Source organism: Pelobates fuscus, chromosome 11 (genome assembly GCF_036172605.1).
Source record: "Pelobates fuscus isolate aPelFus1 chromosome 11, aPelFus1.pri, whole genome shotgun sequence".
In the NCBI taxonomy this organism is placed as follows: Eukaryota; Metazoa; Chordata; class Amphibia; order Anura; family Pelobatidae; genus Pelobates; species Pelobates fuscus.
Genome location: NC_086327.1, coordinates 13,884,829 through 13,945,400, shown reverse-complemented (window position 1 = coordinate 13,945,400; position 60,572 = coordinate 13,884,829). Strand labels below are relative to the sequence as shown.

General features: G+C 39.0%; 2 protein-coding genes across 2 annotated transcripts; both read left to right on the top strand.

The window, feature by feature from the left end:
- The first annotated feature begins 1,199 nt into the window (after window positions 1-1,199).
- On the top strand, window positions 1,200-30,071 carry LOC134576733 (phospholipase A2 inhibitor and Ly6/PLAUR domain-containing protein-like). The gene is made up of 7 exons (XM_063435448.1): window positions 1,200-1,383; window positions 2,940-3,062; window positions 12,078-12,221; window positions 16,708-16,848; window positions 18,154-18,270; window positions 22,996-23,118; window positions 29,923-30,071. Exons 1-7 carry the CDS (start codon window positions 1,335-1,337, stop codon window positions 30,069-30,071), a joined length of 846 nt encoding a protein of 281 aa, XP_063291518.1. The 5' UTR covers window positions 1,200-1,334.
- A 19,646-nt stretch (window positions 30,072-49,717) lies between these two features.
- On the top strand, window positions 49,718-58,732 carry LOC134577246 (phospholipase A2 inhibitor NAI-like). The gene is made up of 4 exons (XM_063435943.1): window positions 49,718-49,916; window positions 53,761-53,907; window positions 56,150-56,290; window positions 58,412-58,732. The coding sequence occupies exons 1-4, from the start codon at window positions 49,898-49,900 to the stop codon at window positions 58,612-58,614; spliced, it is 510 nt and encodes a 169-aa protein (XP_063292013.1). The 5' UTR covers window positions 49,718-49,897; the 3' UTR covers window positions 58,615-58,732.
- Window positions 58,733-60,572: the final 1,840 nt, after the last annotated feature.

Here is a 60,572-nt window from a genome sequence, read left to right as displayed (position 1 = left end):
TTCACCGTATTAAAATATTAATATTTCCCGCCATTATTAAAATGTTAATATTTAAATAAAAAATAAATTATTGTTGGGCAACAAAAATTTTAGCCAATCACAGAGAAGAAAATAATATATAAGCATTAAATAATGCTTTCCTATGGGGAAATCCTAATGCGAGCACGGCCATTGCCGCGCATGTGCATTAGTCTCCCCCACTGGCTGACATCGGCAGGGGAGTAGCGTGGGTGGAGCCTTACCCAAAGTCGAGGGACATCAGTGCTGGATTCAGGTAAGTGACTTAACCCCTTAAGGACCAAACTTCTGGAATAAAAGGGAATCATGACATGTCACACACGTCATGTGTCCTTAAGGGTTTACTTCAGGGAGATCATGCCAAACTAATCTTATTGATTTTTTTGATTGGGTAACTAAAATTATAGATCAGGGTGGTGCAGTAGACGTTGCTTACCTAGATTTCAGTAAGGCTTTTGACACTGTTGCACATAGAAGGCTTATCAATAAACTACAATCTTTGAGTTTGGATTCCAATATTGTTGAATGGGTAAGGCAGTGGCTGAGTGACAGGCAACAGAGGGTTGTAGTCAATGGAGTATATTCGAAGCTTGGGCTTGTCACCAGTGGGGTACCTCAGGGATCTGTACTTGGACCCATTCTCTTTAATATTTGATATTGCAGAAGGTCTTGATGGTAAGGTGTGTCTTTTTGCGGATGATACTAAGATATGTAACAGGGTTGATGTTCCAGGAGGGATAAGCCAAATGGAAAATGATTTAGGTAAACTAGAAAAATGGTCAGAGTTGTGGCAACTGACATTTAATGTGGATAAGTGCAAGATAATGCATCTTGGACGTAAAAACCCAAAAAATTTCTATTAAAAATGTCCCTTTTCACAAAATGTCATGAAAATGACAGAATCCAGACACATAAAGCATGTCAGCAAGCTTTTAGGTCTGTAAAACATTCCATTAATGGGTATTGGCCAAAATAACAGCTTTTTACCTATTTTTTTTTAAAAGAATGAGGAAGTTTCAGTAAAATATATTAGAATGCAAATTCATTCTTACAGGATTTCTTAAAACAAAAATTAACACAAACACCTTCAGGCCATTTAGCTCTTGTGTTTTGTTAGTCTTTGTCTTTGTTGTGATAGTAAAATGACCTAGTATATAAGGCAAATGTAAGTGCTGGTAGAAAACTATATCTACTAAGCACCGGAGTCAGGGCAAAGACTCTTTCCTATTAGAGAGCAAAATTCTATCTACAGTTAACGATCTACATCGTACGTCTACTACTCTAGACATTTGTATAAACTTAGTCGCCTTCTGATCATGGGCTTTTTCTTCAAATTTCTGATTATCTTTTCTGCTTTGGCAAAAGGTAAATATTGATATTACTATTTTAACAAAGTTAAGGCATTTCATTTTTTACTTAATCGTTAGAAAAGTAAATCATAGTGTTGTCATTGTATTGTCTTTTCCTGTAATAGGTAAGTTTAGGCTACAATCTGCATTTATGACGCTTTGATGTGCACTTGAATGTTGTTGTTAAAACAAGGAAATTGTTAGATTAGATTTCCTAGACAAGGAGATAAACATTTTTTTGACTCTTACTGGTATATTTATTCCTGAATAAATCGAACCCAACATATTCATGAATATATGTTTCTCATATGAGTGTATATGAAATATCCATCCTTACAATTTTATAATATCAAATAACTTTATTATTTTTGTAATTAACTTTTTGTCTGTAAAGTACTTATATACTGCTTTTTTTATTTATGTGCAAATCTATTATATGTTAAATTAATTGCGTTTTAATTTCGTTTAGTTTATGTATTTGCTTCTGTTATCATTTAACCCCTTAAGGACACATGACATGTGTGAGATGTCATGATTCCATTTTATTCCAGAAGTCTGGTCCTTAAGGGGTTAAACTGCTCTCTAATTCTTTTTATCATTTATATTTTTCTTGGAGTGCATATTTGGCTACCCTAAAAAAAAGGATTTATTTGCCCCATAACAGATATGAATATCACTATTTCAAAAATCTCATGCTCTCAAGCTGCATTTACATTTTGTTGAATGATTCAGCTTATCTTAGATGCATATTTTCCATGCTATGCAAAGTGTTTTGCATTTCTTGTTATGTTTGTCCTTATATAAACTGCAACATACCAAGGGGTCAAAGGGCCACGTTTTTGAGTGGGGAAAAAAAGAATATTTTATATACTTCACAACATGAAAGAGACATACATCACACATTTACAAAACCAATAACAATTTAAAACATAAACAATTTGCATATCAGACTAATCCCACCCTAAAGAGCAGTCCAGATATGGAATTCGGACTGGCTCCCTCTACCCAAGAAATATAAACCTCCAAACAATTGTTTCAGCGATCAGAGTCTTCATCGTGAATGAGGCATAGCTTATACCCTCTTTGACACAGTGAGCAAGGTTTTCACATATGGATTACCCTTTTAGTGTCTTATACCCCACCTCCTATAGACTGTAAGCTTGTTTGAGCGGATTCCTCTTCAATCTATTGTTCCTGTACATTTTTTTGTAATTGTCCTATTAATAGTTAAATCCCCCCCTCTAATAATATTGTAAAGCAGTACAGAATCTGTTGGCACTATATAATTGCCAATAATAATGTCCTGAGATTACGGGTGCTAAGACTGCAGAGGGCATTAGTTCCAAGCACCTTGAAAATGTAAATGTAAATTTTCCCCAAAAAGTGACCAAATCTCTCACCCAAAAGGTTCCCAAACTCAGCTATGCACATATAAGCTGGTACTTTCTTGGTCAAGGCAACATAAGAGATGGAAGATTTTAATAAAAATATATTGTAACAAGTTATAATGTTGTTTATAGTGTATGTTTTATGCATGCATCTTATGATATGACACATGTATATCTGTTCTAGTGGCTTCCAGTCTTCGATGTGTATCATGTACAGGAACTGGTGTCACAACTTGCACAGGGACCAGTGTGACTTGCCCATTTAATTACGTCTGTGCATCTGCTTATATGATGACCAACATTTCAGGTAAGTGTATTTGCCAGTTAACTCTGAAGTTCAATGCAATGTATTAGTTTCATGTACATTCACTATGCTATGTAGGAATTTGTAACCATTTTTTGCTATCTACAACTGAGAACAGACACAAAATGTCACTGAAAACCGTTTTAAAGGACCACTATAGTGCCAGGAAAACATACTAGTTTTCCTGGCACTATAGTGCCTAAAGGGTGCCCCCACCCTCAGGGACCCCCTCCCACCGGGCTGGATGGTGAGGAAGGGGTTAAAACTTACCTTTATTCCAGCGCCGGCTGGGGAGCTCTCCTCCTCCTCTCCGCCTCCGATCCTCCCTTTTGGCTGAATGCGCATGCGCGCCAAGAGTTGCGCGCGCATTCAGCCGGTCACATAGGAAAGCATTTACAATGCTTTCCTATGGACGCTTGCGTGCCCTCACTGTGATTTTCACACTAAGAATCACGCAAGCGCCTCTAGCGGCTGTCAGTGAGACAGCCACTAGAGGATTTGAGGGCTGGATTAACCCATTTATAAACATATCAGTTAATCCTAGAGGGACTTGGCACCCAGACCACTTCATTAAGCTGAAGTGGTCTGGGTGCCTAGAGTGGTCCTTTAAGTGTCAGGCATACACATGCTGTGTCCTTGCTTCACACTTTCTTAATCCTTATAGCAGATAAGGTCTGCAAGGTATGAAAACAAAAAGTACTACACTCCCCTTGAGTCTAGATTTCTCAATAGGGGAAATACTGTCACATTGAAGGATGAGAGAAACAAAACAGATGATCCACACCTTGGGTGTAGATCGCTGTAAGGAAAATACATTGCTTTACTTATTTCAAGAATGCGAAACATCAGAGAACATAACACTAGTAGTGTCTAAACATGAATGCTGTATAGGTTACTACTAACTGTTCTGTGGGTTGAGGGGATGCAGATACATTGTAGAAGTTCTGTAGAACACTAAGATCTTGAAAGAGCACCACCTCCCTTCCAGATCTAAGTTTAGTTCTATTTCTTGGTATATTCTTGGTTAAAAAAAAAAAAAAGTGTAATATGTTACTATAATGGTGGCAGTGGGATTGTAGATCTAACTGAGAATACAGTCCGACTTAGCAGTTAAACCATGGGTCGTCAACCTGGTCCCTACCGCCCACTAGTGGGCGTTTCAGGATTCCAGGTGGGCGGTAGGGATTTCCAGGTTGATCGGGCGGGCGGGTGCGAGCCGGCGGTACCCGTGCGACTGGGTACCGCCGTGACCATTTGCGGCTCCGTCCCGCGCGGTAAACCGCCGGGGCCGCCTTCCAAAGTGTCCATCGGGTGGCCCATGCTGTCAGGGCCACCCGATGGATGCGGATTGTAAGGGGGCCCGGTCAGCGCTGGGTGCTTTAACAGCGCGACCGGGCCCCCTGTGATGACATCAGAGCTGGGAGGAAGTGATTCCCCGGTCACTCCTCCCAGCTAAAACTGAGAGCCGCGCGGGAGGAAGACCAGGGAGTCAGAGTGGGAACTCTGACTCCCATCCACCTGAGCCACCACTGGACCCCAGGGAAAGTCACCCTCCTGCACCTTAAAGGTAGGAAACAGGAGGGTGACTTAAATATGTGTGTGTGTGTGTCTTTGTAGGTATGTCTTGTGTGTATGTGTGTATGTCTTGTGTGTATGTGTGTGTGTGTCTGTCTGTATGTGTCTTTGTATGTATGTCGTGTGTGTCTGTCTGTATGTGTCTTTGTATGTATGTCTTGTGTGTGTGTATGTGTCTGTCTGTATATATATATGTGTGTGTGTCTGTATGTATGTATGTGTGTCTTGTCTTTGTATGTGTGTCTGCATGTGTGTGTCTATGTATGTCTTATGTGTGTGTGTGCATGTCTGTTTGTATGTATGTGTCTTGTGTGTGTGTGTGTGTGTGTGTGTGCCTGCCTGTGTCTTTGTGTGTGTATGTATGTGTGCCTGTCTGTGTCTGTCTGTGTGTCTTGTGTGTGTCTTGTGTGTGTGTCTTGTATGTCTGTGTGTGTGTGTGTGTGTCTGTCTGTATGTGTGTCTTGTCTTTGTATGTATGTGTCATTGTATGTGTGTCTTGTGTGTCTGTATGTGTGTCTGTATGCGTGTCTTGTGTGTGTGTGTGTGTGTGTGTGTGTCTGTATGTGTGTCTTGTGTGTGTTTGTGTCTGTATGTGTCTTTGTGTGTGTGTCTTGTATGTGTGTCTGTATGTGTGCCTGTCTGTTATAGTGGACTATAGTAAGTGGGCTACCTAGCTCAGCCTTCCTAATGGGCATTGCTATAAGGACGGTTAAAAAATAGAAAAGAGGGGAGAAAAAGGTGGGGAGGGGAATTGAGGAGGGAGAGGAGATGAGCTGACGCACAAATGAGAAATCATATTATGCGCAAACAGAGAAGTCGTCTGAATATCACTGAAAGAGACCTTCGTTTGTTCCTTACGAAAATCGAACCAGATATCAAATATTTAGTCTCGCAGCATCAACCTCAAGGATCTCATTAATCACTAGTAAAGGTAATTTCAATTTACTTTATTGTTTTCTCATTAAACTTTATGAAGTTAAAAACCTTATAAACCTGCATTAAGTAGAAATAAAAAGATAAATGTACGTACATTTATTTTTTTAAAAACACCCCCCTTTCTTAAAAATATTCCGCATTTGCGCGAAAACTGGTGGGCGGTAAGGACATTTTTTCAACCAAAAAGATGCATTAGTGGGCGGTAGGTAGAAAAAGGTTGACTACCACTGAGTTAAACAATGAACACCATGTGTTGATGGCTAGGTGCTGAGTATTTTAATTTAAGCATAAATGCTGAGTTTTTAGTAGAGGTTTATCAGGGAACATGTGAATATTAACCTAGATTTGTTTGCTAGGTAGCTTTTAAACTATAAGCCGTATATTGTCGATTTGCAACAATCTGTCTAATAGTAACTGCTGTAAAGAAGAAACACATGTATAGAGAATGTATCTGCATCTTTCTGCAAACCACTTGAGAATTATTGGGAATCAGTAAAGCATTTATGCTTAAAGGAGCACTACTGTTATATTGTTTTATGACATGTTGTGTTCTTGAAATAAATAAGCAATTTCAATGGCCGTTTACACAGCCTTCCTAACACTTCCTGAAAAAGAGATCTAATTTTTAAACTCCCCTTACTGCTTATTGTGTTTAATTTAGAATATTTTATCTCATGTTTTGAGTCTGCTATAATCTCCCGTGTGTGATTAAAGTTAATTTAACAGAGTGGTAGATAAGAAAACAAACTATGATGTAAAAATGAAAACTTTTTTTTTAATATTTATAATTCTTTATTTCAAAAAAAATATTTAACAAGTTACAATTACGAAACATTAAATATATTATATTTATGATTATACAGTTTGAACAATAAATTATGAACACCATTTCATTCATTTTGATAATCTTTAGTTATTAAATCTATTTAGTAATTTTATCTGGATGCAAGGATAATCCTTTCATACTTCATTCATTCATACTAAATTAACAGACAAAAAAAAGGGGGGGGGTTTGGGGAGCCCCTTGGGATCATCAGGACCATGAGGTGAGATAGTCTGAGGGGACATAATTCCAAGTTAGTTCAGTTTATATTTTGAGAATCCTTATACTGTGTCCAGGGATGCCAAATTTGTTTATACTTATCTATTTCCCCTTTTGATGCATAAAATCCATATTCCATTCTACATTGGAATTCTAATTGATTCTGTACTTCCACCCAGTTTGGTGGTTCTATTTGTTTCCATTGTCTTGCTACGCAGATCTTAGTAGTCATTAAAATATGTACAATTACGTTTTTCTGTATTTTATTACCAGTGGGAATTTCAATATTGAACAAAACATTTGTGGGGAAATAGTATGGATATTTGGAAACACATTTTTAAGAAGATGACATAAACTTGTTTCTGATACGTTCAGCAGTATACAATCCCACCAGATATGATAAATAGTGCCTATGTTTGATAGGCATCTCCAACAGAGATTTGAGTTTGACTTAGAAATTCTATACATTCGTTCATTTTTTAATGGAGGCTGTGCCAGTCACATGCAGGAGGTGTGAATAGGGCAGCATTATCAAAGTGATTTAGTTCCTAAACATCAGTGAGACTGCAGGGGCATGATCTATACACCAAAACTGCTACATTAAAAGAGCACCCCACTGCCCAAGTTGCAAAAAATAAATAAAATACAAATAAATTACTGTTTACTAGATATAACCCAAAGCATACATGCATTTGTCATACATGTATTCATTGGGTGTATATCTTTAAAGAGCTTGGTATGGCTGCAGATCTTATGAACTGAAGCTCTAGCAAGCCCTCCCTTTTTTACCCAGAAGGAAATCAAATAACCAATCAAAGGCTTTTTAAAGAGAGACTCCCAATTGGTACCCATGTGCACCATTGCATGTGCACGCATCGGCTCATGCGCACTCGTACACCATTGTGTGTGCGCGCGTTGGCTTGTCTGGTTTGAGGTCTGTGGATCTAGACTGAGGTCTATGAGGGGGAGGCAGGCACACTCAAGTAGAGCATGCCTGCCACGTCCGTTGGCTCAGGGGAGCTAATGGAAGGAGTCTGCATAACTCCTTGGCTGTGTTCCTTATTTAATTTATAAAAGTGCTGATTTCTAACAGAATTCAACACTTTTATAAACTGAAGTTAAACTAGGATACACTTCACCAAGCTGAAGTGCTTTTGGGGTGTCGAGTAGTCCTTCAAGCTAAAGTTGTCTTGGAGCTTAGAGTGTTTATGTTTTTAATAACAGTTGCCTTTTAGTGATTTACACCATCATAATGTAGATCACATTTTGTTTTTCTTACCACTTTCACTAGGGAAGTAGGTCCATTGTCTGAGTTCAGTTAACCTCAAAAGCGTGTGATCATGTGTGATCAGCAAAGTGTGATCTTGGATCTTTAAACTGACTTCCGATTATAACTGATTTTAGAGGCAGTGTAGTTTAGGCAAGGCCACAAAATCAGTGGCAAAATTAACACAATGTAATTTGCAATATTACATTTGTAAACGTGTTTGCCTAATAATATTCCTTTTGCTACTTGTATTTTCATGCAGTTTATTATTATTCAAGTTAAAGATAACCAAAGGTGTGTGTGTGTATTTTGGGCATTCTATGGCCTGACAGGAGGCTTCTTTACTGTAAACCTCCCAGCAGCAAATAAACAGTTAAAATGTGTAAAACAGAAGCAACCTACTACTTCCTCTTTCCTTGCTGCTTGCCTTCAGGTGAGTCTTTTCTAAGTATAATACATTTCAGCCATTTTTTTATTGCATTCATCACTCAAATTTTTGCGGCCGTGACTTTTTGATCTCGCGTTTCTACTCACAATCAGTCATACACGCTTTTGCTCAGTACTTTTCCATATTGTGGGTGACGTCCACTTATTTATCTTACCTAATATTGGGTAACCCCCATTTATATTCAGTTTGGGTGACACCCAACTGTTACTGGGGAACCCCTCCTTATAATTGGGTGACCCCCAATTTTTATATGTATATTTATTTATTATTTGTCAGATCCTTATTTGTATTATTTCATCAATTACATTTCTTGTTTAATATATTGCATCTAATCCTGCTTTTTAGTTTCAATCAAATACAGAACTTGGGTGTTTTTGTCCTCAAGAAAGTTCAGATCTTGAACTGAAATGTCGACCTGTGTTGACACTCTTTCAATAAAATAGGTTTTTTAACTTGTGGAAATCCCTAGAGTATTGATAACTCCCTCTTTTGACTATATACTACAGAACTTAGATATTCCTTCGTCCTGCATCCAAGCTTTCTAAGCAACCAGCTCCTGCTGTCACTGCTAACCTTAAGACCTGACTTTACTCTGCTATTGCAGAATTACTTCCAACAGCACTGGCTGTTTTCCAAGATCAGTCCAATACTATTACCAAGACTGCACTCCTACACCTTTTTAAATAAAACTAGTCTCAAAATCTCTCTGATCATGATGGGGCTCCTTAAAAATGCCCTTGGAAGGGTAACAGCTCTTCTGCCAGTAAAAGCAAGATGCCTGCTAAAACTCCAAAATAAAGACATTCCTCTTCATCACAACAACAGGATTTAGATCCCTTGGAGTTCTTTGGATGGACAGTGTTTTTGGCTGTCTGTTACATGAATCATTTAGAGGGTTCCTGTTCCAAACTCATCTCGGACTTGACAAAGCAACTTTACCAATTTTGTTTAGCCAGGAACTTCTCTATTCGAGCAGAGCATCTTCTGGGTCCTGACCACCTTGTGCAGACTGGCTGTCTGATTCTCTCAAGCAATGGGCATTTGGACCCATGCATTTTCCATCATCTTCATCTGTCTTGTGATCCTCTCTAAATAGACCTCTTTGCTTCACAATTGAATTGCCAGAATGATGCATTCTTCAGCTGGCTACTAGACCCAAAATGTTGAGCCGTTAACACTTAGCGTTTCTTCAAACATTAGCGTTTCTTCAACAAACATGGCTGATGTTGAGAGATTACGCCTTCTCATCATTCTCCAAGATTCCCTGAACCCTTCACAAACTTAGAACTCTTGTTCTTGTAACCTTGGCACCCCATCCTCTTGGAAATGTTGGTGGATTACCGTCTTCTTCTACCTCGAATCTGTGATCTTCTCCAAGGTCCAACAGGAAAATTTCACCCTTTCTCCCTTCAGGATCATCTTTAGCTCATGGCCTGGACCTTTTCAGGGCATCCTGGAATGTCTCAGGACTTTCGAACACTGCTCGGGGATTACTATGGGATTCATGGACTTCTAGAACAAGACGTTCCAACCTATCCACATGGAAAATATGGAATAGCTGTTGTGTGAAAATGGATATTTATCCCTTTTCAACATCTTTAGTTAATATCATTCATTTTTTTGTCTTCCCTTTTCGACCAAGGTACCGATCCATTAATCTCTTTTATTCTTCGATTTCCATAGCGCATGTCCCTATCAATAACTTGTCTGTGGGCAGACTTTTATGGAGTATTAAATATAGAAAACAATCCGGGCACTCTAACTAATTCGAAAAAATAGGCAGTTTTATTGGACCCAAGAACCAGAAAACAACATTTCGACCCCTTAAGGCCTTTGTCAAGCTTGACAAAGGCCCTAAGGGGTCGAAATTTTGTTTTCTGGTTCTTGGGTCCAATAAAACTGCCTATGTTTTGGGATTCGTTGGAGTGCCTGGTTTATTTTCTATATTCAAAACTCTATATTTAGTCCTTTTTGCTACTGGGACTTATCCAGTATAGCACCCAGGATTCCAGGATGAATGGTTGAGTGCGCTTCCACTACCTACATATGGTTTTATGGAGTATTAGACTCGCCAGGCCTCCTGCACCTCGCTACACCCATTTCTGGGATGTGGCATAAGTTTTTATCATGTTTGGAAGTATGGCTTTCTAACTTAGATCTCTTTTTACAACAACTTTTGGCTAAATTTCGGCGAGTCTCTCATATGAGAGTATGAGATTAACACACTGTCGTCTTTACAAAGGTAAGTGTAAATTTTTCCATCCCACATTGCACAAAAACTCTTTTCTCTTCAGTGTGCTATCCGTATTTTCTGGACAGATCTTTTCTCTGTGTGGCTCATTGTTTACAATGGTACATCACTCTTACTAGTCCCTTTCACTACTTCCGGACCCCTCGTTGTCTCTTATGTATGTCCTCAATGTCGATTTTTGTGTCCCACTTTTGCTTGCTGAATTAAATGGCTTATCGGTCTTGCGGGAATTGATGATTCCTTCGGAGTACATTCTATTCGTACTGCAGCAGCTTCTTCTGCCCTCCTCACAAGGAGCTTCCTTTCTGACATTTTTTCCTCTGCTGATTGGTGTAAGTAATCTACTTTCTGTACCTTTTCTTTCCGAACTTCTTCTCACTCATCTTTTCCTTTAATTTCCAGGCGTTAAAAAGGCAAATATGAAAACTCCTGCAATGAATTTAGGCATTATTCTAGATTTAGTGACCGAATAATCAAAATTTTATTAAAGACAGGAGGCGGATATTTTCCCACCCTTTGTATTTTTTTTCCACCCTGTGATTTTTGGTTTTCATTATTTTCTTGCTTATATCATTTTAGTATTTTTACTATTGGTTATTCTGGTTATCATAAAGCATTTTAGCATTATAGCATCATCCATAATTAGGTGTTCCATTATAACAGTGTGCTTTTGTGTGCAACCGAATTAGGGTCCAAATTTGGAATTCGCCAGACCGAATTCGGCGCACAAAAATGACATCAAGAGTTCAAATAAAAAGGTCAGGTATATCCCACAAATCATACACCTCTCCCATTCCTTGTTGCCCTGTTGTGGTGCTTGGTAGCCATTTAGTGTGTTTCTCTACATTGATTCTGGCTAATAGTAATATTCTAGTTTACTGCTTTTCCTGTCTTCTGTAACCCTTTGACTTTGGCTTTCCTTATCTATTGTCCTGTATTCTGTATCCCTTTGACCTCTCACATACTCTGTCATTCTGTTAGTTCAGCCACTATAATGACCGGTATACAGAAAGTTTGTTTGTGGTGATATGTACTGTGTGTTTTGGTTCCACCGGACCCTGACAGAACTATACTTTCACAATATTTTTCTCTTCCTTTTTAGTGTGAAGGATCTTCTCCACCGTCGCTGCCTTTCTCTTGTTTCACCTAGTGTGTTCATTTAAATAATTTCCTGTTTACATAGTTGACTATATATCATCCTATTTAGATTGTCCTGGTTTACATGGTTGTCTACATATGGTGTAGCTGCATCAAGAAAGAGGAAGTGGAAGAATCTCAAAGCCCTATATAACTCATATATGAATTCTGATTGGTTGATTCTGTTTTACACATTTTAAGTTTTTCTTTGCTGCTGGTAGGTTTTTAGTAAAGATGGTTAACTAAATATTCACCTCCTGTCTGTAATAAAATTTAGATTATTCGGTCATTAAAGCTAGAACAATCCCTAATGTTTGACTACTGTTTCTAATAACAATGCTATTGTCTTCTAATTTGCACAGGAACATCAGTTGTAGATATGATCCGTTCGTGTCAACCAGCTAATAAGTGTAATATAATGGGAATTGTTGCTAATACTGCTTTGAACATTGGTTTCCTTGTGACTTGCTGTTCTACCGATGACTGTACTCCAACTATACCCACCAGTAAGTATCTTGATAATTAAACTAAAATTAGCCTGATTAACGAACAGGTCCTTTGCGAACCACCTATAATAATTAAAAAACATTGGGCATTATATCACTTTGATACTACTAACTTTTTTAACATAAACACTAGAGAAATCTTAACTATACTGAGGGGCTGCATGCCCTCATTCTGCTTACCCAAGTTCTAAAATAATCTTCTGAACTCTATATATGTTCTGCAGAAGGAAATTCTCTTCTGGGTCAACTTCAATTTTTTGATTAAAACAATAAAAATGCTTTACAAAAAGAAAGGAAAAGAAAGTATTGGCAATCCAAAGAGGAGAAGGAGAAACACCAGAGAAAGTGTCCCATACTCAGCTCCCTACCTAGAGCCAATACAGTTTAAGCAACCCCTAATTACTTATATATCATAAAGGTTAAAATATAACTTTTAATAGACACTTAAAAAAGTCCAAAAAAATAAATGTCAAAAAAGTAAATGTCACAAGGAAATAAATAAAATTGAATTAAGTTAAGGCTGTAGCTTACAGCCCTTCAAATCTAATAGCAAAAAGCTATACAGCCTTGGTCTAGTAATAACAAAGAGGTGGGTATGGTAGAGGGGTAGGAGACGCAAAATAGTAAGTGCATAAATAAGTAAAAGAAAAGAAAATAAATTCTAAAAGTGGTGTCTATATTGCCCAGATTGCCCCAAACACCCAAATCTTTAACCACCCCAAAATAGTCCTCCTCCCTTATGCACTTACTATTTTGCCTCTCCTACCCCTCTACCATACCCACCTCTTTGTTATTACTAGACCAAGGCTGTATAGCTTTTTGCTATTAGATTTGAAGGGCTGTAAGCTACAGCCTTAACTCAATTCAATTTTATTTATTTCCTTGTGACATTTACTTTTTTGACATTTATTTTTTTGGACTTTTTTAAGTGTCTATTAAAAGTTATATTTTAACCTTTATGATATATAAGTAATTAGGGGTTGCTTATACTGTATTGGCTCCAGGTAGGGAGCTGAGTATGGGACACTTTCTCTGGTGTTTCTCCTTCTCCTCTCTGGATTGCCAATACGTTATTTTCCTTTCTTTTTGTATGTACTCGTTATAGGGGTTACCCCCCACAACCATTAGCAACCTGACAATCTCTCTCTACTAGTTTCTTTTTCATCTCAATAAAAATGCTTTATTCTGTGTGAGTTTCAGTTTAAGTATTGATTGACAATATTTAGAGTAGATGGGTAACACATTATTCCCTTATTCAGCAGGTAGCTGTTCTTCCATTAAACCTGTATATCACTGTGAAGAGTAGAAACACAGCTCATATGCTGACTGAGTATCGTGGAAGCTGCATTTCTGCTACAGCTAGGGGAATTTACCATTTGGCTAGCTCAATTAAAAGTTATAAAGAATATTGACTATGCTTACTTTGATCTAGGAGCATTGTGGGGGAGACAGGATTTTTTTAATACTAGTAACATTTGGATAGAACATCTGCTGGTGTCACTGCTGGTGTAACCTAGCAGTGGGGGGGGCAGTGAGCCCCCCACCCGCTGTTCATGGGTGGGGGCCAGGTGGGAGAACAACTGGTCCTCCCCCATTGTTTTTTAGGGCCCCCACCTGCTGCTCATGGGTGGGAGCCAGGGGTGGATAATAGGTCCCCCTATTGTCATTTAGGGCCCACAACCACTGCTCATGGGTGGGGGCTGGGGGGTGCAATAGGTCCCTCACTTATTGTCATTTAGGGCCCTATGTCCTACATTTAGTTGGGGCATGGGTGGGGGGGGGCTCGGAAGGGATACTATGTCCCACCTGCTGGTTAATAGATGTCCCACCATGGGGCCATTTATTGGAAGGGGGGGGGGGCTGTTTTTTTAAACAACAGTGAGCATCCACTTTTTTTTTAATCTCCCTTATGCTAATATGGGGGTCATATTGACCCCCATAGAGTGAGGGAGGGCATGGAGGCTTATGAAGTGGCGGGGGGCACTGCTCCCTGTGGCTTCTATTTTTACATATTATAAGGAGGGAGTTATGAGCCAGTAGCTCCCTCCTTGTAATAAACAGAACAAACAAATGAACACCGATATTCAGTGTTTGTGCATCTGAAATTTCTATTCATTCATTCGTCTTTCTGACGAACGAATAGACAAAATTCCCATATGAATTTCAGACAATAGCGAATGCCCTTCATGTGCGGGAATTTTACAGCGCTATCTACTTTGGGCAGATGACGTGTCCCACAGGGCCTTAATCTGCCCACACAAAGATGGCGGTGCCCAGGACCTAGGTCCAGGCACGAAACAAAGTTGAAAAAATAGGTAATATGGGGGCTTAGGGGCATTTGGTGGTGACTAGGGGGGGCAATTAGATGTAGTGGAGTTGGGAGGGGTGTTAAAAAAACAAAAAACGGATGCGGCCATGACAGTGCTACTTTAACCACTTAAGGACTGAGACAGTTGTACAAGTTCAGTTCACCTCTTTCATATTAAATTCACCCACACTTATATATTATTTTGTTCAGGAGAAACAGGTCTTTCCTTTCATATCAAATATTTATAAATGGAACTTAGTTTGATATGAATAAAATATAAACAAAATGTGAGAAATTAAGAAATGTTGTTATTTTTTTAGTTCTGCATGGCATTTTAACTGTGGATGTAATAATACTGTTAGCTGTTACAGCAACAAAGTACACATTTTTGCATACAGCAATGTCTCATGAGTAAAATAGTACGCCCCCATGTATAGGTTTTATTGTGTTTTGGAAAGTTGCAGGGTCATATAGAGCACATTAAATTTTTCAGTTTATACACATTGAAATTTAAAGGACCACTATAGGCACGCAGACCACTTCAGCTTAATGAAATTGTTTGGGTGCCTGGTCCAGCTAGGGTTAACCCTTTTTTTCTATAAACATAGCAGTTTCAGAGAAACTGCTATGTTTATATTTGGGTTAATCCAGCCTCTAGTGGCTGTCTCATTGACAGCCGCTAGAGGCGCTTGCGTGCTTCTCACTGTGAAAATCACAGTGAGAAGACGCCAGCGTCCATAGGAAAGCATTGTTAATGCTTTCCTATGAGACTGGCTGAATGTGCGCGCGGCTCTTGACGCACATGCGCATTCAGCCGAGGAGGCGGAGAGGAGGAGGAGAGAACCCCCCGCCGCTGGAGAAAGAGGTAAGTTTAACCTCTTCCTCTCCATCCAGCCCAGCGGGAGGGGGACCTTGAGGGTGGGGGCACCCTCAGGGCACTATAGTGCCAGGAAAACGATTATGTTTTCCTGGCACTATAGTGGTCCTTTAATGGTAGCCCAGGAATGAGAATTACCCCCATGAAAGCATATCATTTGCAAACGTAGACAACCCAAGGTATTACAAATGGGGTACTGTGCAGTCATTTTTAGTAGCCGCTTAGTCACAAACACTGGCCAAAGTTAGCGTTGATATTTGTTTGTGTGTGAAAAATGCAAAAAAAAAACTAATACTAAAACACAAAAGAAACCACCAATAGTGTAATCCAGTATACACAATGTCTTATGTAAAATTAAGATAAAATACACTCACAAGGAGAGAGCTTCTAATCAGCTCTTAGATAGGGCTCTGGGCAGCACAATCCCCACTCAAGGATAAATCTGGAGCTGTCCTCTTTTGATGTTCACAATGTAAATGGCATAGGAAAGTGATAAAATGAAATATAGCGCTCACTGTTTCAAACAATAGTACTTTAAAAAATATATATATATAATCTACTCACAATTTCAAGAGCACCTTTTCAATGATATCAGCTTGGTTGGTATGATCCCCGCCAAGGATACATGTAGGTAGATGTGGGAGTTCTTTTAGATTAAAAATGTAGATACAGGATAAAAAATACATAAAAAATAAACATGACATTTTGAGGGTAAAAAAAATGTTTACTGTAATATACCACACAAAATAAAAACAGATAAAAAAAGTCCTGCTATATAATCACAACGCGTTTCACCCATAAGCTTTTTCAAGTGATTACTATTGGTGGTTTCTTTTGAGTTTTAATTCATATGAGACATCAACAACAGAATTCCTCACCTGCACTAAAGTTTTGTCTATTAGAACACTAAGGAGGATAACAGACTGAAATCCAAAAAAGCACTACCTTCAAAAGGTTCTTATCTCCAAAAAAGACGTTTTCTGGTGGGACTCTTCAATATTGTTATATCTCAGTATTTTTACATATAATATTGTGTATACAGATATCTGTATAAGATGATCTAGTGTTTCTTATTTGTTGCAGTCTGTTTTTTTTCTGTATTTTTCTGTGTGATTACACATAAGGTTTAACATTTTTAGGCACCGTTTATCAATTGTTTGCTTTCTTTATTACATAACAGAGTTGTAAGATTTACTGCTGCTTCACCTACAGTATATAGTGAGCACCTATCTTTCAATGATTATTATTTTTTAATAAAACCAATGTTTTGTTCTTTTTACTTTTATCTCCTTACCTTACAGTTCCATCTATTAGTAATGCGTTCAATGGACTGACGTGTCCGAGTTGTATATCAGCAAGTTCTGATTGTACATCTTCAGAAACCATGCTATGCCAAGGAGAGGAGAATAAGTGTGTTCTTTACACCACAAATTCAATTAATGGTAATGTCATTATGTATTAATATATAGAATACATGCAAAACGTTCTTCAAGTCAAGAGTCAATATTTGACAACTAATCAAAAGTCTTACCTTCGATTCAAAATGGCTTAAAATATAGTTACTGTTATTATTACAGTTTACTGCTTTCACATATAACTTGAAATTACAAACTTAGACCACCCAGGTGCAGTATATATACAGTAAATAAAAAAGATAACTACTTCCTTTTTAGTTTGATATAACAAAGGATTCCTCTCAATCCTCAATACATATGGAAAAATAGGATATACCTAAACATATAAATAAATAAATTAAAAAAAAACTCATAGGGGAGTAACTTCAATTAGCAAATAGCCCCTTATTTCAATGTTACACTCACAAAATTGAAGCAATTTTAAGGCTCATCAATTGTGTAGATTCTCACGAATTCCTCATAATTCAAATGATGAATGATGCATGTAAACATAGAAACATAGAAACATAGAATGTGACGGCAGATAAGAACCATTCGGCCCATCTAGTCTGCCCAGTAAAAGATAAAAAGTAACATAGTACAGCACTGCTATAAAGTATAAATCAGCTTTAATGGTTGCACTTACAGTGTAAAAGGTGTAAAAAAAAGACCATCAATACAATTCTGTATGTCCCATCAGCATGGAGTAGGAAAATCTTCACAGAAGTACAAGGCAGAAAAATCAGATGTATAAAATAAAAAATAAATAAAAACAGATTAAACCCTACGCATTTCGTCTGTAATATCAGACTTCCTCAGGAGTGAAAAAATCAAGTAGTGTTCATATAAAGTGCATCATTCATCATCTGAATTATGAGGAATTCGTGAGAATCTACACAATTGATGAGCCTGAAAATTGCTTCAATTTTGTGAGTGTAACATTGAAATAAGGGGCTATTTGTTGATTGACATAACTCCTCTATGATTTTTTTTCTTTATTTATTTATATGTTTAGGTATATCCTATTTTTTCCATAACTTGAAATTACTCAGAAACATACAGTGTGTGTTAAGCAAACCACATTTTATAAATATCATATATGTGTGTTACTTTATTGCAACTGTTGAACAAACCGGCAGGATAGATCTGGAGCTGCCCAGAGAGAGGCCATCAGAATCCCTTATGCCCAGTGTTCTGCCACATGATCATCTACAATACAATTACTTGGACATGTAGAAATGCTTTGTACTTATTATAGTTTAACTGTCTTCATATTCACTCTATCAACGCAGTAATACTCCTGCACAAGAAACTTGCCATATATCTTACAAGAACAATTTTACATTTTTGTAGGAATCAGTGCTATTCGTGGTTGCTCTACTCAGGCTCCCTGTGACATTGGTATTTTTTCTGCTACTGCCAGTGGTGCCTTTCTTTCTATGTCATTTATGTGCAACAATGCGAATCCAGGTACGTGTCTGACAACCCTTTTTAAGTGTTTTAGTATGAGAGATTAAAGTGGATATTAAGACAACTTCAAGATCAATTATTGCCAGCTTACATAATATATTTTTAGCACAAAATATTGTTGTTGGCAAACCTAATAAATATAGTTATACAATGGAAAAATCAAACAGATTGTGAACAGTTCTATGAATAAAATAATTTGATACAACATTGTAAATATGCTGTATATCTACTGTATATATAATCATGTAATGTGACAGAATGGTAGAGAAAAGACTGTCCCTCGCACTTCAGTTCTTGTGGAATACAATGTCATTAATTGATTAATTAATTAATTGATTTTTAATAGTAATGCGTACTAAACTGTGCTTTCAAAGTGTCAATTAAAATGGTACAAAATGTCAAATTCCAAATCTCTGTTTGTTGAGTTTAAGGCTCTGTGATAAAACTATAGACAAAGTATGTTCCTACAAGTTCTATTCAAAATGAGGCAGGCAAATGAAGGAAAATTACTCCTGGGATGCTAGCATACAGGACTTGTGGTCCATAACACAACATTAATCTGATTATTATAATCAACTGTAAGAGTGTAGGCATATCTGTTACAGAGTATTGCAATGTGAAGTAAGAGCATTAGAGCATAGTTTTTGCAAGTCCAGCACGGTGTGGGTTTGTGCATGGTAGACTTGCTACACGATGTGTTACGTCATCCGATTGTAAGAGATCCTGATCGTTTCCTCAGTCAGTAAAGTTCCAACCATGTAGACCGTTATTTGCAGTAGTTCATGGATCTCAAGAGTCCAAAAATAAATAATGGTCTACATGATTGATATTTAGATGCCATGGGATCCCATAAACTGAAAAAAATCCCTCACATGTTGGGGTAATAAAGACCCTCTGCAGGGGATCTCCCATTGCCCGAATGTATGTTGTCACATTACCGGTCAAAGGAACAACCAGGATCTCCCAGGATGACCCAATAATCCTGTCCTGTCTAATTTACACCTCTGACCTTGATCATAACATGGTGATCATTTATTATGGGAATGAAAGCCACCACGTATTAATAAATCACACGTTTCCATTGTTTGAATTTTTCCTATGACAGAAACATTTCCTCCAATTGGTTAACGACTATGTAACTTAGCTGGTTTTACCTGTCCACAAAGTCTGATTGGAGGGGTATACATAAAAACTCCCTCTCTGCCTCACCTTAGATTATCAGGGAACACTAAAGAAGGCATTGATCTGCTACAAAACAGCTTAATTTTGATCAATCTATTTATTTTATTCTAAACCTAAATGTTTGGGGAAAAAATAATGTTTTACAGTTGTTTGATTTTACAAATGAGGGGATAAGGTCACACAGTGTTAATATTGGTAGCATATTTCAATTTAGTTTTAGTCATGGTCTTTTAACTAAAATGCCATTTTAGTTTTTGTCGTATTTTAGTCATCTTAATTGTTTTAGTTTGGTCTGATTTTAGTCAACTAAATCTCAATAATCTTAGTCGACAAAAATGTTACTAAAAATGTTAGTCGACAAAATTAACACTGACATTGTATTGCCAACCTATCACGTAGCTCATTGAAGTGGTCTGGGTACAACATCCCATGTCCCTTAACCCTACAGAGGTTTCTGATAAACTGCAATTATTACCCCTCCACCACTAGTGACTGACTAACAGACAGCCACTAGAGGGACTTCCTGAATTGAAACAGAACTTTGGTGTATTATCTGATGCCGGACATGCTCACGCTCAACATGAGGACTTCCAGCGACAGATTTTTCACCGTATTAAAATATTAATATTTCCCGCCATTATTAAAATGTTAATATTTAAATAAAAAATAAATTATTGTTGGGCAACAAAAATTTTAGCCAATCACAGAGAAGAAAATAATATATAAGCATTAAATAATGCTTTCCTATGGGGAAATCCTAATGCGAGCACGGCCATTGCCGCGCATGTGCATTAGTCTCCCCCACTGGCTGACATCGGCAGGGGAGTAGCGTGGGTGGAGCCTTACCCAAAGTCGAGGGACATCAGTGCTGGATTCAGGTAAGTGACTTAACCCCTTAAGGACCAAACTTCTGGAATAAAAGGGAATCATGACATGTCACACACGTCATGTGTCCTTAAGGGTTTACTTCAGGGAGATCATGCCAAACTAATCTTATTGATTTTTTTGATTGGGTAACTAAAATTATAGATCAGGGTGGTGCAGTAGACATTGCTTACCTAGATTTCAGTAAGGCTTTTGACACTGTTGCACATAGAAGGCTTATCAATAAACTACAATCTTTGAGTTTGGATTCCAATATTGTTGAATGGGTAAGGCAGTGGCTGAGTGACAGGCAACAGAGGGTTGTAGTCAATGGAGTATATTCGAAGCTTGGGCTTGTCACCAGTGGGGTACCTCAGGGATCTGTACTTGGACCCATTCTCTTTAATATTTGATATTGCAGAAGGTCTTGATGGTAAGGTGTGTCTTTTTGCGGATGATACTAAGATATGTAACAGGGTTGATGTTCCAGGAGGGATAAGCCAAATGGAAAATGATTTAGGTAAACTAGAAAAATGGTCAGAGTTGTGGCAACTGACATTTAATGTGGATAAGTGCAAGATAATGCATCTTGGACGTAAAAACCCAAAAAATTTCTATTAAAAATGTCCCTTTTCACAAAATGTCATGAAAATGACAGAATCCAGACACATAAAGCATGTCAGCAAGCTTTTAGGTCTGTAAAACATTCCATTAATGGGTATTGGCCAAAATAACAGCTTTTTACCTATTTTTTTTTAAAAGAATGAGGAAGTTTCAGTAAAATATATTAGAATGCAAATTCATTCTTACAGGATTTCTTAAAACAAAAATTAACACAAACACCTTCAGGCCATTTAGCTCTTGTGTTTTGTTAGTCTTTGTCTTTGTTGTGATAGTAAAATGACCTAGTATATAAGGCAAATGTAAGTGCTGGTAGAAAACTATATCTACTAAGCACCGGAGTCAGGGCAAAGACTCTTTCCTATTAGAGAGCAAAATTCTATCTACAGTTAACGATCTACATCGTACGTCTACTACTCTAGACATTTGTATAAACTTAGTCGCCTTCTGATCATGGGCTTTTTCTTCAAATTTCTGATTATCTTTTCTGCTTTGGCAAAAGGTAAATATTGATATTACTATTTTAACAAAGTTAAGGCATTTCATTTTTTACTTAATCGTTAGAAAAGTAAATCATAGTGTTGTCATTGTATTGTCTTTTCCTGTAATAGGTAAGTTTAGGCTACAATCTGCATTTATGACGCTTTGATGTGCACTTGAATGTTGTTGTTAAAACAAGGAAATTGTTAGATTAGATTTCCTAGACAAGGAGATAAACATTTTTTTGACTCTTACTGGTATATTTATTCCTGAATAAATCGAACCCAACATATTCATGAATATATGTTTCTCATATGAGTGTATATGAAATATCCATCCTTACAATTTTATAATATCAAATAACTTTATTATTTTTGTAATTAACTTTTTGTCTGTAAAGTACTTATATACTGCTTTTTTTATTTATGTGCAAATCTATTATATGTTAAATTAATTGCGTTTTAATTTCGTTTAGTTTATGTATTTGCTTCTGTTATCATTTAACCCCTTAAGGACACATGACATGTGTGAGATGTCATGATTCCATTTTATTCCAGAAGTCTGGTCCTTAAGGGGTTAAACTGCTCTCTAATTCTTTTTATCATTTATATTTTTCTTGGAGTGCATATTTGGCTACCCTAAAAAAAAGGATTTATTTGCCCCATAACAGATATGAATATCACTATTTCAAAAATCTCATGCTCTCAAGCTGCATTTACATTTTTTTGAATGATTCAGCTTATCTTAGATGCATATTTTCCATGCTATGCAAAGTGTTTTGCATTTCTTGTTATGTTTGTCCTTATATAAACTGCAACATACCAAGGGGTCAAAGGGCCACGTTTTTGAGTGGGGAAAAAAAGAATATTTTATATACTTCACAACATGAAAGAGACATACATCACACATTTACAAAACCAATAACAATTTAAAACATAAACAATTTGCATATCAGACTAATCCCACCCTAAAGAGCAGTCCAGATATGGAATTCGGACTGGCTCCCTCTACCCAAGAAATATAAACCTCCAAACAATTGTTTCAGCGATCAGAGTCTTCATCGTGAATGAGGCATAGCTTATACCCTCTTTGACACAGTGAGCAAGGTTTTCACATATGGATTACCCTTTTAGTGTCTTATACCCCACCTCCTATAGACTGTAAGCTTGTTTGAGCGGATTCCTCTTCAATCTATTGTTCCTGTACATTTTTTTGTAATTGTCCTATTAATAGTTAAATCCCCCCCTCTAATAATATTGTAAAGCAGTACAGAATCTGTTGGCACTATATAAATGCCAATAATAATGTCCTGAGATTACGGGTGCTAAGACTGCAGAGGGCATTAGTTCCAAGCACCTTGAAAATGTAAATGTAAATTTTCCCCAAAAAGTGACCAAATCTCTCACCCAAAAGGTTCCCAAACTCAGCTATGCACATATAAGCTGGTACTTTCTTGGTCAAGGCAACATAAGAGATGGAAGATTTTAATAAAAATATATTGTAACAAGTTATAATGTTGTTTATAGTGTATGTTTTATGCATGCATCTTATGATATGACACATGTATATCTGTTCTAGTGGCTTCCAGTCTTCGATGTGTATCATGTACAGGAACTGGTGTCACAACTTGCACAGGGACCAGTGTGACTTGCCCATTTAATTACGTCTGTGCATCTGCTTATATGATGACCAACATTTCAGGTAAGTGTATTTGCCAGTTAACTCTGAAGTTCAATGCAATGTATTAGTTTCATGTACATTCACTATGCTATGTAGGAATTTGTAACCATTTTTTGCTATCTACAACTGAGAACAGACACAAAATGTCACTGAAAACCGTTTTAAAGGACCACTATAGTGCCAGGAAAACATACTAGTTTTCCTGGCACTATAGTGCCTAAAGGGTGCCCCCACCCTCAGGGACCCCCTCCCACCGGGCTGGATGGTGAGGAAGGGGTTAAAACTTACCTTTATTCCAGCGCCGGCTGGGGAGCTCTCCTCCTCCTCTCCGCCTCCGATCCTCCCTTTTGGCTGAATGCGCATGCGCGCCAAGAGTTGCGCGCGCATTCAGCCGGTCACATAGGAAAGCATTTACAATGCTTTCCTATGGACGCTTGCGTGCCCTCACTGTGATTTTCACACTAAGAATCACGCAAGCGCCTCTAGCGGCTGTCAGTGAGACAGCCACTAGAGGATTTGAGGGCTGGATTAACCCATTTATAAACATATCAGTTAATCCTAGAGGGACTTGGCACCCAGACCACTTCATTAAGCTGAAGTGGTCTGGGTGCCTAGAGTGGTCCTTTAAGTGTCAGGCATACACATGCTGTGTCCTTGCTTCACACTTTCTTAATCCTTATAGCAGATAAGGTCTGCAAGGTATGAAAACAAAAAGTACTACACTCCCCTTGAGTCTAGATTTCTCAATAGGGGAAATACTGTCACATTGAAGGATGAGAGAAACAAAACAGATGATCCACACCTTGGGTGTAGATCGCTGTAAGGAAAATACATTGCTTTACTTATTTCAAGAATGCGAAACATCAGAGAACATAACACTAGTAGTGTCTAAACATGAATGCTGTATAGGTTACTACTAACTGTTCTGTGGGTTGAGGGGATGCAGATACATTGTAGAAGTTCTGTAGAACACTAAGATCTTGAAAGAGCACCACCTCCCTTCCAGATCTAAGTTTAGTTCTATTTCTTGGTATATTCTTGGTTAAAAAAAAAAAAAAGTGTAATATGTTACTATAATGGTGGCAGTGGGATTGTAGATCTAACTGAGAATACAGTCCGACTTAGCAGTTAAACCATGGGTCGTCAACCTGGTCCCTACCGCCCACTAGTGGGCGTTTCAGGATTCCAGGTGGGCGGTAGGGATTTCCAGGTTGATCGGGCGGGCGGGTGCGAGCCGGCGGTACCCGTGCGACTGGGTACCGCCGTGACCATTTGCGGCTCCGTCCCGCGCGGTAAACCGCCGGGGCCGCCTTCCAAAGTGTCCATCGGGTGGCCCATGCTGTCAGGGCCACCCGATGGATGCGGATTGTAAGGGGGCCCGGTCAGCGCTGGGCGCTTTAACAGCGCGACCGGGCCCCCTGTGATGACATCAGAGCTGGGAGGAAGTGATTCCCCGGTCACTCCTCCCAGCTAAAACTGAGAGCCGCGCGGGAGGAAGACCAGGGAGTCAGAGTGGGAACTCTGACTCCCATCCACCTGAGCCACCACTGGACCCCAGGGAAAGTCACCCTCCTGCACCTTAAAGGTAGGAAACAGGAGGGTGACTTAAATATGTGTGTGTGTGTGTCTTTGTAGGTATGTCTTGTGTGTATGTGTGTATGTCTTGTGTGTATGTGTGTGTGTGTCTGTCTGTATGTGTCTTTGTATGTATGTCGTGTGTGTCTGTCTGTATGTGTCTTTGTATGTATGTCTTGTGTGTGTGTATGTGTCTGTCTGTATATATATATGTGTGTGTGTCTGTATGTATGTATGTGTGTCTTGTCTTTGTATGTGTGTCTGCATGTGTGTGTCTATGTATGTCTTATGTGTGTGTGTGCATGTCTGTGTGTGTCTGTTTGTATGTGTGCCTGTCTGTTTGTATGTATGTGTCTTGTGTGTGTGTGTGTGTGTGTGTGTGTGCCTGCCTGTGTCTTTGTGTGTGTATGTATGTGTGCCTGTCTGTGTCTGTCTGTGTGTCTTGTGTGTGTCTTGTGTGTGTGTCTTGTATGTCTGTGTGTGTGTGTCTGTCTGTATGTGTGTCTTGTCTTTGTATGTATGTGTCATTGTATGTGTGTCTTGTGTGTCTGTATGTGTGTCTGTATGCGTGTCTTGTGTGTGTGTGTGTGTGTGTCTGTATGTGTGTCTTGTGTGTGTTTGTGTCTGTATGTGTCTTTGTGTGTGTGTCTTGTATGTGTGTCTGTATGTGTGCCTGTCTGTTATAGTGGACTATAGTAAGTGGGCTACCTAGCTCAGCCTTCCTAATGGGCATTGCTATAAGGACGGTTAAAAAATAGAAAAGAGGGGAGAAAAAGGTGGGGAGGGGAATTGAGGAGGGAGAGGAGATGAGCTGACGCACAAATGAGAAATCATATTATGCGCAAACAGAGAAGTCGTCTGAATATCACTGAAAGAGACCTTCGTTTGTTCCTTACGAAAATCGAACCAGATATCAAATATTTAGTCTCGCAGCATCAACCTCAAGGATCTCATTAATCACTAGTAAAGGTAATTTCAATTTACTTTATTGTTTTCTCATTAAACTTTATGAAGTTAAAAACCTTATAAACCTGCATTAAGTAGAAATAAAAAGATAAATGTACGTACATTTATTTTTTTAAAAACACCCCCCTTTCTTAAAAATATTCCGCATTTGCGCGAAAACTGGTGGGCGGTAAGGAAATTTTTTCAACCAAAAAGATGCATTAGTGGGCGGTAGGTAGAAAAAGGTTGACTACCACTGAGTTAAACAATGAACACCATGTGTTGATGGCTAGGTGCTGAGTATTTTAATTTAAGCATAAATGCTGAGTTTTTAGTAGAGGTTTATCAGGGAACATGTGAATATTAACCTAGATTTGTTTGCTAGGTAGCTTTTAAACTATAAGCCGTATATTGTCGATTTGCAACAATCTGTCTAATAGTAACTGCAGTAAAGAAGAAACACATGTATAGAGAATGTATCTGCATCTTTCTGCAAACCACTTGAGAATTATTGGGAATCAGTAAAGCATTTATGCTTAAAGGAGCACTACTGTTATATTGTTTTATGACATGTTGTGTTCTTGAAATAAATAAGCAATTTCAATGGCCGTTTACACAGCCTTCCTAACACTTCCTGAAAAAGAGATCTAATTTTTAAACTCCCCTTACTGCTTATTGTGTTTAATTTAGAATATTTTATCTCATGTTTTGAGTCTGCTATAATCTCCCGTGTGTGATTAAAGTTAATTTAACAGAGTGGTAGATAAGAAAACAAACTATGATGTAAAAATGAAAACTTTTTTTTTAATATTTATAATTCTTTATTTCAAAAAAAATATTTAACAAGTTACAATTACGAAACATTAAATATATTATATTTATGATTATACAGTTTGAACAATAAATTATGAACACCATTTCATTCATTTTGATAATCTTTAGTTATTAAATCTATTTAGTAATTTTATCTGGATGCAAGGATAATCCTTTCATACTTCATTCATTCATACTAAATTAACAGACAAAAAAAAGGGGGGGGTTTGGGGAGCCCCTTGGGATCATCAGGACCATGAGGTGAGATAGTCTGAGGGGACATAATTCCAAGTTAGTTCAGTTTATATTTTGAGAATCCTTATACTGTGTCCAGGGATGCCAAATTTGTTTATACTTATCTATTTCCCCTTTTGATGCATAAAATCCATATTCCATTCTACATTGGAATTCTAATTGATTCTGTACTTCCACCCAGTTTGGTGGTTCTATTTGTTTCCATTGTCTTGCTACGCAGATCTTAGTAGTCATTAAAATATGTACAATTACGTTTTTCTGTATTTTATTACCAGTGGGAATTTCAATATTGAACAAAACATTTGTGGGGAAATAGTATGGATATTTGGAAACACATTTTTAAGAAGATGACATAAACTTGTTTCTGATACGTTCAGCAGTATACAATCCCACCAGATATGATAAATAGTGCCTATGTTTGATAGGCATCTCCAACAGAGATTTGAGTTTGACTTAGAAATTCTATACATTCGTTAATTTTTTAATGGAGGCTGTGCCAGTCACATGCAGGAGGTGTGAATAGGGCAGCATTATCAAAGTGATTTAGTTCCTAAACATCAGTGAGACTGCAGGGGCATGATCTATACACCAAAACTGCTACATTAAAAGAGCACCCCACTGCCCAAGTTGCAAAAAATAAATAAAATACAAATAAATTACTGTTTACTAGATATAACCCAAAGCATACATGCATTTGTCATACATGTATTCATTGGGTGTATATCTTTAAAGAGCTTGGTATGGCTGCAGATCTTATGAACTGAAGCTCTAGCAAGCCCTCCCTTTTTTACCCAGAAGGAAATCAAATAACCAATCAAAGGCTTTTTAAAGAGAGACTCCCAATTGGTACCCATGTGCACCATTGCATGTGCACGCATCGGCTCATGCGCACTCGTACACCATTGTGTGTGCGCGCGTTGGCTTGTCTGGTTTGAGGTCTGTGGATCTAGACTGAGGTCTATGAGGGGGAGGCAGGCACACTCAAGTAGAGCATGCCTGCCACGTCCGTTGGCTCAGGGGAGCTAATGGAAGGAGTCTGCATAACTCCTTGGCTGTGTTCCTTATTTAATTTATAAAAGTGCTGATTTCTAACAGAATTCAACACTTTTATAAACTGAAGTTAAACTAGGATACACTTCACCAAGCTGAAGTGCTTTTGGGGTGTCGAGTAGTCCTTCAAGCTAAAGTTGTCTTGGAGCTTAGAGTGTTTATGTTTTTAATAACAGTTGCCTTTTAGTGATTTACACCATCATAATGTAGATCACATTTTGTTTTTATTACCACTTTCACTAGGGAAGTAGGTCCATTGTCTGAGTTCAGTTAACCTCAAAAGCGTGTGATCATGTGTGATCAGCAAAGTGTGATCTTGGATCTTTAAACTGACTTCCGATTATAACTGATTTTAGAGGCAGTGTAGTTTAGGCAAGGCCACAAAATCAGTGGCAAAATTAACACAATGTAATTTGCAATATTACATTTGTAAACGTGTTTGCCTAATAATATTCCTTTTGCTACTTGTATTTTCATGCAGTTTATTATTATTCAAGTTAAAGATAACCAAAGGTGTGTGTGTGTATTTTGGGCATTCTATGGCCTGACAGGAGGCTTCTTTACTGTAAACCTCCCAGCAGCAAATAAACAGTTAAAATGTGTAAAACAGAAGCAACCTACTACTTCCTCTTTCCTTGCTGCTTGCCTTCAGGTGAGTCTTTTCTAAGTATAATACATTTCAGCCATTTTTTTATTGCATTCATCACTCAAATTTTTGCGGCCGTGACTTGTTCTCGCGTTTCTACTCACAATCAGTCATACACGCTTTTGCTCAGTACTTTTCCATATTGTGGGTGACGTCCACTTATTTATCTTACCTAATATTGGGTAACCCCCATTTATATTCAGTTTGGGTGACACCCAACTGTTACTGGGGAACCCCTCCTTATAATTGGGTGACCCCCAATTTTTATATGTATATTTATTTATTATTTGTCAGATCCTTATTTGTATTATTTCATCAATTACATTTCTTGTTTAATATATTGCATCTAATCCTGCTTTTTAGTTTCAATCAAATACAGAACTTGGGTGTTTTTGTCCTCAAGAAAGTTCAGATCTTGAACTGAAATGTCGACCTGTGTTGACACTCTTTCAATAAAATAAGTTTTTAACTTGTGGAAATCCCTAGAGTATTGATAACTCCCTATTTTGACTATATACTACAGAACTTAGATATTCCTTCGTCCTGCATCCAAGCTTTCTAAGCAACCAGCTCCTGCTGTCACTGCTAACCTTAAGACCTGACTTTACTCTGCTATTGCAGAATTACTTCCAACAGCACTGGCTGTTTTCCAAGATCAGTCCAATACTATTACCAAGACTACACTCCTATACCTTTCTAAATAAAACTAGTCTCAAAATCTCTCTGATCATGATGGGGCTCCTTAAAAATGCCCTTGGAAGGGTAACAGCTCTTCTGCCGGTAAAAGCAAGATGCCTGCTAAAACTCCAAAATAAAGACATTCCTCTTCATCACAACAACAGGATTTAGATCCCTTGGAGGGCTCCACATCTAATTACAATCTCTAGTTTGTAGATGAGTTTTGTGCAGGATACTGGGATGATGACCTTCCTTGTAATGAACCAGCCACTACTCCACGATAAGTCAAGGAGTCCTTTGTTAAACTTTCCCACATTTCTACTCCAGTTACACAACAGAATCAGTCATCTTAGACCCTGTTAGATTCCCAAAGTCAACCTTTGTTTGAATAATTAGGCACTTGTGCTCAGCAGAGTAAGCATCATCCAAACATATTGCGCAATTTTGTAGGTTATGACTACACAAGCCTCAAAGACATTAGAAATAAACTAAGGGCCGAGTGTCTTTGACCAAATAGTCTTGACAAAGTAGCTATCACACCAGAATTCTAACCCCATTGTGGACACATTTTTAAGCAAAACTGGTAAAGATCCTCATAAGGGCCTTCAGCAGAGCTTAGCAGTGCAAGACAAATTGCTCGATATCGCTGTCCCACTTATCAAAATTTTTAGTCTAGCAGATAACACTTTAGCAGACAATGCATTTAACTCACACATAGTACATGATTGAACGTTTACCTCACGGTTCTGGTGTTACCTCCAATTCCTTTGGCATCACAACCTCTCGCAATTCACCTGACTCCCTTTTGGTCTCTTTTCTGCCCCTGTTGTTTCACCAAATTGATAAAACTGTTTATGGCTCAGTCAGGTCCATCATATACCTAGATGAGATTCTATTAATGGCTAAGGACCCAGAAACTTTTGACCTTCAGATTCTCGGGTTGGATGGAAAACCATCAAAAAGGACATTAGAAAATTACTATGCTTCCTACACATCTATCTTCATGACTTAGCAAGCCTTGAAGGACTCCTTTCAGCCTCAATTCAGGTCATTTTCCTGTGCCCATTAGTGATGCAATGCCTAAAGGCTTATTATCTGTGGAAATCCGCATCATACGAATAACTGATTTCTCTTGGAAGTTGGATTGATGGCTCCACTAAATGGAGGCCTGGAATGGGAAAGCAATATTCAGTTTCCTATCAAATTACATCCTAGAATCAGAAACCAGTCTGTCAGGCTGTGGAGCAAATTGCTCAGCTCTCTCTACAGAACGGCTTTGTACCCCAATCAAAACAAACGTTGCACATCAATTGCTTCAAATTGATTGCCGGCTCCTTTGTGGTTCACAGCTTTGCCAGGGACGTCTACAATTGTTGATTAGTTCTTTGGATGGACAGTGTTTGTGGCTGTCTGTTACATGAATCATTTAGAGGGTTCCCGTTCCAAACTCATCTCGGACTTGACAAAGGACCTTTAACAATTTTGTTTAGCCAGGAACTTCTCTATTCGAGCAGAGCATCTTCCGGGTCCTGACCACCTTGTGCAGACTGGCTGTCTGATTCTCTCAAGCAATGGGCATTTGGACCCATGCATTTTCCATCATCTTCATCTGTCTTGTGATCCTCTCTAAATAGACCTATTTGCTTCACAATTGAATTGCCAGAATGATGCATTCTTCAGCTGGCTACTAGACCCAAAGTGTTGAGCCGTTCACACTTAGCGTTTCTTCAAACGTTACCGTTTCTTCAACAAACATGGCCGATGTTGAGAGATTACGCCTTCTCATCATTCTCCAAGATTCCCTGAACCCTTCACAAACTTAGAACTCTTGTTCTTGTAACCTTGGCACCCCATCCTCTTGGAAATGTTGGTGGATTACCGTCTTCTTCTACCTCAAATCTGTGATCTTCTCCAAGGTCCAACAGGAAAATTTCACCCTTTCTCCCTTCAGGATCATCTTTAGCTCATGGCCTGGACCTTTTCAGGGCATCCTGGAATGTCTCAGGACTTTCGAACACTGCTCGGGGACTACTATGGGATTCATGGACTTCTAGAACAAGACGTTCCAACCTATCCACATGGAAAATCTGGAATAGCTGTTGTGTGAAAATGGATATTTATCCCTTTAACATCTTTAGTTAATATCATTAATTTTTTTGTCTTCCCTTTTCGACCAAGGTACCGATCCATTAATCTCTTTTATTCTTCGATTTCCATAGCTCATGTCCCTATCAATAACTTGTCTGTGGGCAGACTTTTATGGAGTATTAAATATAGAAAACATTCCAGGCACTCTAACGAATCCCAAAACATAGGCAGTTTTATTGGACCCAAGAACCAGAAAACAACATTTCGACCCCTTAGGGCCTTTGTCAAGCTTGACAAAGGCCCTAAGGGGTCTAAATGTTGTTTTCTGGTTCTTGGGTCCAATAAAACTGCCTATGTTTTGGGATTCGTTGGAGTGCCTGGAATATTTTCTATATTCAAAACTCTATATTTGGTCCTTTTTGCTACTGGGACTTATCCAGTATAGCACCCAGGATTCCAGGACGAATGGTTGAGTGCGCTTCCACTACCTACATATGGTTTTATGGAGTATTAGACTCGCCAGGCCTCCTGCACCTCGCTACACCCATTTCTGGGATGTGGCATACGTTTTTATCATTTTTGGAAGTATGGCCTTCTAACTTAGATCTCTGTTTACAACAACTTTTGGCTAAATTTCGGAGAGTCTCTCATATGAGAGTATGATATTAACACACTGTCGTCTTTACAAAGGTAAGTGTAAATTTTTCCATCCCACGTTGCACAAAAACTCTTTTCTCTTCAGTGTGCTATCCGTATTTTCTGGACAGATCTTTTCTCTGTGTGGCTCATTGTTTACAATGGTACATCACTCTTACTAGTCCCTTTCACTCCTTCCGGACCCCTCGTTGTCTCTTATGTATGTCCTCAACGTCGATTTTTGTGTCCCACTTTTGCTTGCTGAATTAAATGGCTTATCGGTCTTGCGGGAATTGATGATTCCTTCGGAGTACATTCTATTCGTACTGCAGCAGCTTCTTCTGCCCTCCTCACAAGGAGCTCCCTTTCTGACATGTTTTCCTCTGCTGATTGGTGTAAGTAATCTACTTTCTGTACCTTTTCTTTCCGAACTTCTTCTCACTCATCTTTTCCTTTAATTTCCAGGCGTTAAAAAGGAAATATGAAAACTCCTGCAATGAATTTAAGCATTAAATTCTAGATTTAGTGACCGAATAATCAAAATTTTATTAAAGACAGGAGGCGGATATTTTCCCACCCTTTGTATTTTTTTTCCACCCTGTGATTTTTGGTTTTCATTATTTTCTTGCTTATATCATTTTAGTATTTTTACTATTGGTTATTCTGGTTATCATAAAGCATTTTAGCATTATAGCATCATCCATAATTAGGTGTTCCATTATAACAGTGTGCTTTTGTGTGCAACCGAATTAGGGTCCAAATTTGGAATTCGCCAGACCGAATTCAGCGCACAAAAATTACATCAAGATTTCAAATAAAAAGGTCAGGTATATCCCACGAATCATACACAATTCTAAATTGCATGGACCAATGAGAAATAAGACCTGCCTATAAATACTTACCTCTCCCATTCCTTGTTGCCCTGTTGTGGTGCTTGGTAGCCATTTAGCGTGTTTCTCTAAATTGATTCTGGCTAATTGTAATATTCTAGTTTACTGCTTTTCCTGTCTTCTGTAACTCTTTGACTTTGGCTTGCCTTATCTATTGTCCTGTATTCTGTATCCATTTGACCTCTCACATACTCTGTAATTCTGTTAGTTCAGCCACTATAACGACCGGTATACAGAAAGTCTGTTTGTGGTGCTATGTACTGTGTGTTTTAGTTCCACCGGACCCTGACAGAACCATGCTTTCACAATATTTTTCTCTTCCTTTTTAGTGTGAAGAATCTTCTCCACCGTCGCTGCCTTTCTCTTGTTTCGCCTAGTGTGTTCATTTAAACCATTTCCTGTTTACATAGTTGACTATATATCATCCTATTTAGATTGTCCTGGTTTACATGGTTGTCTACATATGGTGTAGCTGCATCAAGAAAGAGGAAGTGGAAGAATCTCAAAGCCCTATATAACTCATATATGAATTCTGATTGGTTGATTCTGTTTTACACATTTTAAGTTTTTCTTTGCTGCTGGTAGGTTTTCAGTAAAGATGGTTAACTAAATATTCACCTCCTGTCTGTAATAAAATTTAGATTATTCGGTCATTAAAGCTAGAACAATCCCTAATTTTTGACTACTGTTTCTAATAACAATGCTATTGTCCTATAATTTGCACAGGAACATCAGTTGTAGATATGATCCGTTCGTGTCAACCAGCTAATAAGTGTAATATAACGGGAATTGTTGCTAATACTGCTTTGAACATTGGTTTCCTTGTGACTTGCTGTTCTACCGATAACTGTACTCCAACTATACCCACCAGTAAGTATCTTGATAATTAAACTAAAATTAGCCTGATTAACGAACAGGTCCTTTGTGAACCACCTATAATAATTAAAAAAAACATCAGGCATTATATCACTTTGATACTACTAACTTTTTTAACATAAACACTAGAGAAATCTTAACTATACTGAGGGGCTGCATGCCCTCATTCTGCTTACCCAAGTTCTAAAATAATCTTCTGAACTCTATATATGTTCTGCAGAAGGAAATTCTCTTCTGGGTCAACTTCAATTTTTTTATTAAAACAATAAAAATGCTTTACAAAAAGAAAGGAAAAGAACGTATTGGCAATCCAGAGAGGAGAAGGAGAAACACCAGAGAAAGTGTCCCATACTCAGCTCCCTACCTGGAGCCAATACAGTTTAAGCAACCCCTAATTACTTATATATCATAAAGGTTAAAATATAACTTTTAATAGACACGTGCATAAATAAGTAAGAGAAAAGAAAATAAATTCTAAGAGTGGTGTCTATATTGCCCAGATTGCCCCAAACACCCAAATCTTTAACCACCCCAAAATAGTCCTCCTCCCTTATGCACTTACTATTTTGCCTCTCCTACCCCTCTACCATACCCACCTCTTTGTTATTACTAGACCAAGGCTGTATAGCTTTTTGCTATTAGATTTGAAGGGCTGTAAGCTACAGCCTTAACTTAATTCAATTTTATTTATTTCCTTGTGACATTTACTTTTTTGACATTTATTTTTTTGGACTTTTTTAAGTGTCTATTAAAAGTTATATTTTAACCTTTATGATATATAAGTAATTAGGGGTTGCTTAAACTGTATTGGCTCCAGGTAGGGAGCTGAGTATGGGACACTTTCTCTGGTGTTTCTCCTTCTCCTCTCTGGATTGCCAATACTTTCTTTTCCTTTCTTTTTGTATGTACTCGTTATAGGGGTTACCCCCCACAACCATTAGCAACTTGACAATCTCTCTCTACTAGTTTCTTTTTCATCTCAATAAAAATGCTTTATTCTGTATTGATTGACAATATTTGGAGTAGATGGGTAACACTATTCCCTTATTCAGCAGGTAGCTGTTCTTCCATTAAACCTGTATATCACTGTGAAGAGTAGAAACACAGCTCATATGCTGACTGAGTATCGTGGAAGCTGCATTTCTGCTACAGCTAGGGGAATTTACCATTTGGCTAGCTCAATTAAAAGTTATAAAGAATATTGACTATGCTTACTTTGATCTAGGAGCATTGTGGGGAGACAGGATTTTTTTAATACTAGTAACATTTGGATAGAACATCTGCTGGTGTCACTGCTGGTGTAACCTAGCAGTGGGGGGGCAGTGAGCCCCCCACCCGCTGCTCATGGGTGGGGGCCAGGTGGGAGAATAACTGGTCCTCCCCCATTGTTTTTTAGGGCCCCCACCTGCTGCTCATGGGTGGGAGCCAGGGGTGGATAATAGGCCCCCCTATTGTCATTTAGGGCCCACAACCACTGCTCATGGGTGGGGGCTGGGGTGTGCAATAGGTCCCTCACTTATTGTCATTTAGGGCCCTATGTCCTACATTTAGTTGGGGCATGGGTGGGGGGGCTCGGAAGGGATACTATGTCCCACCTGCTGGTTAATAGATGTCCCACCATGGGGCCATTTATTGGAAGGGGGGGGGCTGTTTTTTTAAACAACAGTGAGCATCCACTTTTTTTTAATCTCCCTTATGCTAATATGGGGGTCATATTGACCCCCATAGAGTGAGGGAGGGCATTGAGGCTTATGAAGTGGCGGGGGGCACTGCTCCCTGTGGCTTCTATTTTTACATATTACAAGGAGGGAGTTATGAGCCAGTAGCTCCCTCCTTGTAATAAACAGAACAAACAAATGAACACCGATATTCAGTGTTTGTGCATCTGAAATTTCTATTCATTCATTCGTCTTTCTGACGAATGAATAGACAAAATTCCCATACGAATTTCAGACAATAGCGAATGCCCTTCATGTGCGGGAATTTTACAGCGCTATCTACTTTGGGCAGATGACGTGTCCCACAGGGCCTTAATCTGCCCACACAAAGATGGCGGTGCCCAGGACCTAGGTCCGGGCACGAAACAAAGTTGAAAAAATAGGTAATATGGGGGCTTAGGGGCATTTGGTGGTGACTAGGGGGGGGCAATTAGATGTAGTGGAGATGGGAGGGGTGTTAAAAAAACAAAAAACGGATGCGGCCATGACAGTGCTACTTTAACCACTTAAGGACTGAGACAGTTGTACAAGTTCAGTTCACCTCTTTCATATTAAATTCACCCACACTTATATATTATTTTGTTCAGGAGAAACAGGTCTTTCCTTTCATATCAAATATTTATAAATGGAACTTAGTTTGATATGAATAAAATATAAACAAAATGTGAGAAATTAAGAAATGTTGTTATTTTTTTAGTTCTGCATGGCATTTTAACTGTGGATGTAATAATACTGTTAGCTGTTACAGCAACAAAGTACACATTTTTGCATACAGCAATGTCTCATGAGTAAAACAGTACGCCCCCATGTATAGGTTTTATTGTGTTTTGGAAAGTTGCAGGGTCAAATAGAGCACATTACATTTTTCAGTTTATACACATTGAAATTTAAAGGACCACTATAGGCACCCAGACCACTTCAGCTTAATGAAATTGTTTGGGTGCCTGGTCCAGCTAGGGTTAACCCTTTTTTTCTATAAACATAGCAGTTTCAGAGAAACTGCTATGTTTATATTTGGGTTAATCCAGCCTCTAGTGGCTGTCTCATTGACAGCCGCTAGAGGCGCTTGCGTGCTTCTCACTGAAAGCATTGTAAATGCTTTCTGTAACGGATCACCTGGCACCCCGACTTGGTACCTCCGTTAATGGATGCTCCTAGTGCTTCCTGAGGACTCCAAGCACTCTGGCAGACACCACAATCACCGAATCCGAGAAACCTTTAAATTCTCCCAAGCGTATGAATGCTGTAGACCATTGAATAGGAACCATACGAATAGGCTTGTACTCCTAGCAGTCAACTGGAACAGCATGCAATAAATCCTTCCCCCCAATAATGAGACGACACATCACTTTGAGGGTAAAACAGGAACTCTCGACTGGCTCATCCAGCCTGGCTTTTATTACAATAATCCACATACAGGCCACACCCAGGGGGAGGCATAAAATAACCAATCACATACATGGTTCAGCCCACACATCCCCTCCCCTCAGATAACATTAAACTCAATTATCCGGTACACTTTTTCAGCCAAGTTCTGGATGTACCCCAAAACCCGGGGGTACACCTTTAAATCCAGCATCGCTGGATAGCCCTTATTCAGGGGGACAACATATTCAAAATTCAAGTAATTCGGATGAATGGTTCGTGAGATATGGGGTTCCAAAGATTTGACCGACCGCATGGGTAAAGTATCCGAAAACAGTTCCATGCATTTTGGCCCTGCGGTCGGTCACAAACAAGGGAATGAAAACAGGCGAATTGCCTGTGTTATAGAGCCTGGAGAGGGTTTGAATGAATTCCCTTGTTTATGGGGCTCTTTCTACCGAACGGCGGGTCATTCGGTAGTTTCCATACGAATTTCTGGAAGTATGGAGGTCTCAGCGGTGTTTTCCTAGTCAAATGTCCGATTTTAGTTCCAGACACTCGACGGCAAAACACCGCTGTTCGGTAGTTTAAGATGGCCGCCGCCACGTGTTTGTTTCCCGAATGGCGGCCACCCAGAGGACAAAGACCACACTGCACTGATTGCCAATTACCTGTTTGCAACATTGTTGCAAACGGTAATTGGAGGCACACTCATTCCTGGGTGGTCTGGTTGTTCGGTAGTTTCACTCAATATACTGAATGGAGTGATTCTACCGAACAATCAGAATGCTGCATACAAATCACCCAGGATAAACTTAACACATCTATAAATACATATATAATATTACAGGCAGTACACTTGAATATGCTTCACAATCTTAAAGGGACAGTAGTCCCAAAAGTCCCAATATGTCCATAGATGCTGTTAAAAGGGCCAGTAGCAGCAATATACAGTACAATATGCCCCAAATAACCCAGGGGCCATAGTCAGTAGGTAGGAGGCTAGCAAACAGGCTTCTCCAGGGCCCAGTGGCGAGGTTGGTTTCGCCACATTTCTCCCCTTTTCCAAACAGACTAACAGGGTACCTGACCTCTTGCCGGTCAGTGCCCTTGTTAGTCCAGCAGCCCACCCACAAAACAGAAACAGCAGTACAGCCCACCCACAATAAATGGTTACTACACCTGAGTAATGGAAAAACTTGTCCAGGTCCAGGTGCCTCACCCCGGCTGTGTGGGGGACTGGTAGGCTGTTTTGGTGGGTTGCTGAGTGGGCAGAGACCAGCGGTACTCTGCCCTGGTGCCAGCACTACTACAGGAGTAGTCTGGTTGGAGCCTGGTTGCTGGAGACCGACTGTCTCCCCTTTGGCTAAACAGCCCTGTTGTGGGGGGGCAGGACCGACCGTCCCTACCCCCTGTGCTGGAAGTGCAGAGACCACGGTCCCATCTGCACAGGTGTGGGGCTTACAGTCTCCCCCTGGTACATTAAGCTGCCGCTGGGGAGAGGTGGTAACCAGCTCCTCTCCCATTAGAACACTCTGCCCATTGATGATCTGCCGCTGGGGAGAGGTGGTAACAATCTCCTCTCCCATTAGAACACTCCGCCCATTGATGATCTGCTGCTTGGGAGAGGAGGTAACAATCTCCTCTCCCATGCCTACTTTCAGTCTTTGTGGAGGGAGACCGACTGTCTCTCCTCCCAATTCAGTGTCCTGCTGCTGGGGAATAGAGACTGGGCTCTCTATTCCCAAAAAATCACGCTGCTGCTGGGGGGTAGGACCAACTACCTCTGCCCCCTGTAACTCAGCCTTCCGCTGGGGAGGGAGGACGCTGCTCTCCTCTCCCTGCACTTCACACTGCCTTCCCGGCATATCACTCTGCTGCTGGGGGGTAGGACCAACTACCTCTGCCCCCTGTAACTCAGCCTGCCGCTGGGGAATGGAGACTGGGCTCCCAATTCCCAACAAATCACACTGCCGCTGGGGAGGGAGGACGGCCCCTTCAGCTCCCTGTAGCTTGGGCGCAGAGACCACGGTCCCATCTGCGCTGGTGTGGGGCTTACTGTCTCCCCTTGGTGTGCTAAGCTGCTGCTGGGGAGAGGGGGTAACAAACTCCTCTCCCTTACACACTTTCAGCCGCTGAGGAGCAGGGCTGACCCTCTGTACTCCCTGTAGGCAGGGCGCAGAGACCACGGTCCCATCTGCGCTGGTGAGGGGCTTACTGTCTCCCCTTGGTGAGCTGTGCTGCCGCTGGGGAGAGGGAATAACAAACTCCTCTCCCTTACACACCTTCAACCGCTGGGGAGAGGGGATAACAGGCTCCTCTCCCTGCACCGTAGACTGCCGCTGGGGAGCCAGAACGGCACCTTCAGCTCCCTGTAACGCACACTGCCGCTGGGGATCTGGGCCGACTGCCCAGCATCCCTGTAGGGCCGGTAGAGAGACCGCAGTCCCATCTCCACCTGCCATTGGTGGGTCTTCCCAGGACCAATCCGTGAGGCCCCTCAACATTTGTGAGTAAGGGCCACCTGCTTCCCCACCTGGCAACTCTGGTTGCTGCTGGGGATCTGGGCCGGCTGCCCAGCATCCCGGTGGAGTGACCTTGGTCCCATCTCTACCTGCCTGTTGTGGTTCCTCACAGGACCAGTCTATGAGGACCCCCACTTCGGGTTCCTCCCGCCGCCTCAGGGAAAGACGGCTAACCTCCTCGGATGCAGCCTCTACCCGGCTGCTGTAACGCTCCTGCTGCTGAGCATACTTCCTCTCTTTTGCCAACCGGAATTCTCGGTCCAGCCTTGTGTTTCGCTCGGCCATGACCTGGTTCCAGATCACCCGGCGTGTCTCCATGGGTATATCATCCCCATACTCAGCCACTCGCTGCCTCACCTCGGCCAGCCAATCATCTCCAGAGCCAGAACCTTCCATACTTGTCTGCTCCCAGGGGCGCTGCACGACTGCTAGCGTTGCCCTCAATTGTAAATCCAAACGCACTGTGTCTCCGAGCTGCTTTACCTCGCACTAGGACGCCATCCCACCGCTTGCCACCAATGTAACGGATCACCTGGCACCCCGACTTGGTACCTCCGTTAATGGATGCTCCTAGTGCTTCCTGAGGACTCCAAGCACTCTGGCAGACACCACAATCACCGAATCCGAGAAACCTTTAAATTCTCCCAAGCGTATGAATGCTGTAGACCATTGAATAGGAACCATACGAATAGGCTTGTACTCCTAGCAGTCAACTGGAACAGCATGCAATAAATCCTTCCCCCCAATAATGAGACGACACATCACTTTGAGGGTAAAACAGGAACTCTCGACTGGCTCATCCAGCCTGGCTTTTATTACAATAATCCACATACAGGCCACACCCAGGGGGAGGCATAAAATAACCAATCACATACATGGTTCAGCCCACACATCCCCTCCCCTCAGATAACATTAAACTCAATTATCCGGTACACTTTTTCAGCCAAGTTCTGGATGTACCCCAAAACCCGGGGGTACACCTTTAAATCCAGCATCGCTGGATAGCCCTTATTCAGGGGGACAACATATTCAAAATTCAAGTAATTCGGATGAATGGTTCGTGAGATATGGGGTTCCAAAGATTTGACCGACCGCATGGGTAAAGTATCCGAAAACAGTTCCATGCATTTTGGCCCTGCGGTCGGTCACAAACAAGGGAATGAAAACAGGCGAATTGCCTGTGTTATAGAGCCTGGAGAGGGTTTGAATGAATTCCCTTGTTTATGGGGCTCTTTCTACCGAACGGCGGGTCATTCGGTAGTTTCCATACGAATTTCTGGAAGTATGGAGGTCTCAGCGGTGTTTTCCTAGTCAAGTGTCCGATTTTAGTTCCAGACACTCGACGGCAAAACACCGCTGTTCGGTAGTTTAAGATGGCCGCCGCCACGTGTTTGTTTCCCGAATGGCGGCCACCCAGAGGACAAAGACCACACTGCACTGATTGCCAATTACCTGTTTGCAACATTGTTGCAAACGGTAATTGGAGGCACACTCATTCCTGGGTGGTCTGGTTGTTCGGTAGTTTCACTCAATATACTGAATGGAGTGATTCTACCGAACAATCAGAATGCTGCATACAAATCACCCAGGATAAACTTAACACATCTATAAATACATATATAATATTACAGGCAGTACACTTGAATATGCTTCACAATCTTAAAGGGACAGTAGTCCCAAAAGTCCCAATATGTCCATAGATGCTGTTAAAAGGGCCAGTAGCAGCAATATACAGTACAATATGCCCCAAATAACCCAGGGGCCATAGTCAGTAGGTAGGAGGCTAGCAAACAGGCTTCTCCAGGGCCCAGTGGCGAGGTTGGTTTCGCCACACTTTCCTATGAGACTGGCTGAATGTGCGCGCGGCTCTTGACGCACATGCGCATTCAGCCGAGGAGGCGGAGAGGAGGAGGAGAGAACCCCCCCGCCGCTGGAGAAAGAGGTAAGTTTAACCTCTTCCTCTCCATCCAGCCCAGCGGGAGGGGGACCTTGAAGGTGGGGGCACGATTATGTTTTCCTGGCACTATAGTGGTCCTTTAATGGTAGCCCAGGAATGAGAATTACCCCCATGAAAGCATATCATTTTGACAACCCAAGGTATTACAAATGGGGTACTGTGCAGTCATTTTTAGTAGCCGCTTAGTCACAAACACTGGCCAAAGTTAGCGTTGATATTTGTTTGTGTGTGAAAAATGCAAAAAAAAACTAATACTAAAACACAAAAGAAACCTCCAATAGTGTAATCCTGTATACACAATGTCTTATGTAAAATTAAGATAAAATACACTCACAAGGAGAGAGCTTCTAATCAGCTCTTAGATAGGGCTCTGGGCAACACAATCCCCACTCAAGGATAAATCTGGAGCTGTCCTCTTTTGATGTTCACAATGTACCGTATATACTCGAGTATAAGCCAACCCGAATATAAGCCGAGGCCCCTAATTTTACCCCAAAAAACTGGGAAAACTTATTGACTCGAGTATAAGACTAGGGTGGGAAATGCAGCAGCTACTGGTACATTTCTAAATAAAATTAGATCCTAAAAAAATTATATTAACTGAATATTTATTTACAGTGTGTGTATATAATGAATGCAGTGTGTATATGAATGCAGTGTGTGTATGAGTGCAGTGTGTGTATATGAGTGCAGTGTGTGTGAGTGCAGTGTGTATGAATGCAGTGTGTATATAATGAATGCAGTGCAGTGTGTATGTATGAGTGCAGTGTGTGTGAGTGCAGTGTGTGTGAGTGCAGTGTGTGTGAGTGCAGTGTGTATGAATGCAGTGTGTATATAATGAATGCAGTGCAGTGTGTGTATGAATGCAGTGTGTGTGTGTGTGTGTGTGTGTGTGCAGTGTGTGTGTGTGTGTGTGCAGTGTGTGTGTGTGAGTGCAGAACATTGGTGGGGGGTGGGCATTTAATTATTATTTTAATATATTTTTTAATATTATTTTTTTTAGGTAACTATTTTTTTTATTTTATTATTAATTGTATTTTTTTTGTTATTATTTTAATATTTTTTTTATTATTATTATTTGTTTTATTATTAATATTTTTTCGTCCCCCCTCCCTGCTTGTTAGCTGGCTAGGGAGGGGGGCTCTCACTCCCTGGTGGTCCAGTGGATGGGCTGTAGGAGGGGGCTGTCAGGAAGCTGTAACTTACCTTCACAGCAGCTCCTGTCAGCTCCCTTCTCTCTTCTCCGGTGCGTGCAGCTCCCAGGTCAGCTCCCTCTGCAACTCTCGCGGCCGCGCAGAGCGTTGCCACGGTAACCCGTGGCAACGCTCTGACCCCGCAGCTCTCGCGAGAGTTGCAGAGGGAGCTGACCTGGGAGCTGCACGCACCGGAGAAGAGAGAAGGGAGCTGCTGTGAAGGTAAGTTACAGCTTCCTGCCAGCCCCCGGTCCATGTCTGTATTATGGCAATGTAAATTGCCATAATACAGACAACTGACTCGAGTATAAGACGAGAGGGGGTTTTTCAGCACAAAAAATGTGCTGAAAAACTCGTCTTATACTCGAGTATATACGGTAAATGGCATAGGAAAGTGATAAAATGAAATATAGCGCTCACTGTTTCAAACAATAGTACTTTAAAAAATATATATATATAATCTACTCACAATTTCAAGAGCACCTTTTCAATGATATCAGCTTGGTTGGTATGATCTCCGCCAAGGATACATGTAGGTAGATGTGGGAGTTCTTTTAGATTAAAAATGTAGATACAGGATAAAAAATACATAAAAAATAAACATGACATTTTGAGGGTAAAAAAAATGTTTACTATAATATACCACACAAAATAAAAACAGATAAAAAAGTCCTGCTATATAATCACAACGCGTTTCACCCATAAGCTTTTTCAAGTGATTACTATTGGTGGTTTCTTTTGAGTTTTAATTCATATGAGACATCAACAACAGAATTCCTCACCTGCACTAAAGTTTTGTCTATTAGAACACTAAGGAGGATAACAGACTGAAATCCAAAAAAGCACTACCTTCAAAAGGTTCTTATCTCCAAAAAATACGTTTTCTGCTGGGATTCTTCAATATTGTTATATCTCAGTATTTTTACATATAATATTGTGTATACAGATATCTGTATAAGATGATCTAGTGTTTCTTATTTGGTGCAGTCTGTTTTTTTCTGTATTTTTATGTGTGATTACACTTAAGGTTTAACATTTTTAGGCACCGTTTATCAATTGTTTGCTTTCTTTATTACATAACAGAGTTGGGGAATCCTTGTAAGATTTACTGCTTCTTCACCTACAGTATATAGTGAGCACCTATCTTTCAATTATTATTATTTTTTAATAAAACCATGTTTTGTTCTTTTTACTTTTATCTCCTTACCTTACAGTTCCATCTATTAGTAATGCGTTCAATGGACTGACGTGTCCGAGTTGTATATCAGCAAGTTCTGATTGTACATCTTCAGAAACCATGCTATGCCAAGGAGAGGAGAATAAGTGTGTTCTTTACACCACAAATTCAATTAATGGTAATGTCATTATGCATTAATATATAGAATACATGCAAAATGTTCATCAAGTTAAGAGTCAATATTTGACAACTAATCAAAAGTCTTACCTTTGATTCAAAATGACTTAAAATATAGTTACTGTTATTATTACAGTTTACTGCTTTCACATATAACTTGAAATTACAAACTTAGACCACCCAGGTGCAGTATATATACAGTAAATAAAAAGATAACTACTTCCTTTTTAGTTTGGTATAACAAAGGATTCCTCTCAATCCTCAATACATATGGAAAAATAGGATATACCTAAACATATAAATAAAGAGAGAAAAAAAACTCATAGGGGAGTAACTTCAATTAGCAAATAGCCCCTTATTTCAATGTTACACTCACAAAATTGAAGCAATTTTCAGGCTCATCAATTGTGTATATTCTCACGAATTCCTCATAATTCAAATGATGAATGATTCATGTGAAAGATAAAAAGTAACATAGTACAGAACTGCTATAAAGTATAAATCAGCTTTAATGGTTGCACTTACAGTGTAAAAGGTGTAAAAAAGACCATCAATACAATTCTGTATGTCCCATCAGCATGGAGTAGGAAAATCTTCACAGAAGTACAAGGCAGAAAAATCATATGTATAAAATGTAAAAACAAAAAAACAGATTAAACGCATTTCGTCTGTAATATCAGACTTCCTCAGGAGTGAAAAAATCAAGTAGTGTTCATATAAAGTGCATCATTCATCATCTGAATTATGAGGAATTCGTGAGAATCTACACAATTGATGAGCCTGAAAATTGCTTCAATTTTGTGAGTGTAACATTGAAATAAGGGGCTATTTGTTGATTGACATAACTCCTCTATGAATTTTTTTCTTTCTTTATTTATATGTTTAGGTATATCCTATTTTTTCCATAACTTGAAATTACTCAGAAACATACAGTGTGTGTTAAGCAAACCACATTTTATAAATATCATATATATGTGTTACTTTATTGCAACTGTTGAACAAACCGGCAGGATAGATCTGGAGCTGCCCAGAGAGAGGCCATCAGAATCCCTTATGCCCAGTGTTCTGCCACATGACCATCTACAATACAATTACTTGGACATGTAGAAATGCTTTGTACTTATTATAGTTTAACTGTCTTCATATTCACTCTATCAACGCAGTAATACTCCTGCACAAGAAACATGCCATATATCTTACAAGAACAATTTTTAATTTTTGTAGGAATGAGTGCTATTCGTGGTTGCTCTACTCAGGCTCCCTGTGACATTGGTAGTTTTTCTGCTACTGTCAGTGGTGCCTTTCTTTCTATGTCATTTATGTGCAACAGTGCGACTCCAGGTACGTGTCTGACAACCCTTTTTAAGTGTTTTTAGTATGAGAGATTAAAGTGGATATTAAGACAACTTCAAGATCAATTATTGCCAGCTTACATAATATATTTTTAGCACAAAATATTGTTGTTGGCAAACCTAATAAATATAGTTATACAATGGAAAAATCAAACAGATTGTGAACAGTTCTATGAATAAAATAATTTGATACAACATTGTAAATATGCTGTATATCTACTGTATATATAATCATGTAATGTGACAGAATGGTAGAGAAAAGACTGTCCCTCGCACTTCAGTTCTTGTGGAATACAATGTCATTAATTGATTAATTAATTAATTGATTTTTAATAGTAATGCGTACTAAACTGTGCTTTCAAAGTGTCAATTAAAATGGTACAAAATGTCAAATTCCAAATCTCTGTTTGTTAAGTTTAAGGCTCTGTGATAAAACTATAGACAAAGTATGTTCCTACAAGTTCTATTCAAAATGAGGCAGGCAAATGAAGGAAAATTACTCCTGGGATGCTAGCATACAGGACTTGTGGTCCATAACACAACATTAATCTGATTATTATAATCAACTGTAAGAGTGTAGGCATATCTGTTACAGAGTATTGCAATGTGAAGTAAGAGCATTAGAGCATAGTTTTTGCAAGTCCAGCACGGTGTGGGTTTGTGCATGGTAGACTTGCTACACGATGTGTTACGTCATCCGATTGTAAGAGATCCTGATCGTTTCCTCAGTCAGTAAAGTTCCAACCATGTAGACCGTTATTTGCAGTAGTTCATGGATCTCAAGAGTCCAAAAATAAATAATGGTCTACATGATTGATATTTAGATGCCATGGGATCCCATAAACTGAAAAAAATCCCTCACATGTTGGGGTAATAAAGACCCTCTGCAGGGGATCTCCCATTGCCCGAATGTATGTTGTCACATTACCGGTCAAAGGAACAACCAGGATCTCCCAGGATGACCCAATAATCCTGTCCTGTCTAATTTACACCTCTGACCTTGATCATAACATGGTGATCATTTATTATGGGAATGAAAGCCACCACGTATTAATAAATCACACGTTTCCATTGTTTGAATTTTTCCTATGACAGAAACATTTCCTCCAATTGGTTAACGACTATGTAACTTAGCTGGTTTTACCTGTCCACAAAGTCTGATTGGAGGGGTATACATAAAAACTCCCTCTCTGCCTCACCTTAGATTATCAGGGAACACTAAAGAAGGCATTGATCTGCTACAAAACAGCTTAATTTTGATCAATCTATTTATTTTATTCTAAACCTAAATGTTTGGGGAAAAAATAATGTTTTACAGTTGTTTGATTTTACAAATGAGGGGATAAGGTCACACAGTGTTAAAATTGGTAGCATATTTCAATTTAGTTTTAGTCATGGTCTTTTAACTAAAATGCCATTTTAGTTTTTGTCGTATTTTAGTCATCTTAATTGTTTTAGTTTGGTCTGATTTTAGTCAACTAAATCTCAATAATCTTAGTCGACAAAAATGTTACTAAAAATGTTAGTCGACAAAATTAACACTGACATTGTATTGCCAACCTATCACGTAGCTCATTGAAGTGGTCTGGGTACAACATCCCATGTCCCTTAACCCTACAGAGGTTTCTGATAAACTGCAATTATTACCCCTCCACCACTAGTGACTGACTAACAGACAGCCACTAGAGGGACTTCCTGAATTGAAACAGAACTTTGGTGTATTATCTGATGCCGGACATGCTCACGCTCAACATGAGGACTTCCAGCGACAGATTTTTCACCGTATTAAAATATTAATATTTCCCGCCATTATTAAAATGTTAATATTTAAATAAAAAATAAATTATTGTTGGGCAACAAAAATTTTAGCCAATCACAGAGAAGAAAATAATATATAAGCATTAAATAATGCTTTCCTATGGGGAAATCCTAATGCGAGCACGGCCATTGCCGCGCATGTGCATTAGTCTCCCCCACTGGCTGACATCGGCAGGGGAGTAGCGTGGGTGGAGCCTTACCCAAAGTCGAGGGACATCAGTGCTGGATTCAGGTAAGTGACTTAACCCCTTAAGGACCAAACTTCTGGAATAAAAGGGAATCATGACATGTCACACACGTCATGTGTCCTTAAGGGTTTACTTCAGGGAGATCATGCCAAACTAATCTTATTGATTTTTTTGATTGGGTAACTAAAATTATAGATCAGGGTGGTGCAGTAGACATTGCTTACCTAGATTTCAGTAAGGCTTTTGACACTGTTGCACATAGAAGGCTTATCAATAAACTACAATCTTTGAGTTTGGATTCCAATATTGTTGAATGGGTAAGGCAGTGGCTGAGTGACAGGCAACAGAGGGTTGTAGTCAATGGAGTATATTCGAAGCTTGGGCTTGTCACCAGTGGGGTACCTCAGGGATCTGTACTTGGACCCATTCTCTTTAATATTTTTATTAGTGATATTGCAGAAGGTCTTGATGGTAAGGTGTGTCTTTTTGCGGATGATACTAAGATATGTAACAGGGTTGATGTTCCAGGAGGGATAAGCCAAATGGAAAATGATTTAGGTAAACTAGAAAAATGGTCAGAGTTGTGGCAACTGACATTTAATGTGGATAAGTGCAAGATAATGCATCTTGGACGTAAAAACCCAAGGGTAGAGTACAAAATATTTGATAGAGTCCTAACCTCAACATCTGAGGAAAGGGATTTAGGGGTGATTATTTCTGAGGACTTAAAGGTAGGCAGACAATGTAATAGAGCAGCAGGAAATGCTAGCAGAATGCTTGGTTGTATAGGGAGAGGTATTAGCAGTAGAAAGAGGGAAGTGCTCATGCCATTGTACAGAACACTGGTGAGACCTCACTTGGAGTACTGTACACAGTACTGGAGACCCTATCTTCAGAAGGATATTGATACCTTAGAGAGAGTTCAAAGAAGGGCTACTAAACTGGTTCATGGATTGCAGGATAAAACTTACCAGGAAAGGTTAAAGGATCTTAACATGTATAGCTTGGAGGAAAGACGAGACAGGGGGGATATGATAGAAACATTTAAATACATAAAGGGAATCAACACAGTAAAGGAGGAGACTATATTTAAAAGAAGAAAAACTACCACAACAAGAGGACATAGTCTTAAATTAGAGGGACAAAGGTTTAAAAATAATATCAGGAAGTATTACTTTACTGAGAGGGTAGTGGATGCATGGAATAGCCTTCCAGCTGAAGTGGTAGAGGTTAACACAGTAAAGGAGTTTAAGCATGCGTGGGATAGGCATAAGTCTATCCTAACTATAAGATAAGGCCAGGGACTAATGAAAGTATTTAGAAAACTGGGCAGACTAGATGGGCCGAATGGTTCTTATCTGCCGTCACATTCTATGTTTCTATGTTTCTATGTAAGGGGTTAAGGGGTTTTAACTCCTTCAGCGCCGCGGGAAGGGGGAGAATGTGACGGAGGGGGCACCTTAGTAACCTATAGTGCCAGGAAAACAGCTCTGTTTTCCTGGCACTATAGAATACCTATAGAACTCTTTTTGTATGATCAATCTTCCCACACCCAGAGCAGGTGCTATTCTTTAAACACTCAAAATGGCTTTCGACAATCAAAGAGACCCAAATACACAAAGCAGCATGTCCAACTATTCTTAAGCTGCAGCACAGAATATGCAGAATATGAAACATCTTGGTGGGTGCCCCCAGCAGGCCCTCGCCCTAGGCAAATGCCTAATTTGCCTAACAGTTGCGCCGGCCCTGAGTACATGTAACTTATTAGCTTGTCTAAGGACCATATTCCTAAAATTTCAAATGTTTCCTTTGCGTGGTATATCTTCTAAAGCAGGGGTAGGCAACCTACGGCACTAGTGCCATGCACGGCACTCAAGGTGTCTTTGCACGGCACTCAAGGCTGCTAGACCCAAACAGGCTCTGGCCTATCAGGACTCCCAGTGAAACTTCAGATATCTGCTAATACGAAAAGGTGGTGAAGGACAATCCTCAATTTATATATTGCAGCACATAGAGGAAGTGACCTCAGATCACTTCCTCCCAGCACTTGTAAATGGGAATCCACACTGTGGTAGAGCAGCCCACAGCAGATATTGCTGCTCCTGCCCTTCACCTATACCTGGCCAGCCTGGTATCCACTGGAACCTAGGGAAGCCACCCACACTGCTAGATATACACAGTAATGCACATTAACCCTCCCCTCATACAAATAATATGAACAGCCCACAAACAAACATACACACAATCCCCACAAACGTAACCCGCTAACAATCCACACACATGCACACAACCCCACATGCAGCCTCTCACATGCAATACCCCAAACAGCCCCCACACATACACACACTACCAAACACAATGTGACATATCCATCCACACACACACACAATTCCAAAAGCAGCCCCCATACACATAGGTACACGATACCACAAATTACTCCTGAACATATACAATATAATAGCTCATATACGCACAAATACAAAGATACAAAGAAATTACAATATAATCAACACAAGCAGAATACGGCAGCATACAGACCTAAATTTAAAAAAAAAAATAGGACCGGCACACTACGGGACATCACAATCCTATATCTGCACAGTGCTGCTAAAAGGTTGCCTACCCCTGTTCTAAAGCTTAGTAAAGCAGCACTTTGGGGTTTTATGTTAATAACATAGGAAGTAAAATGAAACATTTTGTGAATTGAGTTGATAATGAGATATAGATCTATCATTCATGTTGTGATCTAGTGTTTATCCATAAATATCTTTTAGTATCTCCCGGTCTCCAATGTGTATCATGTATCACGAGGGGTTCCACATCCTGCACAGGGAGCATTGTGACCTGCCCATCTGGATATGCCTGTGCATCAGCTTACATGCTAACCGTCAATGCAGGTATGGCATTTATATCAAAAATATATTGAGCAAAATGTAACTATCAACAAGGCAAGTTAAAACAAGTTAATAATTTTTCATGTTTTCTGTGCAGAAATTTCATTTTAATTTTGAATACTCATTTAATTTTGAGTACTTTGGAAAGAGGTGGTATTCATTCTTTCTTTGTTAAATTATTGGAAAATAAATTGACCATTTATATTGGGGAAGGGTGTTTTGTGTAAAAAAAAAAATTCATGCCACATTATTTAAAGGAAAACAAAGTTACACCATCTCAACTGACCCTTGCTTAATGTGGATCTGTCCTTTTTCTGTATTTCATAAAGATATATTTATCATTAACTACTGATTTAGACTGCATTGGAATTTCACTGAAATTCCAAAAGCAATCCAGTGATACCATAGATAAAGCAGGGACTACTTTGTCTTATGGTAAAGCCTGAGATTGACACAAGTTGACAAAAGGCAGGGGTTCTTTGTCAAATTTTGTGCAATTACGGCACCCATCACAATTGATGGCTGTAGGATTCATGCTTTAGCAATCTTGATCCTGCAATCTCGTATTCTCCAAGGACCTCAATGATGTACTCTCATGTATGCACGAGAGTACAGCACTGACTAGACTCCTGGCAACTAAAGTGCTAGGACCTCTAGTGTTAAGATGACTGTGACCGCAATGGACAGTCTGAGATAAGTAAAGCTCACCTTCCATGCATCTCGCTGCTACCAGACCGACACAAACTCTATTTCAGGGGTCTTTGCAAAATATGTAAAGTTACAAATCTGCTTTAACAGTTATAAAATAATAAAGGTGAGCATCTGAATTCAATCTTAATTTATTTTGCCTGCAGTGAGAAAAAAAAAAAAATTATATTTAAATAAAAAATTTAAATAAAAAAATGATTAACCAATCACAGAGAAGGGAATAATATGAATGATAAAATATTGGGGATTAATTAAAGGGTGGTTATCTGAAAACATTCTAAAAGTAAAGATCTCACCAACTGATGGTAACACTTTGACATATCTGAAATATTTAATGAACTTTAAAAAATCTGATGTGTTGTAGGATTTTATCTTTGTAATATGAATATTATAATTCTTTATATTAGTTGAAATTCATTTTTCAGACTTCTTTCAGGCACAGGAACTGAGAGACACTACCTATGTATCTAGTATTACAGACTTCCATTGTATATCAATGGTCACTACATCTGGTTCTAGTCCTGATAGATTGATGAAGGACTATTGATATTAGCCTTTGACCCAGCATTGCAAGCCAGACTCTGTTATGTATTAGGAATAAACTCCTTTCTGATGGCACTCATTTAACCATCCATTGTATAAATTATATTTTACTGCCCAAATATAACTCATGGCTTTAATCATATATTGGACAGAATGGTTAAGCCACAACCCTTTTTCTCTTAGGATCACATATTTTAAGATATCCAATAACCTTATGTGTACGGCTCTGAGTAACTGAATTTTAGAAATATAAAAACGTTTGCAGTTCTTTACCAATACTTTTAACATCAAAAATGAATACTATCTTGAAGTGCTTACACATTGCTGTATTGGTCCAGATGTGTGCAAATATTTTGTGTTATTTTCGGATGGTGGGTATGTTTGAAAAAAAAAAAATTTGGCTGCAAGACAATCTGATTCGATTATTGGAACTCTGGTGTGACAAACATACTTCTCAGGTACAGCTAAGCTCCTACAATTTCTCCTCCAATGTGCTATTATTGATCTCTAATCAAAGTAATGCATTAGTAAAAAAATAATAATCTTAAAACATCTTAGTCATTTTAAAGGGTTGCTAGAAGCACCCTGACCACTTTACTGACTTGAAGTGGATATGTCAGTTGGAGTCTGTATGTGTAGCTTTTCAGTTTGAAACACTGCACATAGAGACACAATTAAATTTGCTCCTGTAGGTGTAACTCCCACCTTCATCAGTTTCATTAGCTAGCTCAAAATGAGAGTTCCAATCTGAATTCTATGCATGTTTGGCATCTGTTGTCAGTACGCATAGCATGCTGGAAACAAATGACGAATAGCAACAGAGCCCCTTGTGCGGTCAAGTCTTACCCCTCCTCTGGGACATCCCTTCCGCTGTAGAAAAGATTGGGCTGTTGGGAGAAATTGTCCTCAGTGTGAGTAACCATTAAAATACTGTACAGAAATAATACAATATTCTGTTCATTTATGTTTCTAAGACTTAATTGAGGGATTTAAGCTACCTCTAAATCTTTTTACCAAATCCTATAGAAACAAAATGGGGGCTAAGCCCTAAAAAAATAATTTTGAAGTCCAGGTGTGGGTTTAAGTAATACTTAAGTTTTAGTGTCCGATTTTAAATTCACACTTAATTACACCCTAAATTTTAAAAATGCACTCGAAAGAAGTGTAGTGAAACCCCCCAAAAATTTAACTAACCTACACCAAATATACCTAAAAAGAACTAACAACAATAACAAAGGATTCATAAAATAAATACTATACTAGTTTACTACAGTTGCCCACCGAGATCTCCAGTAAAGAATTTTATTGAGATTCTGGAGGCTTTTGGAATTTCCATTATCATTGCCCAAATACGAGTTATCTTTATTTATTTAACACCATTATATTCCACAAATATAGGACGAATTGATTAACACAATTAGATAGAACAGGTGAGAGGGACCTCTCAAGGCAAGCTTGTAATGGACCTGAAGTTGGATACAAGTAAAGATCGATGTATCCAGAAGAGAAGAAAGTCTGTCAAAAGTAAAAAAAAAAAAATGACAATATGAGGATTCTGATAACAGATGAACCTTTAGAAAAACTCAATTGTTTGCCGTTCAGTAAAATTACGTTTAGGTCTCAAAATAGTTTTTATTTGTCGGTAGTAGCATCTGCATCCAATTACAAATGTGAAAATTGTGAGATGTGTGACAGAACAAGTGAAAAGGTGAAATGAGTGAAACAGACTGTGAAAATGCTAGTTACAAAGGGTGGGAAAGCAGAAAAAAAGTCCAAATTGTTCGGGTAAGGAACCATCCGAGTTCCGAGGTTCCCCTGTAGATCTAAACTGGTCGGGGGACAGAGCTAGCCCTCTTCTAGAACAATGGAATCAACATTCACTTATATCAGCTTCATAGGAGGAAAGGATTGTACAAGCAACAGACGACAATACATAGACATGAGCAATGGCAGGGATACCCGGACACATGCTAATGCAGGGTAAACTTTTCCTCCAGGTTCTTTGTTTAGGTCTCTGTGTACACTTTAACTTCACTTTGGGTTCACTATATCTTTATGGTTATCACTAGAGTAAAACTGGAATAGTAATTGTGTAGTAATTAATTAGTATATTTTATATGCAACATTTTTCATATTGGACCCCCTAAGCAGGGATAGGCAGCCTTCAACCCTTCAGATATTATCTCCCATTATATTCTTACATCCATTATACTGGCAAAGCATTAGGGTAGATATAGTTCACATCATCTGGAGTGCCGAGGTTTTACTACACCTGTCATAAAGTGTTGTGTCGCACATGCCTATAGAGCCTAATTAAATTTAATGCATTCAGCTTAAGGTAACACATTGACTGTTCATAGGCATACATGTAATAGGACACCATGTGTCCAGACCATAGTAGTGACTTTGACATAGAAGATGTACATTATAGCACAGCATGGAATGAACCTTGAATTGTAGAACTCTGTAATCCATTTCTGGATAGATTAAAATTTTATTTAATGTGAATAAATGTGCCATTGAAGATTTTATTCATTTATTGTTTTGCGCTGTTGTATTACATATTTTAATAGTAATTTTTATATAACATCCTCAGATGGCAGCAAAGTTCTAGATCTTGTTAGATCATGTGCACCAACAAACAAATGTAATGTCCAAGGCAGTGTGAGCTATTATGGTGCTGACATCTTTATGCAGACTACTTGTTGTACATCCAATTACTGTGTTCCATCGGTACCTGCAGGTAAGTGTCCATCCATATGTTATTTATCCTAGAGTGAATGAAAAGTCAGGCAGATTGATCTGAAATGTCTTTGCAACTAAATAGGTAGCATAACTTTGAATGGGGGAAACAATTTAGATATTGAGTCAGTAAATCATTTATTAAATCTACAAATAAGGTTTCCTGGCTAATCATGGTAGCATCACTTATGGGTTAGCTCCACATCAGCAATTGCCAAGAGCACAATACTTTTTTTATTTGCATTGGGAAGCCTGTGATTGGAGAGCCACAGAAAGTCTGGGCTGATGTAGAAAGGGAGGGCTTGCAAATGTTGCAGACAAGAGCTGTGTAGCTTTTGCAGACTGTTTTTAGATATACCACCAATGAACCATGTATAATTAAATGGTGGTATACCTACTAAGCATTGATTTTTATTTATTTATTTTAATTTGGGCAGTGGAGTGAACCTTTACCGTCTGGCTCGGTGGGATAGAAACATAGAAACATAGAATGTGACGGCAGATAAAAACCATTCGGCCTATCTAGTCTGCCCAATTTTCTAAATACTTTAATTAGTCCCTGGCCTTATCCTTAACCATGTCTATACATAAACTATGTCTATACATGGTTTAAAGGAACACTATAGTGCCAGGAAAACAAACTCATTTTCCTGGCACAATAGGGTTATTAAGTCCCCCCCCCCTCCCTCAGGGTCCCGCTCCCGTTGAGCAGAAGGGGTTAAAACCCCTTCAGCCACTTACCTTAATCAAGTGCCAGGCTCCCTCGGCACTGGTGATCTCTCCTCCCCCTGCCGATGTCAGCTCTGAATGCACATGCGTGGCCAGAGCAGCGTGCTTGCATTCAAACAGCCCACAGGAAAGCATTACTCAATGCTTTCCTATGGACGTCAGCATCATCTCAGTGTGATTTTCACACTAAGAATCACGGAAGCACCTCTAGTGGCTGTCAGTGAGACAGCCACAAGAGGCTGGAGTAACCCTCAATGAAAACATAGGGGTCTCTGAAACTGCTATGCTTTCAGCTGTAGAGTTAAATCCAGGGGGACCTGGCACCCAAACCACTTAATTGAGCTGAAGTGGTCTGGGTGCCTATAGTGGTCCTTTAAGTAGTATAAGCTTTTCTTTGAGTTTGGAAGCAGTAAAATAATCTCAGGCAGTTATGTTAAGTGAGCAACATGCCAAGCATTTTTTACTGAACAAACAGTTGAAGAATTCCAAATTTTAGATAAAAGTAGTTGAGCTGGAATAATAACTGCAATGAAGATTGTTCCTTGAAATTTGGTTATTTTAATCATGGTTTTGCAAGTCCATTGCTAATTATTGATAAATTCAGTTTAGTGACTAGCCCTTAAACATGTTTATAAGAGCTTCAAAATACAGGTACGGACAATCTTATAGAAGTAGAACTACTGTAATGTCCACATCTGTCATTAACTGCTACACATCCTACAAGTATTATATAGATATGCATTAATCACCAATAGTATTGACTATTGATCCAACCCATATACATTGTTTTTATATCTTATAATGGAAATTTCTTAACCCCATTCATAAAACACAGCAACATAATAGAATGCAATTACAATATGAGAATGGTGGAGGGGACGGGTGGTACTCTACTCTTTGCTGTGCTAGTGCCGGAGCTTGTTCCGTAATTGATCATGTGAGAAGCTTCACTAGAACTACACATCACAATGTCCACCCCTGTTTCTCACTGCACCCCATGTCTCATGATACATTAAGTCTATGCATTGCAGCTCACCTCAGCCCCTAACCTGTATGTACTAACTGCAATGAAATCTGACCAGTAATCTGCCTTAACCTTTTCATGACCTAACCATGGCAGCTCATGGACTGTCAAGCACAGATAATTACTTATAAATAATAATAATAATAATAATATTAATAATAATAATAATAATAATAATAATAAAAAACAAGTATATATTATTATTAGTATTCCAATAAATTAACAAATAAGAAAATAACTATATATATATATATATATATATATATATATATATATATATATATATATATAAATATATCACTGGTGACAAATTTGTTTCCACAAATATCCTAGAGTTTCTGGCTTGACATGCAAATGAGCACAGACAGCCATAGTGTTTTAGACTTCACTAAGCCCACATTCTTTACTATACTAGTACCTGTGGGTAATTGTTACTGCCTGGTAACCCACCTCTTCTATACCTGATCAATGCTTTCTTCATACCTTGTAGAACCAGTGCTTAATCCTAGACCAAATGGATATCAATGTAAAACCTGCTCATCCTTCGTTGATACTTCTTGCAATCCTTCATATTCTCTGCAATGTACTGGGAATGAAAACACATGTGTTCAACTAATGAAGCAAGTGACAGGTAAGATTTGTTCCTAAAATCTGCCTTTTGTTCCTGGATGATTATGCTGTATGCATAATTACATTATTTATTTAGCTATCCAAACAATTGCTATGGTGTAAAAGAGGAATTGGAGGGACACCCGGAACATGTAATTGTCTCAGCCAATGTTAAAATATTGTAAAGTGCCACAGAATATGTTGGCGCTTTATAAATTATCAGAATTATAATAATATTACATAAATGTTTTTCACTTGGTTCATTATATAGTACAATAATACTTAAAATATGCAAATAAAACTATAATCCGAAATTAAAAAAAATAACTTTAACAGAACATTGTAGCATTAGGAAAGCAATAATGTATTCCTAACAGTAGTGGTATCATTATTTAGATCATTGCACACTCCATCACCCACCGCCCGATAACTGATCCAAATGATTTGCCTTTATTTGCTGCAGTTGTCCTTCCTCCACTTGTTGAGTTCATTAATAATAATCAATATTGATCTCAGCGAACCCAATACTTTTATGTAGGGAAGAATTGGGATGCTAGAGCACATGAGCTGAACCAATCAGCATCTCCTAATAGCAATCAATGCATTGACTCGGTGTATCTCTATAGGAAAAGGTCAGCGTCTCCATGCAATGTGTGAAGATACTAAAAGTTGGTCCTGCATTGTTTGTAGGAACTCAACCAGAAAGTTCTTCTAGTGTGTGTCCAAGTGACAACCACTGGAGGTGGCCATAGGAGGCAATGTAAACACTGCCTTTTCTAATCCGAATAAATGCATTAGGCTTTAGTTGTTCTGGTGCCTATAGTGTCACTTGAAAGCTTCTTCATAATGTAGAAATATATATACATTGCATAATCAAACTTGATCTTCACCAGGAAGGGGTATGACAAATCAGGAGCCTCTGATTCTGATCCATGGACACTAAACGATGAATATGTTTAAACATGCAAAGGGTTAACACAGGGTGCAGGGTGCATTAGTAGATATTAAAGCTCTCTGGGAACAACCTCTTACTGCTTGGAGTAAAGATTTCTTGAATGTGTGCATTCAGAAACAAAAAAAACAAAAACAAATCTTTAGAAACCCCTTCCTCCCCCACGAAATCCAAGTATAGAACAATAGTTTAAAAATGTTAACTCAGTGAGGTGACTCAGGAGTAGAATGTCAGTTGGCCACATATGAAGGGAAAATAAAAACAAATTGGAACCTAGTAAAAAAGTTAGTGGCCGGAGATTGTTATCCTATATTAATTTTGCCAAGTAGCAGATACTGCTAACTCTATTTTAAACACAAGGTGGGGCTATTATAGATTTTCTACATCAGATATTAAAGGGATATTGTAGGCACTGTAAATGCTTCATCTCGTTGATGAAGTTACAGTTTCTGGAGTCCCCTGGCACCATTCTTCCATTAAGTGTTAATCAGTTTTTAATGTTTTAATACAAAACAAGTTTCCCCCAGCAGCACATCCTCTCCGCAGGGCATCTGCTAATAAAGAAGCATTAGCCTGTGCAGCAGTGGGTGGCTGTGATTGGCTTAAGGGGAAAAATAAAACCAAATTTAAGTTTAACCAGGTTATCACTACAATGAATCAAATTATTCTCAAGCTGAGGACAAACAGATAAAGAATTTAACTGACAAATAAATATCAAACTATACTAGAAATGAATAAATACATATATACATACACATACCTACATAAAAACAGTATGGGCAAAATTCCAAGCCAACCTTATGCACCAAAGCCCTCTATTTTGTGAGCCTGTTTGTTTGTGTATTTCTAAGAATCAATTTGTCCATCCATCTGATAGATCAGTCTTTCCATCTATCTCACCATCTCTCTATCTACCTAGATATCTGTATTTCCGTTTGGTTTGTTTGTTTTTATTTGTCTGTCTACTGAACAATCTAGCTATATTGTCAGTCTGTCTGTCCTGTCTATCAACCAGTATGTCTACCTGTATTTCTTTCTAATTTGACTGTAAAGCAAAAAAATTGCAATTGAGGTAAAAAACTAAAAAAATCACAGCTCGTTAAGTTATTTTTTGTGAATTAATTTAGTTTTCCTGCCCAATCTCTCAGTAATTAGATTGTTAACTTTTTATTATTATTTTTATTTTTACAGGTGGTCAGCTCGGTAAAGAAGCTTATTATGGTTGTGGGACCCGCAGTCTATGTGATATTAGTTCCTTTTATATCTCAGGGGGTGGTGTAACCGTAGGTCTGGAATTTACTTGCAATAGTGGTGAAACCGTCACACGTTCTGGAATGATATTCACTATAGCGGCTTCACTTTTACTGATTAAATCTTTTTTTGTACAATGTTAAAGATATTTAGCTATTCACTAGATGTGCAAGAACATATAATGTTGCCTAGCATTATGGCTAATATCAGCCATGTTTACAATACCAATTCTGAGTTACCAACATTTGACTAATATATAGAACATTAGAGAGTCTAATTTTAGAATGATTAACTGTAATGGATTACTGTCAATAACGCTACAGACTGGATGCGGCACTTGAATGCGGCACTTGATCTCCCGGTCTTGTACCTGCCTTGGTGCAAAGCATAAATTCGGTGTAATAGAATATCCCAGAAAGAGCGCACTCAGAAGGACTTTGTAACTGAAATACTTGCTTTTATTAGTTCAGTGTAAAACACCCATCAATCGTGTCAACGTTTCAGTCCACCAACGGTCTTGAAAATAGATATATAAACACAAAAGACTAAGGCAACCATTGATGTCTTTGTTGTTGTATGAATGCAAATACAATGTAATTATAAAAAAATTGATCTATTGTAATAAGCAGAAATCCAAAATATATTAGCAATAAAAACTAATATAATCAGACAATGTTTCTTGTCTTATTTAATGGTATCATGATTTATCATATCTATCTGTATTTTTGCAGCAAAAAGGGAAACATTGCAGGTTGAGAGAGAGCAGCATAGAATGAATTATTTATAAAAAATAAAGAAGATAAAAAATGCACCCTCCATAATTAACTAACCTACAGAAGGTACATTATCCTAACCTAAATAATCTTCTTTTATTAATATGGGGGTCATAGTGACCCCCATAGATTTTAATGTGGGGGGATGGGGGGCAAGGATTAATATTATTTATCACAAGAAGGGAGCTGGTAGTGCTGCTGTCTCCCTCCTTGCTTTTATTTTATTTTGCGCATGCGCATGCGTGTTATTTTCTTTAAGCACAGGTTAAGTCGCTTAACCTGTGCTTGTAAGATTCTCCTTGCAGCCCTGCATGGGTTAAGTTTCAGGCTGCAGGGAGAACCAGTGATTTCTGTTCCTCCTCTGTGCTGCAGGGGAATTAACCTAACCTTAAGGGTCTATTAAACAAACTGAAACAAAAAGGTAACTCATTTGGCATTTGCCCTTTTGTTTCGTTTTTATTTCGTATGTAGGACTTTCATTTACGTTTTAGTAAACGAATACGAAAAAGTCAAACATTTCGGACTAAATCGTATTTGTACGAAAAGGAATGCACATGTCTATTGTATAGACAACCAGTTACTTTGCATGTTTTCACACTTCGCAAGGGAGACCTGCAGAGAGATCTTGTTTCTTCATTTTTTTAATGAGTGTGACTCACCTTGCTGTACAATCAAACCTTGAGCGAGTTGCCAAGTTTTATTACCCCTCTGTCTCTTTGTCCCCCCTTCCCTGGTGTCTCTCTATTACCCCATCTGTCTCTGCCCCCCCCCTTCCCCTGTGTCTCTCTATTACCCCTCTTTTTGTCCCCCTATCCTCTGTGTCTCTCTATTACCCCTCTGTCTCTTTGCCCCCCCCCCCTCCCTGGTGTCTCTCTTTTTCCCACTCTGACTCCCTCCTCTCCTTCCTCCCGCGCGGCTCATGGGTGACCGGGGCATACTATACTGGTACGACACATTATTGGGCTAGTATAGAATTTTTTTTCATGGCTGCTTTGTGTTCTCAGTCCAGCCCAGGTATTGTGCCTAAACTAAGGCACCAGTATCTTAAATTATAACACCATGTGAGGTGGATTAATGTTTTAGGAAAGTAAAAAAGTAATCTGGACTAAGCGTAATAAGCAGAGACTCTGCTGGGATCATAAAACATGTAACACAGTTTCAGATAGTAACATCTATCGGTTACACCGATGGAAACATAACAAGAAAATAATAAACCCACTGTAAAGTGCATGAAAAGTGTATCAGCGTCTCTGAGGACAGGTGTCAATCCATATGTCAAGGTGTCAATATGCCATATGTCAGGTGTCAATCCATATCCATTGGGATTT

Coding starts and splice junctions, on each gene's coding strand:
- LOC134576733 (XM_063435448.1), top strand. CDS start 1,335: ATGGGCTTTTTCTTCAAATTTCTGATTATCTTTTCTGCTTTGGCAAAA. Junction 3,063..12,077: donor TATGATGACCAACATTTCAG/GTAAGTGTATTT, acceptor TAATTTGCACAG/GAACATCAGTTGTAGATATG. Junction 12,222..16,707: donor TACTCCAACTATACCCACCA/GTAAGTATCTTG, acceptor CTTACCTTACAG/TTCCATCTATTAGTAATGCG.
- LOC134577246 (XM_063435943.1), top strand. Junction 53,908..56,149: donor TGTTCCATCGGTACCTGCAG/GTAAGTGTCCAT, acceptor CATACCTTGTAG/AACCAGTGCTTAATCCTAGA. Junction 56,291..58,411: donor ACTAATGAAGCAAGTGACAG/GTAAGATTTGTT, acceptor TTATTTTTACAG/GTGGTCAGCTCGGTAAAGAA.